Below are 72089 nucleotides of genomic sequence, written 5' to 3'. Positions count from 1 at the left end.
ATTCACTTCCTTCAGTTGGGTCTCTAAGGCATCATTCATTGATGGCTTAACAGTGGTCTTTAGACGATGTAATTTTTCCAAAATTTATTGATACTTGTCATCTTCCTTAACCACCTTAGTCGTTAACGGCTTCTAACTATATGAAAAATGCTCGTTCAGCCACATGTATGAGTTCATAGCCATGTCCTCAATCAATTAACAGGCTTTCTCATAGGTGTTTTCATTAAGAATCTGATCGATACACCATCTAATTCGGCTATTAAACTCCCATCTAATCCATTATAAATTATTTGCAATTGCAACCAATCTTGCATATTATGATGTGAGCATTTCCTAAGCAACAGCATGAAGCTTTCCCATGCCTTAATTGGATGGTTCGGCTAATAGGAACATTTTTATGTAAGAATTTCCAAGCTAAGTCGACCCATGTCGTGATAGAACCCTACTCTTAGGAATTGAGCCATTCATAGGCATTGTCACAAAGTGAGAACAAAAACAACTAGAGACTGATCGCTTCATCGGTCACTCCATTATATTTAAATAAGTCACACAACTATTTTGTATCTCATTTGGATGGTGGTCGTCTTAATCTTGAAATTATTTGCATTAATTGTTGGCCTCTCGATACTACCTCAGACAGCGTTTAAAATAGGTAGCGCATGCGATGTCCGCTCTTGTCGAGGTTGAGCCATTAGTGGCTCTCTTTGGAACTATGTTGCTAGTTCGTTGTGTTCTTCGAACAGTGGGTCTCCTCGCGGCAAGTCAGCCACTACAAGTGGATTATTTTGCATTTTCTAATGGGTTTACCTAAATATTCTCTCTGATTTAGGATTTGGCTCGATTGGAATGGTTCCACTTCAAGTCATACACTGAAATAAAAAATAATTTAAACTAAAATTAATAACTAAAAAATAACAGAAAATAAAATATGCATCTATGATTCTAAATATTCCTATTTATCCTATTAAAATGCAAAAAATTAAAATTTAATTCTAATTTTCAAAACTCTTCGTAACGGTGCCAACAACTTAATCGCTGCCAGATGTGCAAACATTTGGACTGGAAATACTACAACAAATAAATATCTAATTAAACAACAGTGTCTGCAAGTATACGGGTCAAATTGTAATATAGTAAATAATGTTTCAAAGAAACACTCAGGGAAGCATTCTGAGGATCGTACCTAAGGTAGATTGAATTAATCTTAAATTAACTTTCTACACTACCAGAGTTAAATAGTACTAATTTAAAATTATATTACAAAAATCAAATTAAAATCAATTACTTAAATTAACCTAAAATTATTTAAACTAAAAATCAACCAATTAACAATCGAAATAAATCTAATAAAAATAAGCAAGGGATTAACTCACTTCAATGTTCCTAATTAACTTCAAAACTCGAGTTTTATCGAGTTAGCTATTAATTAACTAGTTATTACCTATCGGCCTCTAACTAATTAACTAATTAACCAATACACGCTTAGCTTTCGGCCTCACCTTATTGACCGAGATAAATTATGATTTACTTGGTAAACTTATCTCTCAATCTCATTTATCCTAAATTACTTCCTAGGGGCGTCACTTTCTAAGCTTTAATCGCACATAATTAAATCACTAACCCAGATTTAAACCCTGATTCATTCATTAATTAGTTACAGATCCATTCGTTAATCTCCCCAAGAAAATTAGCTACTCATGAATCTAAATGCAATAATCCCTAAATTCATATTTGACATACAAAACAATAAGTTAAACCAAAGTAAGGAATAAGAAAATAAATCCATTTCGATGTTGATTTGTGCTCAGAAGTGAAATCTCCTTTAACAGTCACTTCGATTGCAATTGGAATCCACAAAGAAATAAAGAAAAATTATTAAATTAAAAGCTTGGACCCAAAATCGAATCCAAGTTAAATAAGAACAAAAAGTACTTAAAGGACTAAATTGAAATAAACTAAAAACTAAACTAAAACCCTAAAACGAACTAAGTGGCTCACTCGGCCAAGCCTCCTAAAATGATGTTAAACATCTTACTTATAAATTTTATGATCTGAGCTAATTAGGGTTACTAAAAAATCTAATTAGGTTACATTGTGTGGACAAAAATACTCAAGCTTAATTTTCCTAATCGTTTCCCGATGTCGCGACACCACAGGACCAGTGTTGCAACACTACCTTTAAATTTTGGATACTAGGCTTCCAAGTTCGATGTTGCGACACCACTCTTCGGTGTCGCAACGCTGCAGTCGTCATTCGTCTTCTAAGCCTGAAAGTAGCGTCCTACACACTAGATAAAGTCGTTAGATCATCCCTAGGCCCGTAATGGCCCAATAGGTCATTATATAACTCAAAATTGCATATAAACACTTATTTTGCATAATTTAAACATATGGTACTAAAAAATGAAATAAAAACATATCAAAAAATTAGAAAACAATGTCGTTAAGTGCTGAAAAGACCTTAATTTGCCACAATGAATTGTGGCAAATCAGATGCCCAAAACAAATCATCTCCCAAATTGGACTTGATAGACGACATATTAGTATTTCAATTAGTTTACTCATTTTTTATTAGACTAAGGACATGTTTAGGTTCATCTACTGATACAAGTTGCCTTTCTATATTACGATCCAACATGTAATACCGCTTAGTATTAATTAAACATTAGATAACTAGTGAGCTAATATTTACTTCCATTTTGGTTTTCGTGCAAAAACCATTGAGGACAATATACAAAAAATATTAATGCAACTCATGGATAATTTTGTTAAACCAATTTTTTCAAAAAAAAATACAAGTATACAAACGAATATACTACACTTAGGGCACCAAATTCAACAAGAGTCGATGTAGGCATTGTCTTCGTCACGTTAGAAGAAGATGTACTGCCTTATGCATTCAATCTTAGTCAAAATTTCTCCAAAAATATGGCAAAGTATCAAGTGCTCATCATTGGATTGGAAAAGGCAATGGATATGAAAACCACATAGCTCAAGGTGTTTGGAGATTTAAATTTGGCCATCAACCAACTCCTTTCACTTTATGAAGTCAAAAAGTCGAAATTACACCCATATGTCAACTATGCAAAGAAACTTCTGGAGTGATTTGATAATGTAAGCTCGGAGCATATGTCAAGGAAAAAGAATAAACAAGTAGATTCCTTTGCCAGCCTTGCATTAGCTCTTGCACTTCTAAATCTAGAAGTAAAAGTTCCTCTATGCAAGTGATGGGTTTTACCACCAATTCTATCCACTAAATATGAAGATAGTGAATTAAATGTTGTCTCAATCCTTGAAGTTGAAAAGGAATATTGGACGCAATCATTGATTGTCTACTTAAAGCATGAGAAGCTACCAAGCGATTTGAGACACAAAATGGAGGTGAAACGTCAAGCTCCTCGATTTATTTATTTCAAAGGTATACTCTATCAAAGCTCATTTGATGGAGTCTTTCTTTGATGCTTAGGAGAAACAAGGTATTACAAGCCTTACACGAAGATAACTGTGGAGTATGTGCAGGATATCAGTCAGGGCCTATGCTATATTTTCAAATCAAAAGGATGGGGTACTATTGGCAGGAAATGGTAAAGGACTACATGACTATAATAAAAGATGTCAATATTGTCAGTTTCATGCTAACTTCACCCATCAGCCTCTTGAGCCATTACATCCAACAATCATATCTTGGCCATTTGGCTTAAGGTCTTGACTCAGTGGGGTCATTGTTGAAAAGTTTGATAGGTTACATGTATATATTGGCTAGAACAAATTACTTTTCAAAAATGGGCAGAGGCATCACCTTATTGAGAAGTGAATAAATAAATCATGGCAAACTTCATCAAAACAAACATAATTCATCGGTATAGTGTTCCATGATGCCTTATTACTAATACTGGGAAGCAATTCAACATGAGCAAGTTGTGTGTTCAATTTGACTTCAAGCAATTTCACTCTTTGATGTACCATACTCTAGAAAATGGTCTGACACAATCTTTCAACAAGAATTTGTGCAATCTTTTCAAGAAAATTGTGAATTAATCGAATAAATACTGGCATGAATGAATGGGAGAAGCTTTATGGGCATATCAAACTACATATCACACATTGACTCAAGAAACTCCATATGCACTTGTTTACGGTGTTGAAGTTGTCCTACCACTTGAGTGATAGATCCTATCATTGAGAATTGAAATCCAAGGTCTTTCCAATGAAGGCAATGTGTGCCTACATTTGGAAGAATTGGAGGCACTAGACGAGAAAAAATTAGAAGCACAACAATGTTTGGAATACTACCAAGCTCAGTTGTCCAAGGTATTTAACAAGAAAGTAAAGCCATGTTATTTTCAAGTTGGGGAGCTAGTTCTTCTTGTGAGAAGACCCATAAACACCTCACATCGTACGAGCAACAAGTTTGTGTCAAAGTAGGATGGGCCATACATCATTCGTGAAGTTTACACTAATGGTGCATATAAAATCGTTGATCAGGATGGCGTCAAAGTTGGACAAATCAATAGGAAATTCCTAAAATGCTACTATGCTTGAAGGTTTTCGCTCTTGAGCATGAGTTTAAATTGCACAAAAAAAGCTCGTGAAGCTAAAAAAATCCTTCTTTAGATGGCTTAGGCAAAAGTCAGAGTGAAAAAAAAAGAATAAAATACTTGGTTAAGATGAAAATCCTTCTTTGGATGACTCAAGAAAAAATTAGGACGCAAAAAAAAAGTGAACTATGCTATGACTTGATCCTTCAAAATTGAGGGTACATAGGCAGCTTGGTTTTATTACCAAGTTCAATTGAACCAAAAAAACTTTACTTGAAAGATTATTTTTCATATCATAATATATTCATGTAAAGTATTTTTTTTTACAAGTTAAGTTTTTTAGGAGATGTAGTTGGTAATTGATATGACACACTCATATAACACTTCCAAGATGACATATGGAAAAAAATTAGTCATTTCAAACTTGAAAATGAAGTACAATTCAATAAAGTTCTCTAAAGAAGATTTCTGAACACATTGAAAGAACAAAAAGTCTTGATCTAAAAGCTTTCAACTTTCTTTGGAGTTTCTAACATGTTTCACAACAATTTAAGGTTGTCAACTTTATATCATTCTAGTCTGATTGCAAGTTGTGTGGATTCCACTTCCAAACTTACATTGCTTTACTGTTTTGGCCATATCTTGAGCTATAGGACTCCATTTCTAGCCCATAATATATTGTTTCAAAAGGAATTGAAAGCTCTAACTCGACTTATTTCATATATTAGAACTAAAAAAATGTCAGGAAGGTGCTTGAAAATGACCTAAAAGTTAGTGTCACAAATATGCTAAAAGAGACGCGAGGATCACAATGTTCCAATCGATGGGAAAGTGTAGCACCCCAAATCTATCCCCCGTAAAGGGTCTAGAATTGGCACGTTACTACCAAAAGAAAATCTCTTCTTTTCGAAAGTGCATTAGGTGGAGACTCGAGTTTCATTTGTTCAACTAGATATGCATAAAGTATTAATATTAAACATTTATAATTAGTGGGCCAAAATATTTTGGATTATGAAATTTTTCCAAAAACAAATAAAGGACACTATGATTGGGCACTTATGAGAGTTTAGTTACAAAATAACAGTTTTGAAAAAGAGTAAATCAATGAACTCGTCCCCCTTCATGTCTGTCATGCAAAGTACTAAACATCATAATTCTTACAACAAAAAGTATCTTCTAGCGAAATCCTTTAAGTCTTCCTCCTTGGGTGATCTAGAGAAGGAAAGATAAACAGGGTAAATTCATAGAACTTAGTGTGTTCCAGGGCGAACTCTCAGATAACTATGTGTTAGGCAAATGAATAGACCCTTACTCCTTAGTGGTAAACACAATTCGCGCATTGGTAAAGGCTAAACTTGCATAGATTCATAACAGACTAAGCTTTTTAGCACATACATTACGCCCATACATTCATGCAGACAACCTTCTTTTTGTTAGCTAAACCTGGATCCGTGTTCAAAGATTAATCATTTCTTTCATTTCCTTTGTCATGCTAGTCAATTTGGTTTGCAATGTGCCTACCTTACAAGAGGCTACATAACCATTATTCATTTATCGTGATCTGTCAATTCAATGCACTCTACATCGAAGGCAATGCAATGAATTCATTATAGAGTCATGTTTCATGTACTACAATCTGCTAGTTCAATGGATATTTTATCGAAGGCAACGCTATGAATTCATTTCTTTATTTTGACCATATGTTTTTTTTCAAATTGAAAGGGGTAAAAGTAAGGTTCTTCATCACTTTCACAAACATGCAAAACTGACTTTTCACCGAACATGTGAGCTTACCTTGAACCAAACATGGACAGAAGCACGACACATACACATGGGGTATAAAGGAACTCACCAGAAAATACAACAAGGCTTAAATCGTAGGTCCATTAGCTTTGTCTCGAGAGCTCTTGGGAGTCTTTTGACTCATCGAATTACATCCTTCAGAAAGGCTAAGCAAGTTTTCAAGGATACTAAATTAACAAACCCAAAACCTAGAAGTTTCCTTCTAACTAATCCTAGAGCATGAAACTTTAAGACCCTTTTAATAACCATGATAATAGCTTAAGGTTCGTCGATTCTTACTAGGTATCAAACGTTACTGGAGTTTGTTGAATACAGCGAACCCAAAACCTTCAAGCTATTCTTAGTTCTAGATTTTTCTTGGGTGTTACAATGAGAATCCAAAGAGAGAAAATAAATTTTGCCAAAGAAAACACAAAGCTTGGTCAGGAAGCCAATACTGGCTTTATACGGGCATGCAAAGGGGAACTTAGTGGGCAAGTTTATTCTCCCCACCACCCTCCTTCGACAACCATGACTAGTAACTTTCTCTTTATTATTAAATGTTTGTACCCTCAATATCAAATATCTCGTATCATTCTAACTAACCCTCTCTAGGCCAACTATCTAGTTCAACCAAAATAATAAGACTAACCATACTAAGAAATAAGCACTAGTTGTATATCAGCTGGGGTGGCATGTACCTTATAAAGGAGCTTCGCCAACCACCAGGCTCGCCTTAACATAGACTTCGCCCGAGGTTGTACTCATAGTCCTCAAACACTCAATGAGTTCTTAACATTTTATTTGCTTAGAGTTTAGTCTATAAGCCTATTTCTATAAACAGTACTCAAATACCCTAGACTATGTTGGGTGGGATGTTACAATAAGGCACTCCAAGCTCAATTTCTCATCCTCTAGATGCATCAAACTTGGGGTGAATCTTATTTGGTTGCCACAATGAATAAATGAGTTGTCTTTAGCCACCTCAGAGCCCCAAAATCTAAACGGATCATCTTCACTACAAATGAGATATTTGCATTACCCTGACACTACTAAGTTTGAAACAAACCTTCCTTATCATGTTAAGGTTGCAAATCATTCTCCACCTCATTGCTTTTAAGTCTAGAATGGATCTTTTTTGGAAGATGTTCTGTCTCTTGTCAAATTAAATTTGCAAAGTTCAAAATGGGCCTTCCTCTTGTCATGTTGAAGTTGTAAAGGCTCTTCTCACCATGTTGGTGGTGCAAAGTTTGAAATAAGTCCTCTTATCATGTTAAGAATGCAAAAATTCTTCTTGCCATGTTGATGGTGCAAAGTTTTAAATGGGCCCTCCTCATACCATGTTGAAGTTACAAGGGTTCTTTTCATTGTAATGATGTTGCAAAATTCAGAATGGATCCTCCCCTCGTCGTGTTGAGGGTTCAAAAATTTTTCCCACTTGTTGAGCCATTCTCATGCCATGTTGAAGTTGTAAGGGTTCTTCCCGCTATATTGATGTTGCAAAATTCAAAATGGGTTCTCCCCTTGCCATGTTAAAGTTTCTCGCCATGTTGAAGGTACAAAACTTCTTCCCATTGTATTGATGATACAAAGTTCAGAATGGGCTCTCCTCTCACAATGTTGAAGTTGCAAAGGTGCTTACCACCATGTTGATGTTGCAAAGTTTGAAATGGGTCATCTTCTCACCATGTTGAAGTTACAAAAGCTTTCCTTGCCATTCATAACGAGTCCACCTTGGTCATCACAAATGTCACCCACCTCACCACATTGGTGTTGAAAAAGAAAATCAAAATTGATTTTTGCCTCGCCGCAACATCATATGCCTTAGCCATCGCCAAAGTCTTGGTGGAATGATATAACACATATTCGATCGACTTATAATATTTGTTGAAGTCTCAAATTTTTTTTTAAAGTCAACTCTTGCTCCCATCTTAACGATAGACTTTTGAATTCGATGGTTGATCAATGCTCGAGCATTATATGCCTTGGCCATCGCCAAAGTTTTGATGGAACGATATAGCACATCTTTAGCCCATGCTCAATATTTGTCATTGTCTCAAAAATATTGAAGTCAACTTGCTCTCCCTTCCTAGCTGTACACCTTCGACTTAAATGATTAGTTATAGATAAAAATACTTTTTGTGGTCTTTGAAATACATCATGATGAGCTTAAAAACACAAACAAGCCATGGTAGAAAAAAAGTATTGTATGAACAAGTGCAAAGTGATCATTCTCGATGCAAAATCATAAAGCAAACCAAAGTTCTGAGAGAATGTCAGCTTCAAAAACTTAAGTACTATTCCCCTCTTTTGCTTGCTTCATTAACACAATCAACTCCAATATGAGATTTGTTGCATCGTTGATACGAGTCACAAAAGCCTTAGATGCGTACACAAAAAAAGGAGAAAATCAAGATTCACTTTCTTGTTTTCAAGAAAATCAAGAAACTGAATCTTGGCCCAATTTTGCTGTTTGTAGCAATTTCAAGAATCAAGAAAATCAAGATTTCAAATCTTGGAAATCTTGGTCCAAGAAATCGAATCTTGCAGCCAAAGCGCATTGGATCTCCGTTACGAGCATCAACGAGCCAATTTCGGTAGGAGATGGACTACAAGCCCAAGTTCTTGAAGGCAAAGCCCAATATGAGGATTCCAAGCCCAACCAAGAAGTCAAACCATACTTAGTTGAAAATCAGGCCAAATTGTTAAAGTGGCCCAGTTTGTAAAAATTTTAATTGTTTAATTAAATTTTTAGACTTTAGGAGTATTATATGTAAAAATTTGGCCCAAGCAGCCCATTAGAATGCCTTGGCCGAATTTCCCTCTTAAATTTGTTAATTAGGTTTTTTTTAAGTTTTCCTAATGAGATTAGGAAATAGTTATAAGGCCTATTTATAGGCATGGCTAGCCACCCTTGTTACACACACATTACATTACATTAAAAATTTCAGATTTTTCTGAGTAGAAATTCTCTTTGAGTTTTCTCCAAGAATTCTCTCTTGAGTTTTCTTTAGAAGTAGTTTTAACAATCTTTTTTATTGTGGGAGCCATATTGAGCCTTCTTCTTGCCATTGTTCTTCATTGGAAGGGAGATTAGAGTCGTTTGAAGGGACTTGTGAAATCTTTATCAATTTCAAGGCTTCTTAGGACTTTATCTTTATTTTCTTGATGTTCAATCTCTTTTAAATTTCTGCTTGTGTCGATTTTTATTAGCTAATTTGTTTGCTGTTCTTGCTGCGTTTCAGCCTTTCTAAAACTCCAAGATCTGATTCGGCACTTCCTTGGATTATGTTTATAATAAATAAAACTTGGTGGGCCATAAAAGTTGAAAGGATATGTTATAATTCACCTTAATAAAGTGTTTAAATGTATGCTATTTTTGACATGCACGGTGTTTGAAATGCATAGTTATAGCCCAACAGCCCATTTGATAAAAGGTTGTAATTTTATAAATACGGCCTGCGTGTCGTGCCTTACTACTATGCTCTTGTATTTCTCTTCTCATCTTACTCCCTCGTATGTAAAACGAGTTTCTACATATTGTAATTTGCAAGAGTTGCTGTGGGCTAGTCGAGAAGGAAGATGGGCCATCCAGTGTAGAATGATAGCTTGACAAACGGCTTACACCTTTAGGTTTCCTTTTGGTTCTCCCATTGACTTGGGTTGCGCCACCTTAGTTTATGGGCTATAACTATTGCATTTATTTATTGCTTTATTCATATATGAGATGCTATGGATGTCTAAAGCATGCCAAATTTTAAACATGTTAAAATTTGATAATATTGAATCACATTAATTGATGAGATAATTAAATGGCTAAATGGACTAAAGTAAACCATAATTGGTGAGATGGACTGATCTTAATAAAATCCCTCTATTAAAATATTAAGTCAACATAGCCTTCCAATTTTGCCCTCGTTAAGGCCTCGATCAATACTGTGTAGGTTCTGCTAAAGCGAAGTACTAGTATTTATCTTGGTTAAACACGAAGAATAAACAAGTGATATTTGCTGGTTAAAATTGGTTAATGACTTAACTAGGTTATTCTAATAGGATTAGAAACCTAGAGGCGAGTAATTCGGATAAATCATAAGATGATTAGAACAAGAGTTGTTCACCAAACTTTAGGAGTTACATATGATGTAATTAGCAAAGTGTTGCTTACCTAGATAACCATAATCTTGAGAGTAAAGCCAAAGCTGACTTAAGAGGAGGTGAAATATGGATCCTTAACCCACTTGAAATACTTTTCGAGAAAGTTTTTTCGAAACTAATCTATGAGGGTATTAGTTTTGTAATAAAATAGTGGGAACATCATTTAATTAAGTCCTTTTAATGACTGATATAAATTTGATAAATTTTCACACGCATAATTTCATTGCTGTAGATATATTATGGCTGCAAACACAAATACACTATCATTGCGATCGGTCCTTGAGAAGGACAAGTTGAATGGTTTAAATTTTCTTGACTGGTTCTGTAACTTGAGAATTGTCCTCAAACAAGAACGGAAATTATATGTTATTGAACAACCAGTTCCTAACGAACCACCCGCTAATGCCTCGAGGGCTGATAGAGATGCTTACAAGAAGCATCTCGATGACATGGTAGACGTTGGATGTCTTATGCTTGCCACTATGAATCCTGAGCTTCAGAAGCAACATGAGGACATGGTTGCTTATGAAATGATTGAGCACCTGAAAGAACTTTATTAGGGGCAAGCACGGTAAGAGAGGTTCGATATCTCTAAGGCCCTATTCCAATGTAAGCTCACTGAAGGAAGTCCAGTAGGACCTCATGCCCTTAAGATGATTGGCTATATTGAAAGCCTGTCTAAGCTTGGGTTTCCATTGAGCCAAGAGTTGGCCACTGATGTTATTCTGCAATCGTTGCCAGATAGCTACAGCCAGTTTGTCCTCAATTTCAATATGAATGAAATTGATAAGACTCTGCCACAGTTGCTCAGTATGTTACGAACTGCTGAAGGCAACATGAAAAAGGTTGGACCCAAGCCTATACTGATGGTCCGTAATAATAAGGGCAAGGGAAAGGCCAAAGTTCAGACAAACCCCAAGGGCAAAGGTAGGCCTAAGCCTGGAAAAGTAAAGGCTGCATTGAAACCTAAAGGAGGGGTGGCTAAGGAAGGAAACTGTTTTCATTGTGGTGTGACTGGACATTGGAAGCGAAACTACCCTATCTATCTTGAGGAAGTAAAGAAGGCCAAAATAAGCGGAACGTCTGCTTCAAGTATTTATGTTATTGATATTAATTTATCAACTACTACTTCATGGGTATTAGATACTGGTTGTGGTTCTCACATTTGTACTTCTGTACAGGGACTGCAAAGAAGTAGGACTTTGGCTAGAGGATATGTGGACCTACGAGTTCGAAATGGAGCAAAAGTTGTTGCATTAGCTGTAGGAACATATAATTTATCTTTGCCTAGTGGACTTGGTTTATGTTTAGAGGATTGTTATTATGTGCCCAGTTTGACTAAAAACATTATTTCAATTTCTTGTTTAGACAAAATTGGTTTTGAGATAATTATTAAGAATAATTGTTGTTCCTTTTATCTCAATAATGTTTTCTATGGTTCGGCACAATTGATTAATGGCCTCTATATTTTAGATCAAACGAATCCTATCTACAACATAAATACTAAAAGATCAAAAATAAATGACTCAAATCAAACTTATCTATGGCATTATCGTTTGGGCCACATTAGTGAGGAACACATATCCAAGCTCCATAAAGATGGTCTCTTGGATTCATTTGTTTTTGAACAATTTGAAGTATGTGAATCTTGCTTATTGGGAAAAATGACTAAATCTCCTTTTACTGGTAAAAGTGAACGAGCTAGTGATTTATTGGGCTTAATACATTCTGATGTATGTGGGCCAATAAATACACAGGCTAGAGGAGGATTTCACTACTTCATTACTTTCACTGATGCTTTTAGTAGATATGGGTATGTCTATCTCATGCGCCATAAGTCTGAATCCCTTGAAAAGTTCAAGGAATTCAAAAATGAAGTACAAAATCAACTAGGAAAAACTATCAAGACACTTCGATCTGATCGAGGTGGGGAGTATATGAGCTTAGAGTTTGATGATTTTTTGAAGCAATGTGGGATTGTCTCACAACTTACTCTTCCTGGTACTCCTCAATGGAATGGAGTTTCTAAAAGAAGAAATCGAACTTTGTTAGACATGGTTCGATCCATGATGAGTTATGCTGATCTGCCAACCTCCTTTTGGGGACATGCACTTGAGACAGCTGCTTTCACACTAAATCGTGTTCCATCTAAATCAGTTCAAAAGACACCATATGAGATGTGGACTGGGAAACGTCTCAGTATGTTTTTTATGAAAATTTGGGGTTGCGAAGCTTATGTTAAACGTCAGACATCTACTAAGCTTGAACCCAAATATGAAAAATGTGTTTTTGTGGGGTATCCAAAAGAAACCAAAGGATATTATTTCTTTAATCCCACTGAGAACAAAATACTTGTTGCTCGAACTGGTGTCTTCCTAGAGAGAGAATTTGTTTCTAGAAAAGGAAGTGGGAAAAAGATTGAACTTGATGAAGTTCGAGAATCGCAAAATACCACTGAACCAGAGATAGAACAACAACAAGTTCCACCAGGGATTGAGGAACAAGTAGTTGCTGTAGAAACACAACCACCGCGTAGATCTTTAAGAGAACGCCAATCACCCAAGAGATATAGATTTCTCATTACAATGCATTGTGATGTTCTACTTATAGATCAAGATGAGCCTATGACTTATCAAGAAGCGGTGACGAGCCCAGACTCTGAGAAATGGCTTGAAGCCATGAGATTTGAGATGGATTCCATGTATGAAAACCAAGTATGGACTCTGGTTGACCCACCCGAAAGGGTTAAGCCCATAGGGTGCAAGTGGGTTTTCAAAAAGAAAACCGACATGGATGGTAATGTACAAATATACAAGGGGCGATTAGTCACTAAAGGGTTTCACCAAGTTCATGGTGTTGACTATGATGAAACCTTTTCTCTTGTAGCTATGTTTAAATTCATCAGGATCTTGCTCGCTATAGCTGCATTTCATGACTATGAAATCTGGCAGATGGACGTCAAAACAGCTTTCCTTAATGGGAAACTTGAAAAGGATGTGTACATGACATAACCTGAAGATTTTGTCAATCCAAAGGATGTTGGAAAGGTATGTAAGCTACAAAGATCCATTTATGGATTAAAGCAAGCTTTTCAAAGTTGGAATCTTCGTTTTAATGATGCAATCAAAAAGTTTGGTTTTATCAAAAATGAAGATGAGCCATATGTTTACAAGAAAGTTAGTGGGAGCACTATAACATTCTTGGTACTATATGTGGATGACATACTTATCATGGGAAATAACATACCTACCCTGCAGTCTATTAAGATTTGGTTAAGAAGTTGTTTTTCCATGAAGGACTTGGGCGAAGCCACTTACATCTTAGGAGTAAAGATCTATAGAGATAGATCTAGACCACTATTACGTCTAAGCCAAAGTACATACATAGATAAAGTACTGAAAAGGTTCAGTATGGAAGAATCTAAGAGAGGATTCCTACCTATGAGACATGGTATTTCACTCTCGAAGGAAATGTGTCTTTCAACTCTACAAGAGAGAGAACGCATGAGTAAAATTTCATATGTTTCCGCTATTAGATCTATCATGTATGCCATGTTATGTACCCGTCCAGATGTCTCATATGCCTTAAGCATGACGAGCAGATACCAAGTAGATCCCGGTGAAGGTCACTGGACCACAGTCAAGAATATCCTTAAGTACTTGAGAAGGACTAAGGATACTTTCCTAATATATGGAGGTGAAAAAGAGTTAAGTGTAAAAGGTTACACTGATGCCAGCTTCCAAACCGATAAGGATGATTCTCGATCACAATCAGGTTTTGTGTTTTGCCTTAATGGTGGTTCTGTGAGCTGGAAGAGTTCAAAGCAAAGTACAGTAGCCGATTCTACAACAGAGCCTGAGTATATTGCAGCCAGTAAGGAAGCAAAAGAAGCAGTTTGGATCAAAAAGTTCATTACTGAACTAGGGGTTGTGCCTAGCATATTAGATGCTATAGAACTCCGATGTGATAACAATGGAGCCATTGCACAAGCTAAAGAACCTAGATCTCACCAGCGATCCAAACATATACTTAGGCGCTACCATCTTATTCGAGAGATTATCGATCGAGGGGATGTAGAGATATGCAGAGTACCTACAGATGATAACATTGCTGATCCCTTGACTAAGCCTCTGACACAGCAGAAGCATGATCGTCACACTAAGTCACTTGGTATTAGATATATAAGTGATGGTCTTAGTGCTAGTGGGAGATTGTTAGAGTATGCCCAAAGATCAATCATGAGATGGTTGTAATAACATACTTGATTTATCATGTTTATTAATATAAGGCGTTACCATTATTATTTCAGTTTTTTTCTGTGTGTATAAATAAACTATTTTATAATAATGTCCTAAGAATAATATGATTATTCTTAAAAGATCCTTAGTCAAGTATTATTGTTGGATAGGACAACGATAATGCATTAAGACTAACATGTAGTTGATTGATGATAAAAGAGTTGTCATTGATATGGAATGTCAGAATCGATGCATGAATATGTGTGTTAGAGAACAACATATTGGAATGACCCATTATGAGTATGTTTCTTAGATTATTATGTAATTGTCACGACATTACTCATAGTGATTAATATGTATATGATCCTTAGACTTGAGATCATCATAATCCCAACATCGTGAGTAGTATATTTTGATACAGTCAAACGTACACCGTAACTTGTTGTTCTATAAAGGCTGATGTTGGATATATCACAGATTTCACAAAAACCCCTCTTTTCTTGCCGTCCAATCCCTAGAATTAGTTTCAATTGATTTTGTAATCTGTTTTAATTTATTTGCTATTTTGTGTTCTTTGATAGATTCGGCTGATTGGAAGTTAATCTTGGGGCTTAATTTCGTGTTCTTGGCTTCCAAGAACATCTATTCATAAGTGTTTTGATTCTTGGCTGTTCTTTATTGATTTGGGGATTTTTAGTTTCTAGATCTAATTGATTCTAATTAAGTTTTTCTATTTCATTTCAGATCCAAATGTTTAGAGTTTTCGTAGGAGTTTCCCGTGACTTGACAACTCGATCTTGGTCCGCGCGCAACCCTCTATCAATCGTCCAAGAGACTAGCCGCAAGAAGAAGAGATGAATTTAGCATGACCGGGATGCTCCTTGGGAAAAGAAAAAAAACACAAACCCATGGATTCTATTTATAATGATGCAAAATAGAGTCTCGATAGGAGTATGAGGCAATGCTAGAAGCTGAATTTGAAGTTAAGTTTATTGGAATCACTTTGGCCATAATCAGGGTCCTGGTGAAAGTATGACTGAAGATTGGGTTGTTTTAATTACTTAAAACAAAGTAGAAATCTCAAATTACAACTGGAAGGGCGATGCATGTGAATAGAAAAAAAGAAGAAGAAGAAATGTTTGATTTGGTGGACTCTTTGATGTGGACATGCTAATTGAAGGAATTTAGTGGCGACAAATTTATTAAAAAACAATTAAATTTTTTTTATTTTTGACATAAAATTTGCTAAATCAAGATTAATAATTGTTTTTTCAATAATAAATCAAGTTCAAAGAATGCAGATGTAATTTCAAGATTAGTTGACTTGTCCCACTTCAAAATTCGTGTACGTGATTAAGTCTTGAGGGGGCGTTTATAGATAGAAAATTTACGATCCAATTATAAAACGACACATATCAAGCTAGAATTATTGTGAGTCAAAACCAAATTTATCATGGATGAAAATGATAATATCATATTTATGTCATAGTTATTATTTTTAATTAATTTAAATTAATTAAGAGATAATTGTTATCTTTTATATTATCATTAATTAAAAATAAAACAATGAGTGATAATATTAAATAATTATTCTATCTCTAATAAATTAAATTAATAAGACATAAATAGTAAATAATAAATAATAAATAGGGCCAGGGCCCATTTTATAATAATGTCTCAATCTTATTTTTTTTAAAAAAAATAAATAAAGGAGTTTGAGTTCTAGTAGAACAATCGAATGGAGTAGTTAAATTCACAATAACTCTATTTTATTCAAGTAATTGACACTATAAAAATGGGTCACTCAAGCTATTATACATATTGACAAGTTTAAGGAGCTCATAAAATCTCGAGCTCATAAAATCTCTACATAGTTCTCTGAATAAGTCTAAGAACTTGAAGAAATTTTGAAGAATGTCACATCAGTTCTGAAGATCATCTTCTGATCTAGTTCAAAGTTACAAATTCGACTTTTTTAAAATCAAAATTTAACTCGAAACTTGTATATGCATCATAAACCAATATTTTTTCTAAAAGAAATTATCTAGTTTGTTAATAACAAAGTGTTCAATTATGATCACTCACGATCATTTTCACTCACCATAATTTTATTTGAATTATTAGTTGGAAAAAATAGAAACATTTTTTTTCTTTTTAACTCATTGTTTTTTCTAACTCCGTTTCGATATTCTGTATTCACCAAAATTCAGTTGACAAAGCGAAGGTTAAGGGTTTTGATAGAAACGTAAATATCTTTTCAGAAGAAGTGCATGGAAGAGTGGACCATAAAAATATGGTGCGTGTGGTTAGATTAGGTTAAATTGACTTGGATACTATCGTCAAAAGCTTAATTAATTTTAGAGCGGCAATCAGCCAGAGGCAGGTCTAAATTTGGAGGCTTTGAATTTTTCCACACTCAAACCCATGCATCGTTACTACCGTTTCAGCGTGAAAATAATAAGATAAACTAATACTACTACAAAATAAATAAATAATCTTTTTTTTTCTTTCAAACAATGAAAATCGTTTAATTTAATTATTTATAAAAAATATATATATATAGAGAGAGAGAGAGAGAAAGTAGATTTTCAGCATGAATACAATAGTCTTACATCATGTATTAAATATATTATATCTGTGTCATATGCATTTCTTTTTTCAAATATAATGTATTTGAATAAAGTTAATTTTACTAATGAAATATCACACTAATTTTCAGCAAATGTGAAACTAAAGCTGTCTTTTTCTATTCCACTCTAAGTTTTTTAATGATAAAAAAAATTACAACCTAACTTGACATTCTACCATTTGAACCCCCGAATTTGTCAAAATTTATAATATAAAAATTCTAATTTCAATCAATGATTATTAAGCTTTTACAAAAAGGAGATACTATTCAAAATTCACTAATGAAAACCTAGAACTGATAAAAATAAAGTATTTTCATAACATAAAAAGAAAAAAAACGGAATGAATAAAATAATTTTCCATGAAAGAAAGCACCAAAATAAAAAAAGAAATATATTTGTTTTTTAATGCATGCAGGTTTGAAGAAATAAAAACGAAATTCTCTTCCATTAATGATGGGAGAAAAAAAATAAGTCAGTTAATTTGTTTTCTCTTCTAGCATCCAAATAAAAATCTATTTCATTAATTCCACTACATCACATTTTCTTTTCTTTAATTATTTCTTCTCACTTCATCAAGAAATAAAAATTTGAATCATACCTTTTTTTACTACTAATAATTTTTTAAGAATGTTTAAGAAAAATATGTTTAAACGCATTTTAGTTGTGTCTTCCTATTATAATAACAATTATGCTAATTACGTTACCACTCAACTGGCATAATTTTTCATACTAATAATTGTTGAATTTACATATATCATATATGGATACTTATTGTTTCATTTATATATTTTAAAAATTATTACAAATTTCATAAATAATTAAATTAAGAAATATATTAATTGTTCAATCCTTATAATTTTAAAATCTATTTTTATTTTTAATGTAAATTAAACTTCAATACAAATTTTTATAATAGGGCAATAGAAGTTAAGATATAGAGTAAAATATTTTAAATAAATTTAAAACTAATAGAAAATATATTGCTTTTTAAAGTTAAAAAATAGATTTTTTTGAGAAAAAGAAATATTGTTATTCTCGTGAGTTTAAACGATCGTACAAAGAAGAAATTAAAAAAAAAAAACTGTACGTGGAAACTTACTGCTGCAGCTAGTCTTACTTAATTATTATTATTTATTTATGATTAATAAAATTTATTTATTTATAATATTAACGTTCAGACAACTCCATTTCTTAACTCAGACATCCTCTCTCTCTCTCCCTTTCTGTCAATCTCTCTCTACGCGATCTAGTAACTGACTCACAATTTCTGTAAAGCTAAAAACTTTAAAGTTAAAAATTTTGAAAATTTCATCTCTTTCAATTTAGATTTCTAGGGTTTATTTTAAATATTTTGTTATGCTTTTTGCTTCTTAGCTTGCGATGATATAAACCAAAATTTCGCAAATTTATCAGTGGGATGGAGCTCAGATTCGTAGCTCCAAGCATGTGAAGTAAGTTCCTTTTTCCTTTTTATTTGTTTTGTTTTATTTGGTGTTTAGCAATATATGTTACCTTTTATTTTTCAGTTAATTTTGGTGTTCATTGGAGTTTTTTTTTTCTAATATGGTTTTGGAGTTCGTATGTAGATCTGTTGGTTGGAACTTACGGTTTCGAGAAGTTTTCAGATCGTAATTTTTGTTTGGTTTCGGAGAAAATTGGGGAGGAAAAAGAAAAAGTTGAGTATTAAATCACGGTCTCAACAAAAAAAAAGGTTTGAGATTCACAATATTGTGTTTTTGGGTTGTAATATGGATTTTGGGAGATGCTTGTTTCAGATAGGGATTGAATTTGAGTTTGTTTATTGTTATAGAAAAAGGATGTGATTTCTTTTCATTGTTTCTCATTTATTTACATTGGTGAAATCAAAATGTTGTCCTCTTTCGGTGTTTTCGAAGAAGTAGAAGTGCAACAGTCTGAACCTGGTTCTTTTGGGACCTAAAGTAGTTATCTGAGGAACACCAAAGGCTGAAGGCAGTAGGGACTGAGGTTTAAGAGAACTTTTTCCAGATTTCTGATAACATCTGTTCTGAATCTTTTAGTGGCATGCATACCATGTAGTCTATTCCTTTAATGAAGAAAATGAGATACCGTGGTTTCTTTGAGGCATGCTTTCTGAAGATTGTTGTTTCTATCCGATGAAATTTGTTGTTGTAGAAGATAGACAAAGATGCATTAACTGATTTTCCTGTCTAAGTACTCAAAGTAGGTAATTCGTGTGTGGTATGGACTATGACTGTGATATTGTGATGGTTGTTGAGCATTTATGCAAAGGTTTTGACAAAAACTAAGCATTTAGTCTTTCCTCCGCACTTCTATTTTCTTTTTTGTCTGCAGATTCAAGTTACGGTGCTGGTTGTGAGGCTCATAGGATTCTAGCTCACAATCCAGAATTCTTCAAAGCTTCACTATTTTGAATTGATTGTATTAAAGAACCGGATCCTTTATTGTCGTTGAGCTCTACAGTTTCGGTATTTGGAAATGGATTTGCTTTAGGAACACTTTGCCAAGTGGTATCTCAGGTCAAAAAAATTTGAAACATGCCTTCTTGGTGGGGAAAGTCATCATCCAAAGAAGTGAAGAAGAAAACAAACAAGGAAAGTTTCATTGATACCTTACACCGGAAATTTAAGATTCCTTCAGAAGGTAAACCAAACAGTAGATCAGGAGTATCTCGTAGACATGGCAATGACACAATTTCAGAAAAGGGATCTCAATCCCGACCAGAATCTAGGTCTCCTTCACCTTCTAAACAGGTGTCTAGGTGTCAAAGTTTTGTCCAAAGGCCTCATGCTCAGCCGCTGCCACTTCCTGATCTGCATCCTGCAATAGTGGGTCGTACAGACTCTGGAATTGGCATATCATCAAAATCAAGGCCAGAAAAAGGCTCCAAGTCATCATTATTTCTGCCTCTCCCAAGACCTGCATGCATACGTCATAGGCTAAATCCTAATGATACAGATGGAGATTGTGTTACTGCTTCAGTTTTCAGTGAGAGCTCAGCTGAAAGTGATGATCCCACCGACGCACATCATCGTAGTCTGCAAGCAACTGATTATGACAATGGGACTAGGATTGCGGCAAACAGCCCTTCCAGGTAAGCCTATCTCTGTCTTGTTCGTGCTAGAATGAGGATTTCTTATTGCCCAAGCATGGTATTGTATTATTTTATGTTTTACTTCTGGTTTTCTTTTTTTTTTATTTGCTAAAAATCTTATCCTTGACAAAATTTTACTTATTTTCTTGCTGAAGCTTGTTGCTGAAGGATCAATCTTCTGCAGTCAGCCAAAGTAACTCAAGAGAGGCAAAAAAACAGACTAACATTTCATTCGGTTATAGTATCTCTCCAAAAACACCTAAGAGAAGACCTTTAAGCAATCATGTGCCAAATCTTCAGATCCCACATAATGGTGCTTTCAGCAGTGCTCCTGACAGCTCCATGTCAAGTCCATCTAGAAGCCCATTGAGAGCTTTTGGCTCAGAGCAAATAATGAACTCTCCTTTCTGGGCTGGAAAGACTTATGCTGATGTTACTTTGCTTGGATCTGGCCACTGCTCCAGTCCTGGGTCAGGTCAGAATTCTGGGCATAATTCAATGGGTGGAGATATGTCAGGACAGCTATTTTGGCAACCAAGTAGGGGCAGCCCTGAGTATTCTCCAATACCTAGTCCTAGGATGACCAGTGCTGGTCCCAGTTCGAGAATTCATAGTGGTGCTGTTACCCCTATTCATCCTAGATCAGCAGGAACAGCTACTGAAACACATACTAGTTGGCATGATGATGGAAAACAACAAAGCCACAGATTGCCCCTTCCTCGTGTAACAACTTCCATTTCTTCTCCTTTCTCCCATTCAAATTCAGCAGCAACATCTCCCTCTGTGCCACGAAGTCCTGGAGGGGCAGAGAACCCTGTAAACCCTGGGTCACGGTGGAAAAAAGGGAAGCTTCTGGGTAGAGGCACATTTGGTCATGTTTATGTTGGTTTTAACAGGTATAATCGTCCAAAGGAATAGTTGTTTAATTTCCCATCTTAAAAATGACATCTATTGCCCAATGGTTTATGTCGTATCATCCTTGAGCTGAGTAATAGAGACTGATGTTTCTGTGTTTATAATATTTTATCAATTACATGTACTTGAAATATCTTACATGATATAATCCAGTGGGCATCTAAGATTTCTGCATGTCTGCTCTTTTGAAATATTTGCCAATGATTGCCATTTATTACTATGCCTACATCTGATTTCATTTTCATTGTCCATCAGTGAGAGTGGTGAAATGTGTGCGATGAAAGAGGTTACGTTATTTTCTGATGATGCCAAGTCAAATGAAAGTACTAAGCAGTTGATGCAGGTAAACCAATTTTCTGCCAGTTTAAATAGGTTTTAAACTGTCCAGATGAAGCGAAAAGAAATAATTGTTTCCTTGTTATTCTTAAACTTGGTTATAGCTTTGAAGGAAATGCGTATTCTTATTTCTCTGACAGGAAATTGCTCTGTTGAGCCGTTTATGGCATCCAAATATTGTGCAATACTACGGCTCTGAAAAGGTGCGTCCTATGTTCGACAATTTGTTTTCTTGGCCTTAACATCTTGTCTATTATGGTTATTGAAAGTTGTTATTGAGATATTGGGAAGTTGCATTGACTAATGGATTTTGTCCAGAAGAGTTAATTCTTTTATATATTAAGAAAAAGTGAACCATGTGATGTTAAGAAACTTTTGGGAATTATTTTTATGGTCACTTTACTAACCACAAAACACTATTACTTGTTAAGCAATTTCTTAGAAAAAAATAAATAGGGGCAAATTACTGTTATGCTTCTCTTACAGAACTATGAATAAATTCCTGAACAGGTTGATGACAGGCTTTACATATACCTCGAGTATGTATCTGGTGGGTCTATTTATAAAATCCTCCAGGAGTATGGGCAGCTTGGTGAACTAGCAATTCGCAGTTATACTCAACAGATCTTGTCTGGGCTTGCCTACCTACATTCTAAGTCTACCGTCCATAGGTGAGTCAGGTTATCTATTCCTTGTTCGATATGTTAGAACTATAACTTCATGGCATCTCTACTAATATATGCATCAAGGAAAATATTGTTCATCTTACCATCTTATATTTCTTGTACAGAGATATTAAAGGAGCAAACATACTGGTAGACCCAAATGGTCGAGTTAAGTTGGCAGATTTTGGGATGGCAAAGCATGTAAGTCTAGGATTAATCACTTTCTGTTAGAAATGAACTTAATCAGATTAATATGTAGCCAGCTCTTTGGCTAAAAAGAAATTGTAGTAGCCCAAGCTTGAAGATCAAATTATGACTTATTTAATGCTACATTCCTATTCTCTGATTAGATTTTTCCTTGAGGTTATTTCCAACTTATAAGGCATGCTTTGCAGATTGCAGGACAGTCATGTCCACTTTCATTTAAAGGAAGCCCTTACTGGCTGGCACCTGAGGTTAGACATTTTTTTTTTTCTCACTGGGTTTATTTCAAGTTCTTACTAATCCATTGCAAAGGGGAAAGTGACATGGTTTATGTGGTTTTAGCGTTCTCCAGTTCTGAAGTTTTCTTTCTATTATTTTCCCAGATTATAAGAAACCCTAGTGGTTGCAACCTTGCTGTGGATATATGGAGTCTTGGATGCACTGTTTTGGAAATGGCTACGACGAAACCTCCTTGGAGTCAATATGAAGGGGTCTGTTATAAGAATAGAAAGATGGGATATTTTAATTTCAAAGCTGTTTAATTTGCCTTTAATAATAGCAGCTTTTTTTGTATTTTTTTTATTTCTATTTATTGTGTGATATTTGTATGTCAGGTTGCGGCTATGTTCAAGATTGGAAATAGCAAGGAACTTCCACCCATTCCAGATTACCTCTCAGATGAAGGGAAAGATTTTGTGCGCCAGTGTTTGCAACGCAACCCACAACATCGTCCTACTGCAGTTCAGCTTTTAGGCCACCCATTTGTAAAATATGCTGCACCTATGGAAAGGCCTGTTCCAGATGCTGAGCCTTCAGATCCTACCCCTGGCGTGACAAGTGGGGTGAAAACTCTGGTACTTTTCTTTTTCATATTGTTTTATCTAATCCATAATTAGGTTTTGAGCGTGCGTTATATGGTTGCATTCATTTCCTTCAACAGTGCATTCAAGAGATGAAATATATTTTTTATAATTGAACTGTAATTTCCAGACCTAAAATGATACGCTACTGTATATTGGACCTTGAATGATATATTCTGAACGCACAATAACTTTTCAAGTTCCCATTACTTCATATTGAAAATCTCCATGGTTAGCTGGACAAGAACTGAAGGTATGATATGATATTGATTCCGGGATTATATAACCGTGCAAGAGGCATCATATTCCTTAAGTTGACATTCTCGGTGCACTTTTTTCTTGTTTATTTTTATTGTGGTGGGTAGTAACACAGAAAAATGTAGATATGCCTAATTGGTCTCCTCAATACTCTCCTTGGAATTTTGGTATTTCAGACCTTAACTCTCATTGGAATATTCTCTCATGTTTTGCTATCAGGGCATTGGACAAGCCAGGAATTATTCCTCCCTGGAGTCAGAGCAACTTGCTGTTCATTCATCTAGAGTACCTAAACTGCATGCTAGGTCTCTCTCTCTTTCTCTCACTCTTACACACAAACTCGAATATAGATGATAAAAATGATGGTTGTTGAGTCTCATTTCAATTCCTTATTATGCAGTGATATCAATATTCCAAGGAATGTATCTTGCCCTGTTTCACCCATAGGAAGCCCTCTTCTACATTCAAGGTCACCGCAACATCTAAACGGAAGAATGTCTCCTTCTCCCATATCTAGCCCTCGGACCACTTCAGGCTCGTCTACACCCTTGACAGGTGGCAGTGGTGCTATACCTTATGGTTATCTTAAACAATCGCCTTACTTTCAGGAGGGTCTTGGTAGCATGCCAAAGCCCTCAAATGGACTTTATGTCAGTGGCTCTTCCTGTCATGATAATAATCCTGACATTTTTCGAGGCCTGCAAGCAGGTTCTCACATCTTTTCTGAACTGGTGCCATCAGAAAATGACATTTTAGGAGCTGGAAGATCAGTCCATGGGGAATCTTATGATGGACAGTCTGTATTAGCTGATCGTGTTTCTCGACAGCTTCTGAAGGATCACGCAGCAATGAGCCCATCCCTGGATCTAAGTCCCAGCTCTCCTTTACCTTACCGGAGTGTTATTATCTAAACTCAGCTTTGAAGATTCATCGATCAGAGTGTCTTTTGGGTCTTACGGGATCAATTTGTATTCATCACTTTAACTTCTTCTAAGGCAGTGTATGGATCAAATATGGAACCAGAACAGAAATTCGAGGAATAAGGTTGAAGAGCAAGGAAGTGAGGTGGCAGGTAGGTCATTTGCCAAGGATCGGGGTTTAGGTGTTCAATAGACCATTTATTGATTCCAGTTAGATGTTCAATAGACCATTTATTCAGGTGAAAATATTCCCGGAAAATAAGAATGTTGCTGCCGTACGGCATGAATCTTGTACAGAGTTGAGTGTGTAAATCAACTAATGCTTGACTGAACTGCAGTGGTGAGAAGTTACTTGGCAAAAAATGTCTTGGCTGCAAATCAAGGGGAAGATCATCGGCTTTCGGTAGACACAGTTGTACAGATGTTTAAGGAACCAAATCAGAATTCCAAGTTTTGTGAGGAACTGAACTAATAATTCTAATGGTCTAGTGCACTTTACGACCCTTGGTGGTTACTAAGCAAAGGGATTTTACAGGTTTTGGTAGCTTCACGATCTTGTTGCATTTAAAGCTTGCATCTGTACATTATACTTTGAGGAGAGAGGGACCTTGAACTACTGAAAGAGATTTAACACAAAATTGCTTTAAGCGTCCAAAATTCAACCGTGAAGTGAATTTGCAGTTGTCTTTGTCATTTTAGTTTTTTTATCAGATGGATCATACAATTTCAGATCCACTGTCTCAATGGCAGAGTGGAGTAATTGACTTTAACACCTCAAAATGCATTTGACAAGTCAAACTTCCATAAGAACCGAAGTAAAAGCCAAATCATTTTAGCTGCTGAGAAATATAAAGATTTTCAAATTAAAAGGCTAACAACAGTTTAGGTGGTTCGGCTTTCCACGGACAGATTACACCAAGAAAAAAAATCAACCATTTGTTCCTCGGACAGTTTGGATGTAGTGAATCTTAGACGATAGTAATTGATATCCCCCCTCATCACCTGCTGAAAACAAATCATGAACATTTGAGCACTTACGTGTATAATCATTATGATTTCTCAATTGGAATGGACAATTGAACACTAGGCTACCTTGAGATAATTTGATTTCTTGTTTTGAAGGAACTACAACTGGACCAACTGGTAGAGTTCACCTCCTAGTCTTTTTTCTCTATCACCGGATGCGGTTCAAGTGAGAAAATGGCTCTTGGTGTACTTTTAGAGCAGGTTTAGTGATGTGATCCGGCTCAGTTGATTGAGTCGATTCACTTGATTGCCCGATCGTCGACGAGAAGTTTGTTCGATTTTGTAGATAGATGGAGTTAGATGATTTTTTTATAGCGGAAGTTGAGAAAATGGGTTCAAAAGATGGTTTGGATAGATGTTTGATAGGCTCAGTGAAATAAAGAAATATTGTTTATAATTTAATAGTTAAAATGGAATGGAAAAATAGAACTCAAGCGAAGAACGATTCAATACTATATGAAGTATTGCTCCGGGACTTATATTGCTCAAGGTGGATTAAATGGATTGTCGAAGATGGACCTTGACCCGTTACCTATAGAGAGGTAGGAACCAAAGGTATAAAAAGGTGGATGAACGCCACACCAGGATGGTGATAAGTTCAAGAAGTCGGGTTGACGCCACTAGCGAGCTAGATAAGTCAGAACGAGACTCGTACGAAATAGGATAGGAGGAAACCTCACAATCAAGTTTTCAATAATCAAATTCTGTCACCTTTTACAATAAATAAGTAAGCTATTTATAAGCCTAAAATGCCTATTGATATTCGGCATCTATGTTGTTCACACTAACTTAAATTCTGTTCACACAGGTATTTAACATGTTCACACAAATAGCATTAAAATCCAGTTCATGCTTGAAGATGGTACATGAATTGGCCGAACCATCATGATGCTTCACTTGATGTATTCATGCATCCTTAGCCTTGAAGAATCTCCATAATTCCATGAATGTGCAGCTCTTTAATGATCCTACATCTCCCTTGGCTGAATGAGGCATTAATGTGCCTAAAATACTTGAATGGTCATCTTGAAAATGCATGAATCATGCATGAAACGTCTCATGTATTTTCCCCCATAAATATGATCCATGAATCTTCAAATACATGAACTTTTAGCAACTCCCTCTTGCATGAACGTCCCAAATGCATGTGCTCCTTTAAATGCCATCCATTGAACCTCAATTGTGCATGCACACTCCCATACATTGCACCAATCCGTTCATGAACCAGCAGCAAATTAAATCAGCAAGTTAAATGCATTTCAAACACATTAAATTAGCAGCATATGAACTCAATAATTTGCACATTAAATTTGGCCATACATATTAACAATTTTAGACATATTTAAAACATCATAATTAATTAAGTATTTAATTTAGATATAATTAAAACACTTAATTAATTATTTGTCCAGATTTTAACAAATTAACTAACTTAAGATAAACAACTAATTTAACTAATGACAAATTAAATGGTTTATTTCAGCAAAATAAATGCAAGCTAAAGAAAGCTAAAAATAAGCTCATTGGGTTAAGATTGAGCTAAATTGAGCTTGAGTGAGTTGACTTGAGCTCGAGTGAGCTGGAAACGAGCTAAACGGAGCTTAACGAAATGAAATTGAACTAATTCAGCTCGCATGGATTTGCAAACAATGCTTAGGGAGCTGATCCAAAAGTGTGCCCGGGGCATGGTCGTATCATCCCCTCCCTCTTTAAAGTGATTTGTCCCCAAATCGGGCCATTTACTCGCGAAAAATCGTTGAAGATTCTGAAAGCCACAATTAACTCGGATCAAAAGAAGCTCATTCGCATGCCCTCCCTCTTTAGGAGGGTACCACTTCACATTGTCACCTTTAAAAGAATAAAACGAATTAGTGACACGATGAAGATTAAACACAAAGGAACTTTTTGAGATTTGATTCACAGTTTGAACAAATAATCCAATACCGGGGTCGAAAATAGAAATCGTTCTTACCTTTTTCTTCGACGGAAACAAACATAAATCACAAGGCATTTGATAGCTATGGTTTTGGAAGTCAACTTTCCATGGTTCGATTACCTTAGGCAATGATATAGAATGGTGTTCACCGAGGTCAAAGACAAAATTTTCTCTTGCCATTTCAATTTGATTTGGCAATTTCATGACCGACTTCATAGAAAGAGCACTAAGCAACTCAAAATCATTATCATTCAAAACATGTTCGGATCTTTTAGTCCACAGTTGAGAACATCCTCCGAAAACAAAATTTTGATTTTGACTTAACAAACCAACAAGATTCACATGGCTCATTTTCAAACTTAAAGACAAAGTATCATACAAACAAAGATTGTTTACACATTCATTCAAACAAATTTTACGATGCTTGCTTTCTTTCATGGATGATTCATAATAGCAAACTCCAGGATTAAAGACATGATTTTGACTACTCGATCCAAATGGCAAAAAGAATCCTTTTATCTCCAACAATTTACACAAATTAAACAACGAGGGTGTTAACATACTCAAATTCAAACAAGCAAACCCTTTAAATTTCATTCGAAAAGATTTACAAAAACATGGAAATTTCACAACAAAAATTAGATAATCCACATGATCAACACAACCAAGCAGATGATATGTCAACTTTTGATCACACAATTCCAGATTTTGTTGGTGCTGATTTATTCGCTCTTCATCAAAAATCTTGCCAATGGCGTATTCATCAATACATTTCCATTCCTTTTCAACATGATCAGTGAGAATGAACATTTTATATGGACTTTCATCTTGCGCATCCAAAACATGCATTCCATTGCAAGTTAAAGATAAACAACCAATACCATCAAAATGATATTTTTCAAAAGCAAGAATCTTCTTATCATTAGACAAAACAAATGGATCATCATCAATCAAAGAATGACAAATAGCCACGTCAAAGTTCAGATTCTTTCTAAAGACCAAATCATCAACAGTGTGTCCATCAACAATCGAGTAAGGCAGAAGTGCTTTAAAATTTTCAACATTCATACCTTGCTTACCTTTTGGCATAGGCGAACTAGGATCGTTGAGAACATTACCTTTTTCAGCCAAAATGAACCTTCTCTCCTTCGAGAGGTATTGGAGTTGAAAATTATCGTCACTTGGCCTTCCGGAGACCTGAAAAGAGGAAACAAAACAAGACAAATTCTCATGTGGTTTAGTAAACAGATTCCTCACTTTTTCTTGCTCTTTTGCCTCCTTTTCTCTCGTTTTTTTTTCTAACTCATTGTCTTTTCTTTCTTTTTCAATTTTCTCTTTTTCCTCACACTTTTGTTCAATCTCAATTTATTTTTCGATTTCTTTCTCTTTTTCACATCCTTTTTCAATCTCAATTTCTTTTTCCATGACACTCGTTTCTTTTACACTCTCGTTTCTTTCTTCAATCTCACTCTCTTTTTCAATTTCTTGTTCCTTTTCTTTCATTTCTTTTTTTCGTCTCTCGATTTCATTCCATATATGCTCATTTTCTCTCATCAACATTTCTTGTCTTTCCTTTCTTCTTATTTCTTTTTCTTTTTGCCTCGCTCTTTCATTATAGGATGGAGATGTTACAAATGAATCAGCACGAAATGACTCTCGTTGGGTATAACTGGAATGACTTTCATACAAAAAATGATCACCTCTTCGAGATTGATTCTTGGCGGACGAATACCTCGGTGCATACGAAGGACTACTTGTGATTTCTCGTTCGTCACCTCGGAAAGCTTTAAACTCAAAACTTGCTTTGCTTCGTCTTGAGTTCCTCGTTGAATAGGAATCATGGTATGAATCTCTTCCCAAAAAATCAATGGATGTGTGCCTTCGTGATGATCTTGTCTCCGTCTCTTCACCTGGTGAGTTTGGCTTCCATCGGGCTCTTTCCTCCACTCGATCCAATCGATCATGCAATTTATCAAATTTTGATTTCACCATTCTATGCATCTCTTGCATCAAATATTGGAATTCTGATTCGGGAAATGTTTCTCGAGACATGATTAAGTAATGACAAGAAGATGTTAAAAAAAATAATAAAGAAAATAAATACCTTACCACAAACCTCACAAATTCGCTCGAAAAGGAAATAATGATTTTCACTCGCACTCGTGTTTACATTCAAATTTTGGCTTTTTCTTTGATGTAATTTCACTCGTGCCTTTTTCCACTCAACCTCTTCTCACAATTTCGTGATTTGTCTCGGTAGACTTAATTTGCTGCTTGAGGGTCGATTTCAAATTGGTTACAAGGGATAATGTCGGGTGTAGGGTAGGCTGAATAAAGAAGAAAATTGGTTTAAAGTGTGGCGTTGGGATGGGTAAATAATGGTAGGAAGGGAAAACTTGATGATCGGAGTAATAAGTGATAATGATAAAAACTCGCAAGACTTTTCACTTTTTTTTCTTCTTTTTTTAACTCGATTTTTTTGTCACTTCTTTTTTTTTGATTTTTTTTTGATTTTTTTGAATTTTTTTTGAATTTCTTCTCTTTTTTAAATCCAATACAATAGTAAACAAAATACAAGGAAGAGAAAAAAAGAAAAAAAAATTAAATTCCAACTCAAATTTTTTTTGATTTTTTTGACTTTTTTTTTCGTTACGAACCTACTCCGAGCTTGATACGAATGTCGGCACTCCTCGTTTTAGTAGCTCTGATACCAAATGATGTGATCCGGCTCAGTTGATTGAGTCGATTCACTTGATTGCCCGATCGTCGACGAGAAGTTTGTTCGATTTTGTAGATAGATGGAGTTAGATGATTTTTTTATAGCGGAAGTTGAGAAAATGGGTTCAAAAGATGGTTTGGATAGATGTTTGATAGGCTCGGTGAAATAAAGAAATATTGTTTATAATTTAATAGTTAAAATGGAATGGAAAAATAGAACTCAAGCGAAGAACGATTCAATACTATATGAAGTATTGCCCCGGGACTTATATTGCTCAAGGTGGATTAAATGGATTGTCGAAGATGGACCTTGACCCGTTACCTATAGAGAGGTAGGAACCAAAGGTATAAAAAGGTGGATGAACGCCACACCAGAATGGTGATAAGTTCAAGAAGTCGGGTTGACGCCACTAGCGAGCTAGATAAGTCAGAACGAGACTCGTACGAAATAGGATAGGAGGAAACCTCACAATCAAGTTTTCAATAATCAAATTCTGTCACCTTTTACAATAAATAAGTAAGCTATTTATAAGCCTAAAATGCCTATTGATATTCGGCATCTATGTTGTTCACACTAACTTAAATTCTGTTCACACAGGTATTTAACATGTTCACACAAATAGCATTAAAATCCAGTTCATGCTTGAAGATGGTACATGAATTGGCCGAACCATCATGATGCTTCACTTGATGCATTCATGCATCCTTAGCCTTGAAGAATCTCCATAATTCCATGAATGTGCAGCTCTTTAATGATCCTACATCTCCCTTGGCTGAATGAGGCATTAATGTGCCTAAAATACTTGAATGGTCATCTTGAAAATGCATGAATCATGCATGAAACGTCCCATGTATTTTCCCCCATAAATATGATCCATGAATCTTCAAATACATGAACTTTTAGCAACTCCCTCTTGCATGAACGTCCCAAATGCATGTGCTCCTTTAAATGCCATCCATTGAACCTCAATTGTGCATGCACACTCCCATACATTGCACCAATCCGTTCATGAACCTGCAGCAAATTAAATCAGCAAGTTAAATGCATTTCAAACACATTAAATTAGCAGCATATGAACTCAATAATTTGCACATTAAATTTGGCCATACATATTAACAATTTTAGACATATTTAAAACATCATAATTAATTAAGTATTTAATTTAGATATAATTAAAACACTTAATTAATTATTTGTCCAGATTTTAACAAATTAACTAACTTAAGATAAACAACTAATTTAACTAATGACAAATTAAATGGTTTATTTCAGCAAAATAAATGCAAGCTAAAGAAAGCTAAAAATAAGCTCATTGGGTTAAGATTGAGCTGAATTGAGCTTGAGTGAGTTGACTTGAGCTCGAGTGAGCTGGAAACGAGCTAAACGGAGCTTAACGAAATGAAATTGAACTAATTCAGCTCGCATGGATTTGCAAACAATGCTTAGGGAGCTGATCCAAAAGTGTGCCCGGGGCATGGTCGTATCATTTAGCCACTTCTGGGACCCCAAAAACATTCCAGAATCTTAGTGTCTCATCCTCTGCAGCTGAAGCCACTGTGCAACCATTCGGGCTTTGATGTGAAGAACTTTAGATGTATGACCCATTATCTCTGCCATCTTCACCATTGATGGGTATTTCCAAAGAATTAACTGATTCTGAGTAAATCCATGAGAGCTCAGAAGCTCCCTCTCATTCTTGTTCCACAGCAAAGCACAAACTTGAGAGCCAGTGTCCACTGAATTTAGGCATGCACCTCTATGTGTGTTCCAAAATTTATGGTTCGATCACCTCCACCTCCGCCAGAGGCCAGCAAATTGCTCTGGAAAGGGCACCAGGCAAGGGCTTTAACAGCAGAAGTATGATCCTCCAGCCTGTGTATCCGTTGTGTTGGTGAATTTGAAGATGCCTTGGACATATCCCATATGTGAACAAGATTATCATTGCCTCCACTGGCCAGTTGTTGTCCAGAAGCTGACCATTTCAGCCCACAAACTTCTTGCCGATGTCCTCTGTAGGTTTTAACAACATGGGATCTAATCCTTACATCATTGTTAACTATCATACCATCCATTCCTCCAGTTGTAAGAATGTGACTGGTCCATGCCATTGAACCCAATCTTGATCGGTGACAACCTCTCAGAGTGCGCAACTGCAAGCATTAGAAAGTAAAGGATTGTGTCAGAATAAATGACAGAACTGGGAAACAAAAAGAAACTGCTAATATTTAGAGATTATACAAACCTGCCGGTTTGAAGCAGAATCCCATAACTGTACTTCAGAATTGTTCAAACCAATGGCAATATGCCGACCATCAGGAGCCCAACTCACACTTGTTACCGGGCCATTGTCATCATCAATGGTAACAAGTTCTGAGGTAGAACTATATGAAGCATCCCACAAATAAACTGTGTTTCCAAGTGCTATTGCAAGAACATTGCTGCTGCCCCAGTCCAATAAATTCAAGTAAAAGTCATCCATAAGGTCAGGAGCATCCAATGTTCTCTCAGAGCTCTGAAGAACCAAATGATGATCACAATGCATTAGCGTCTGTGGAACCAAAACCTAATGTCCAAAGTCCAAACTAGTTAAATTGCATATGTAGCATGTTCTGCTTACCTGGGGAATGTGTCTTCGGGGCTTCAAAGGTTTCACTGGGTGAACAGAAGTTGTGTGGTCGGAAGGGAAGAGTTCAACAGGTGTTGGTAGCTTGTTCTTGAAAGCCAAGATTCGAGTCCTCAGCTAGCTGCATCCTATAGGCGTCCCTGGCTGGTGAGAAAACTGTCTGGTTCTCTTTGATCTTCCTCCCTTCAGTCAGCATGTAATGTGCATAATCATAGTCCATTGCTGAACGATTTGGTATGAATCTATCCAGCTGCCAGTACAAAGAAAACGTTCAATTTGAATGTCATTACAAAGTGTAATTTATCAAGATATAATTTTAAGCAAATCAGTTTCCTAAAATAAAATTTTAAGACAAAGGTTTCATTACCATTTAAGTATATTCCATTGTGAAATTGGAAAACCATATAAATAAAGGACAAGAAAGCATTCATGTGAATGTCATCACAAAATCTAATTTATCATGCTGTAAAATTGAAGTCTTATTTAAACAAATCTGTTTCCTAGAATCAAAATTTAAGACCCAAGGTTTCATTACTATTTACTTATATTCCTTTGTGTGATTGGAAAACCATATAAATCAAGGACAAGAAAGCATTCAAATTGCATGTCATCACAAAGTCTAATTTATCAAGCTGTAAAATTGAAGTCTTAATTTAAACAAACGTGTTTCCTAAAATCATTCAAGACCAAGATTTACTCGTATCCCTTTGTGAAATTGAAAACCCATGTAAATCAAGGGCAAGAAAACCCTGCTTTGCAATAATTAAATAAAAAAAAGTATTAAGTTAGGATAGTTACATTTTCTTTAGAATTTATTCTCTGGAGAATCTGTTCCTGAAGTGGGCATCTGGATCGTCCCCTCAATTTTGAAAAAGGATTCAAAGGTCCTGCATCCATAGTGTCAAACAAATATAATAAAAAAATAACAAAAATTAAACAAACAAACAAAAGAAAAAGACCCTTCAAGAAATGAGTAAGCAAAGCCCTAAAGAATTATTTGTATATACGAACCCTGAACCTGCAAAATTCAAATCAAAATTTTTTATTAAAAAAAGAAAGAATGATAGCAGAACTAAAATCAAATGAAAAAAACTAGAGAAATGCGGGAGTAAAGAAGCTATGGCTGTAGATGTTCAAGAGAGAGATTGATCGAAGATAATTGGATGAATCGACAAGCATATACAACATTGACGATTAGGAGAACATAAGCAGATGTATTCGCCTTTGGAGTTTAGAGTACTTTTAATCTTTATTTAAGGAATATATCTATCTAGACTCTAGAGTTTATGAAAAGCGACAACGGCTACTTTTTCCGCAAAGAATCGTTATAATTCATTCAATCCCGTATTGTGTATCAACACAAAGGGACTTCAGTTGATGGACCCGCTGCCGCTGCCGCTGCCGCTGCCACGTCGGCTTGCTAACTGGGCTTCATTTTATGGTAAAATATTTAAACCTGAAATTCAGTTGCTTGAAAAATACCCATTTATTCCCAAAGGTTTTGATGAAGAATTACACTAAAGTTTTATTTATTAAATGAATTTTAAGGGACAATTTTACCATTATTAATTAATTATTATCCTACTTACTTTTTTTATCTTCAATATTTGTATTAAATTATTTTAAATTAAAAAATAATAAAAATATTGTTAATTATAAATTGTTTTAATTATTATTAAATTAAATTTTGATAAATATAATATATTTTTAATATTAGGTTCTTTTTTAAGAGCTATGACGATTGGTGAGTGGTAATGGGATCAACTGTCTTGGTCAATGGATGAGGGATATATGTCTTAGTCTATGATTTGTAAGTTGGAAGCAGAGGTGATCATGGGCTGGGCGGCTCGGCCTGATGGTTCGCTCGAAATATGGGAGAGTTCGGGTAAAAATATAGGCCCGAAATATGGGTTTGGGCAAAAAAACGAGGCCTATTTTCGGACACCACTTTTTTGGTCCGGACCCGGCCCGACCCAAATATATAATAAATATTTATTTTTAAAAATTTTAAAATATTTTTAAAATATTTTTTTATTTTTAAAATAAATTTTTGGTGTTTATTAAAAAATGGGCCGGGCCGGGCAGAATTCGAGCTTAGGAATTTTTTTCCGGACCGGACTTGGACAAAATTCTAGGCCCATATTTCGGGCTGAGCTTGAGCCTAAAACATGGGCTGAAATTTTTTGGACCCAGCCCGGCCATGATCACCTCTAGTTGGAAGTGCCCATCTTTCATTTCCCGGCAGTGAAATGTTTGAGACTAAGATATATATTTTCAAATGAAGAGTCTAATTCGAGGACAAACTCTCCAATTTAATACTTGACATATCAAATAACAAATCTTATCCTAAAATAAACCTTGAGCTATATAATAGAATTATCCTTTTAATTATAAGTTTAGAATAAAGGAGCGCACTACTTTCACTCCAACTCCACCTCTTAAGATTGTGGCTTCTTTTTCTAACGGACTGTATTGGGCCTACAATTCTAATACATAATTTTGGTTCATATGCGATTGCCACTGGCTATATACTTTTCTTATTTAACCATCTTCATGCTGAAATCCCAGAGTTTCTTGGCCAACTCAGCATTCCTTCCATGTGCACTTGCTTGGCCTATATTACTGTCCTTGAAGTATTCACCACTTCTACCCTTTACTTGTGGATGCAATGCCACATAGCATGTTGTGGCAGCTCCCTGTAACCAGATAAAAGTATAGTATTGCATTTAGAAAGAATGGGCATTTCAGTGGACTCCCCAACAATTGCAGCAATTTTACAAACAACATGATGCACAAAGGCAAAGCTAGAAAAAAATTTAAAATTATGTATTTTTATGAAAGTTAAAATGTAATTTTATAATTGTATTAGTTTATATCTTTATAAATTTTTAAATATAATTTTTTTAAAGGATTAAATTAAAATTTTATTAATTTATGAGGTAAAAATATAATTTAAACATTTACTAAATTATAATTTTATAGTCAAAAATGTTTTTTTCCCGCGCCCCAGTTAGCCACAGCCTCTAATGATGCATAACATGCCATGAGTATGAGAATGAGCATTACTACTATTTATAGAAAGGAAGGCCCTAAGTCCTTTCGCCACCTGTCCATTGTTTTTTACATGAAAAAAGATAATTGCTAAATTTCAACTCTAATCCTTTGAGATTATATAAAAATGATTAAATTTCAATTTGATTTCAATATTTCATTCAAATTTGAGATTTAATTTTTATATTTTAATTTTGACATACTTTATTAGTCTAAATATTTTGACATACTTTATTAGTCTAAATACTTTACTAGTTACAATAAAATGTATGAGCCTCACCTCAGTGATAGGGGAGGAACTTGCAGATATTGGGATTCGAACCCCAAATCAGCAGAATACCACCTGTTATGGATGGTTGCATGAACCAACCGAGTATTGTTTTCGATCTTTCTATTCAAATAGCATGAGGTCCTTGAGCTTAAACCCAAACTGATACGAGTCACAAAAGCCCAAATTCTTGAGGGCAAGGCCCAATAAGAAGATTCCAAGCCCAATCAAGAAATCCACCCATACTTAGTTGAAAATCAGGCCAAATTGTCAAAGTGGCCCAAGTTGTAAAGTTTTATTTTTATTTATTTATTTATTTTACTTAGTTTAAATGTTTATCCAAGAGTCCCAAATAAAAGACCCTTGGCCGAATTTCCATATTAAAATAATTAGGAGTTTTTTTTTTAGTTTTAGTTTTAGTGTTCTAATTAAATTAGGAAAACATTTGAAAGGCCTATTTATATGGCTTGGCCAGCCACCCTACATTACATTATAATTACATTGAAAATTTCAGATTTGATTTGAGTGAAAATTCTCTTTGAGTTCTTCAAGGATTTTCTCTTGAGTTTTCTTTAGAAGTTGTTTTAACAATCTTTTGATTGTGGGAGCCATCTTCAACCTTCTTCTTGCCATTGATATTCTTTGGAGGGGAGATTAGAGCCGTTTGAAGGGAGTTGTGAGATCTTTCGAGATTTCAAGGCTTCTTAGGACTTATCTTTTAATTTCTTACTGTCAATTCTTTCTTTATTTCTACTTGTGCTGAATCATTATCTAATCTATTTTCTGTTCTTATTGTGTTTTCAGCCTTTTTCTATCTTAAGGAATCAGCCCAAAAATCCCCAATTTCTAGGGTTTTTCCATACTCTTTTTGGGTGAAATTAGATTGTCGAAATTTGGGGAAAACTATCTTGGTGTTCAATTGGGCAGAATCATAATCTCCTTGAGGGTTTCAAGAACCCTAACACTTATTTCTATTCTCAATTTGATTCTTTGCTGATTTGGGGATTTTATTTCAGATCTTAAAATTCAAAAATCTAATCTTTTTAATTTTCTGTTTCGTTTCAGATCTAATTGTTTAGGGTTTTCGTAGGAGTTTCTCGTGACTTGGCAACTCGATCTTGGTCCGCGCGCAACCCCGTATCATTTGGTATCAGATTTTGGGCGTTTTGGGTGTTCTTGGTTGATTTCTAAACTGATCTCTATTTTTTAAATTACAAACAGCAGTTTTACCCAGAAAAATTTTCGAAAAAAATTCATTTGAGTGGGTAAACGTTTTCTGATTGATCTGAAATTTTACATACATATTTTTGGCACTGTTATTGAATATACAAAAATATTTCCCGCAAAAATATAAGTCGAAAAAGTCAAAAAATTGAAAAAAGATGAAATCCAATAAAAAATTAAAAAAATATTCAGCGGGTTGAATTTGGTGCCCAAATTTTTCAGATCAAAAATTAAATATATAAGGACACTCCAGATTTAATTTCGTGATTTTTGGAGATCGGGAACACCTCGAACGAAGTTGTCAAGTTACTCCGCAGTTTTTCGGGTTTTCTGTTTTCAGCAATTTTTATTGATTCTTAGCTGTAGGTTTTCATTTGTTTACCTTTATTCTTCCTTTACGTTATCTAACACCTTCTTGTTTCTTGTGTTAGTAGGATTTAAACGTGTGCACAACTTCTTCCTCGGTGCAACACGAATCAATTGGTGTCTCGTCAGTTTTTGGCATCCTAGTGCAAATTAGGATTCTTTGGTAGTTTGGTTCACACTCTCTAATTGGTTGATATAAACTCTGATAAAGAACTCACAAGATTGAATTCGACCTCATTGAGAATTTGAATTTTCTTTTTGAGTGATTAATGGTGAGGTTTGCTAACTTTTATTTTTGAGTGTTGAGTGTTTATTTTTTACAGGTTTTGAAGATGTCTAAAGGTGATAATAATGATGCACTTATGAAAGTCCAACAACAGTTAGATGGACATACTGCTGCAATCACACAAATAAATGCTACACTTCAAGCATTGAATACTACTTTGAATGAGGTACGAGTGAATCAAAAACATCAATATCGAGATCCAATTAAGGAAGATAGGGATAACCAACCCCAAAGGCGCGGCCCTCGACGTGTCACTAGAATGGATGATGATTTTCATGATCGTGGACAATCATCTTTGGCAAAACCAAGGAGCGAGCAGCAACGAGAACATCTCTTTCATACTCGCTGCCATGTACAAGGTAAGCTTTGTAGAGTTATTATTGATGGTGAAAGTTGCTCGAACATAGCCAGCACGACGATGGTGGAAAAGCTTTGCTTAACCACTACCAAGCATCCACAACCTTATCAACTACAAGGGCTTAGCAACGAAGGCCAATTTAGGGTCACTCAACAAGTGCGCATTGCCTTTTCTATCGGTAAGTATCAAGACGAAGTTGTGTGCGACGTAATGCCTATTCAAGCCTGCCATTTGTTGCTAGGAGAACCATGGCAACTGGATCGAAAAGTCACTCACGATGGTCGTACCAATAGGTATTCTTTCAAGCATCAAGGAAAGAAACTTACCTTAGTGCCGCTCACTCCGGAACAAGTCCATGAGGACCAAATCAAACTGAGAAATTCTGTTAAAACAAGTGAGGAAAAAGAAAAAGAGAATGAAAAAGAGCAAAAAGAGATTGAGAGTGAAAAGGAATGTGAAACAGAAAAGAAAATTGAAAAAGAAGTTGAAGAAAGAAGAGAAAATGAGTTAGAAAAAGAAACAAAAGAAAAGACGAGGAAAGGCTAGTGAGGAATGTTTCCACTAACCAAGATATGAATTTTTCTTGTGTTGCTACTTTTCAGGTTCCCGAAAGATCGAAAGATAACTTTCAACTTCAATACCTCTCAAATGAAAGACGCTTTCATACGATCAACTTAAGCAAAGATGAAATCACACTACATGATCCCGAAGGTAAGCGAGGTAAGGAAATTTTAGAAACCGAGTCCAGTGCAGATTTGAAAATTATTGATAAAACTTGTGGTGACTTAGTTCTTAAAAGATCCCATCATTTTGATCCGATTAATTGTTACTCTTCGATTGTGGTTGATGAAGTCATTACGAAAAGAAGCGTGATTTGTTATTCTCTTGATTTACCTTGTGTAAAATCCTTGAATTTGTCCAAATCTGTTTTGGAGAATAAGGTAACGAAATTTGCCAAATTTGTTTTCAATTTATATTCTTGCCTTAAACAGTTTATGTGGTTGTACATGAAGTTTGAGTTCCATTTGACAAAGGTTAACTCAACAACGGAGATTCGACTACACTATGCCCCCGATGAACGAAGGTTTGTTTTAAATGAAAAAGGTAAAATCGACCCTTATTCTTTTGCTTATCGAGGTAAGATGCTTGAAACCTTTGAAACACTTTTGTACTCCTCGGATAGTGATAAAGATCGTGTTGATGAACACTTAGATCGAAACGTGCTTGACTGTCCTATTTTATTTATTGATGATCTATCTGTTTTGATGGTTGATAAAAAGATTCTTGTTTTTGATAATGCATGTGTGAGTGAATCTATAGACCGTCGATTAATGCATGGTATGATTATGCAACTCTGTGAACCATGTAAATCTTTTCAAATACCTACTTGTGACGATTATGTTTACCATTTGATTTATTACTCGCAATTTATTCATGGTTTGTGGGAACAATGTGAGACGACTGAATGCCTTAAAACATGTCCATCTTTGTTTCAAATATTTGACGAGGCAGTGGTGAGTAAATTAGATTGTTTGCATGGTAATCTGAATCTGTCCATTCACATGCGTTATACCTGTTCTGTTATGCTTATGATTGGACTACAAGCTTGTTTCCGTTGCTATTTACTATCTCATGGCTATTCTTTTCAGTGGACTCAATTGCCATTAGTCCCGTTCGATAGAGGAAAGTCGAGTTCATTTGATTTTTCAGATTCGAGGACGAATCTTTTTGAGGAAGGGGGGAATGATACGAGTCACAAAAGCCCAAATTCTTGAGGGCAAGGCCCAATAAGAAGATTCCAAGCCCAATCAAGAAATCCACCCATACTTAGTTGAAAATCAGGCCAAATTGTCAAAGTGGCCCAAGTTGTAAAGTTTTATTTTTATTTATTTATTTATTTTACTTAGTTTAAATGTTTATCCAAGAGTCCCAAATAAAAGACCCTTGGCCGAATTTCCATATTAAAATAATTAGGAGTTTTTTTTAGTTTTAGTTTTAGTGTTCTAATTAAATTAGGAAAACATTTGAAAGGCCTATTTATATGGCTTGGCCAGCCACCCTACATTACATTATAATTACATTGAAAATTTCAGATTTGATTTGAGTGAAAATTCTCTTTGAGTTCTTCAAGGATTTTCTCTTGAGTTTTCTTTAGAAGTTGTTTTAACAATCTTTTTGATTGTGGGAGCCATCTTCAACCTTCTTCTTGCCATTGATATTCTTTGGAGGGGAGATTAGAGCCGTTTGAAGGGAGTTGTGAGATCTTTCGAGATTTCAAGGCTTCTTAGGACTTATCTTTTAATTTCTTACTGTCAATTCTTTCTTTATTTCTACTTGTGCTGAATCATTATCTAATCTATTTTCTGTTCTTATTGTGTTTTCAGCCTTTTTCTATCTTAAGGAATCAGCCCAAAAATCCCCAATTTCTAGGGTTTTTCCATACTCTTTTTGGGTGAAATTAGATTGTCGAAATTTGGGGAAAACTATCTTGGTGTTCAATTGGGCAGAATCATAATCTCCTTGAGGGTTTCAAGAACCCTAACACTTATTTCTATTCTCAATTTGATTCTTTGCTGATTTGGGGATTTTATTTCAGATCTGAAAATTCAAAAATCTAATCTTTTTAATTTTCTGTTTCGTTTCAGATCTAATTGTTTAGGGTTTTCGTAGGAGTTTCTCGTGACTTGGCAACTCGATCTTGGTCCGCGCGCAACCCCGTATCACAAACCCTCCAATTTCCAGCATGAAAGACTATCAAATATTTTTAAAGTACATAGTAAGAATGATAGATCGAAGGCTATATGCTACGATTAGTTGCCAGTGCATGATCATTGGTAATGCTATGCAAAAGGAGATTACCTGCTGAACATTTTTTAGTGCAATCTTACCAAAGATATTAACAAGACCTGCATCAAGACCGAAACAAATGTGAGAATGAGATGCATGCTGCATATAATGCAGCGATGTTAATAATGTAGAGAGTTCCTTTTTTTCTTTTCTTTGTAGGTAGCAAATGTACAATTATAACTAAGGAATTATAGTCATAAAATCAAACACTAAAATGTTACCACTAATAGGACCCATATGACGGAATAGATTGGTGACGATTGCTCCTGGGTGAAGTGAATTTGCAGTTATATCCACTCCATCTACCTGTTCAATCAATTAGAGAACATCATTATGCAAAGTGTGCTTTGTAAGACAGATTATAAAAATCATATTGACTACTGAGCATCAAGAAAAACTTCTAAATAAAATGTTTGATCTGCTTCAAAAGGGACTTCAGCTACACAAAATATAGACAGACAAGTGGAGGCAAGCTGAAGAATGAAACAGAAAATGGCAACAACTGAGATATGGCAATCCTTGTATGGGTGTTGTGTCCCATATTTAAAAAATAAAATAAAATTGTGCCAACTGTGTAAACATAAACATAACAGGGATTATTATAACGATACATATATAAAAGTGCATGTCGTATTTATTACATAGCTCGAGTTTATAAAACATTCATGTTTATGCCGTACTTTCATGTTGTGTACAAAATTGTAAGGCTCCTCTAATAGACAGTCAAGGACCAAGTTCAGCTTCCTCCACCTTAAACTAATTCAAATGTACCAAAAAGGCCTCAGACACCAGAAACTTTACTACTGATCAAAATCTTCGATGCCATAGAAAAGATCACATACCTTTAGGCGTTTAGCTAGTTCATTAGCATGCAGAACATTTGCAAGTTTTGATTGGCCATATGCAGCAAAATTGCTGTACCTGTACATTACCAAATTGAAAAAAAAAAAAAAAAGCAATGACAAAAGATAATTTTATTCTGCTTAATGGAAGTTACCCGATAGCTGTATCTTAGAATAAGCATAAACACATTTCACTTTGCTTTAATATCAAACAAGTAATGCTAAACGACATTGATAGTAGAATATCATTATAAGAACCATTACACATATGTTAACTAAGGAAAAGTGATCATGTCAAAGTTTAAGAGATAATAGTCAATTTCTTCTTCCGGAACAAAACATGTATTTTTCCCAAGAAGACATTGAAATTTGCTTTTCCTCAGAATCTCTAATTAGAGAATAAGGGCATAACTGAATGCATTTTAGAGAGGGTGTATGGTGTTACCCCGATTGATCATTAATCTTGTCAAAATGAATTCCTTCCTTATAAGTGTAACGGTGAGCTTCTGATGAGACATTTATAATTCTTCCCTCTCTTTTGCTTGTCCGTGCAGCTTTCTTCATAGTGTCCAGCAAGAGATTTGTCAAAAGAAAATGACCTGTTTTTGTAAAAAAAAGTTATACAACAAAGCTTTAACAATGGCCTAGTTTTCTGTTTCTTTCCTCCCCTTTCCTGAAGCAATTAACCATAACCAAACTCTATGCAACAGAAAACATGAACAATAGGTTGCAAAACAAGCTATGTTTAGATTTAGAGTTCAGAGAGAGGAAAACGAGATGGAAAAAACTATTTTTATACCTAGATGTTCTAAATTCACCATCACTATGAAAATGGGCTGCTTCCATAAAGTAAACACTGGAAAAGATTATCCATTTCTATTACAGAGTTGTATGTTCAAGCTTCAAAATGTCAAGAAGAGAATGCCATTGGGATCAAGTTTATGCTAACATACCTATGTGATTGGTTGCAAACTGTAGTTCTATATTGTCCTTTGAAAGCATGAAAGGAGTTGCCATAATTCCTGCATTATTACTGACAGCAAAGAAAACAAGTTTTATAATCTTCTTTAAATGGTTGCCTAAGAAGACTATTGCAGGAAGTTGTTTAATCATGTATACATCGGTAAGCAGACTGGGAGTTGGAGATTGATGTCACAAATAGCAGATTTAACAAGCAGATGACTATAAACTTAGTCACTACACTGGCTGGGAATTGATATATAAAAGGCTGCCCACTCTCATTGTCTACTTACATAAGGAGATTCAGAGGGTGACCTGAGGAGCTGAAATCTGCTGCAAATTTCCTCACAGATGCCATTGAACTGAGATCTAATTCCATTGTATCAACTTTAGCTGTTGGAATTTCCTTCACAATTGCTTCTTTAACATCTCTACCAGCAGCCACATTCCTGACCCCCATAATTACATGAACACCACGCAGAGCAAGAACACGTGCGGTTTCAGTGCCAATACCACTGGATGCTCCTATAATTACGTTCACCATGAAAGAGAAACTATGCTTGTTAGAAACATAAGAAAACGATTGAACCAAACATAAGAACAGAAACCATAAAATTTCTACTTCTCATATTCTCTATCAACAAAAAATATGCATCCAAATGTCAAAGACTCAAAACAGAATCATCAGGAGAAAAACAAACTGTAAGAAAATTACATTACATGCGAGAAACAAGAACATAGCAAAATAGTTTCCTCACTGCATGCGAAATTTAAAAAGTCGACAAACCTGTAACAATGGCAGTGAGACCAGTGCCATCGATCCCCTGTGTAACTTCCTCAGCTGTGGAAGATGACGAAAACCCGGATGGCCCTTTTCTGCCAAACAGCCACATGTTTGTAAATAACAGATACCCTTTACCTGTATGCAATAAGGGTCATTCACAAACTCCAAGGACTCTTCGACTGTGATTTGAAAGACAGATTTGAAGTAGGAAATGAGTACAAGGAATGAGGGTCACACAGCCTTGAAGAGAGTGAGTTGTGAAGTCAGTATTTTGCCAAGCCAACCTGACGTACATTATCTAGACCCTACAACAATAGTTGCAAAATCATCATAAACGGCTGCGTTTCGGGGTGAACGTACTTATCCATCGTGAAATTAGCTTAATGAAAATATAAAAGCTTTCCCATTGCATTGTGAAGCCTTAACTGAATATTGAGGAGTATTGGGGTCTACCTGTTCACACGTACGCACTATCAGCATTAAGACTCGCTCGAAATTCGAGAGAGTAGAAAATAAAACTATTAAAGTTTAGATAAAAAAAATTAAACTCATTTAAAAAATAAGTTAAACTCAAACATTCAAAATCTAAGTTTGGTTTAATCTATTTTCAAGTTCATAATATTTTATACATGTATTATGTAACTTATAACTTATAAAAGAATAAATTTATACTAAATATATAATATTAGTCTAATGTAAACATTAAAATAATATTAAGATGACTATATAAAAAATTTAATAAATTAAAATATTAAATTAAAATAACATAATTTTTTAAAAATTAAAAATATAATATGAGTGGACCTAAAATAGACTTAGATTAATCTTTTGCAAGTATTGGCAGGCTTTAACAAAATTTTAAACCCATATTTTAAATCGAGTCGAAATAAATTTAAACAAATATGAAATACATTAATATCATATTTAAATTTAACTTAAATGCCAGACCAACTTATAAACACCTAATATTAGGTAATTTACAACTCAATAATGTAATGATTTTGTTGTCTTTTACTTTGTTAAAGAAAGAAAATGTCTCAGCCCCATAATAACTAATAATTAGAATAATATTAAAATATTAAAAAAAAAAGCATTGAACATCTTTTTAAATCGGTTTATATAGAGTTCTTTTACTTCACTAGTCGTGGATATAATAATATCTGCTACCTTTAATGCAGTTTTATTATTTTAAGCAGTGAAGCAAGTGCTAATTTTGTGTGGTAAGTCATCTATTCAAGTATAAATACTATGTATGGTTTTGTCAATTTTCAAATTCGACAAATCAGTCCTTAAAAAAAATAATTTAGTCTTTATATATATTGAAAGTGAGTAAATAAGAACATTCAATAATGGTCTTAATTGGTTTCATTAATATCTGATAAAAATAATTAATTTATTCTTTATATTTTTCTTACTTGTGCGTTCATGTGTATTTATTTAAATATGTTTTATTTAATTATTTCTTTCAATAATTTTCAAAATTGTATTTGGTAAGCATTTTGTAAATATAAAGAATTAGTAGTTTGGATAAAATTAAGTTAGTTTTCAAAACAATTGTTAACTTATTTAATTAGTAATGTAGAAAGCAGTGAAAAACAAAGTTATTCCAATTTATTTTTGAAAGGAAAATTATCCCAATTTGTTTTTAAAATGATATGGTTTGGCAAATAAATTATTTTATTTACTCTTCCCACCATATTATCTATGGTCATTTTTCAATTATTTAATGATATTTTAGAATTTTTTTTCCATTTCATTAACACATAATTTTGGTAATTTTTTTATTATAAACCTCAAACCCTGAACATAACCACCGAACTCCAAACTATGAACCTAAATCTTAAACTCAAACCAAAACCCCAAACTTTAAATTTGAATCTCAAAGTTGAACTCTAAACCCTAAACCTTAAGAGTTTAGAGTTTAAGATTTGGGGTTTTGATTTGGAGTTCGAATTTGGAATCAAGGTTTGAGTTTAGGATTTAGGGTATAAGGTCAAGGTTCTGGGTTTGAGGTCAAGATTTTGGATACTAGGTTCAAGGTAAAAGAATTAACAAAATTATGTGTCAATGACATAGAAAAAAAATGTTGAAATACCATTAAATAATTAAAAAGGGACCATAGATGATATGGTGGGAAAAATCCATAAGATAACTTATCATTTTTACATGATAAAAGTAATTTGAAAGTTCACGTGTTAATATTATAGATATGCCATGTGTCAAAAAAAAAGTTTCTATGTCAGTTAGGGTCTTAAACCTTATAATGTAATTATATTCTAGTTTTCTTTGTCAGTTAGCGTCTTAAACCTTATAATGTAATTATATTCTAGTTTTCTTTCTCATAGAATGCACAAGTTTATCGGCTGTATTGATTAATTTTTTTAAATTGTAATATATAACATTTTCTACTAATATTGTAATAAAACTAAAAATATATTTTCTATAATCATATTTATTTATAAAATCAAATCTCGAAACATAATAATAATAAATTATTTTCTTTGATAATTATTTTCAAAATAAAATTTATAATTACTTACATAAATTATTTGATTTTTCACTGAAAGGTGGGCTTTCTTAAGAACAAACAAGAAAATAATAGGGCCTATTTTTTTAATTTTAGTAAAGGAATTTCTTAATTTTTAAAAGGTTGGAAATAATGAGGATTTAAATTGTGATTTAGGAATGGACACCTTTAAATAATTTACAAAACATGGATAAGTTTAAAAAGGAATTTACCCATTCGCAAAAATATAAATCTCTATTTTATTGCCTTAAAGTCCATTTCACATAATATTGGTTATTCTAATTGAATGAATTGGTATATTTTTTCTTGTTTATTTATTTTTAAAATCATTTTTTCAATATGTCATAGAAAGTTAGAAGCAAATTTATTATTTAAATAAGTAAATATAATGCTTGTGATTAAAATAAATAATTTATATATAATCATTAATTTAAGAAAATAATCGTGTAATGATGACAATGTGCGTTAATTAAGATTTGATTTTAATTATTATTTAAATTTATAAATATATAAATAAATTAAATATATTAAATTTATAAATAATATTATTTAAAAATTTTAAATATTTAGTAGTTTTATAAAATTAAGTTTTGATCCGTTAATATGACGTTTTTAATTATTATTATTTTCTCAATTTTATTAAACCGTGCGTAACAGTGTATGTAATTTAAGTATTTTAAATATTTAAAATTAGAAACTATTGATATTACTCAAATAATATATTATAATTTTAAAATTATAATCTATTTTCAAAATAATAAAAATCGAGGTAAATAACACAATATATATGATATATATGGTTGGTTAATAAATTTAAATTTTTTAAGCACACACAAAAAAAAGTTAAAAGTCCAAAAAATCATAACGAATCATAAAATTCCAAAACTTCAAAAAAAAAAAATATAAAAATCTTATAAAAATACTAATAAAAATTTAAAAAATAATTTAAAATTTTAAAGTATTATTTAAAAATTAAAAAAATTAATAAAAGTTCCAAACTTTTTTAAAATTAAAAAATCATAATTATCTTAAAAGTTATTAAAAAAAATTCAAATCATTCATTAAAAATTATAAATTTCAAAAAACAATAAATTTCCAAATTTTGAAAAAAAAAACCCTAATATTCTATTAAAAGGTGGATTTTTTTTAACAATGTTTTGGTATGATATCACTTTTAAATTTTAATCACTCTAATAAAAAACTTAAAATTTATAAAAAAAAATCTCAAGATATATTAAAAATCATAGAGTAATTAAAATTTCCAAAGCTTCAAATTAGCATGTAAAAATTTATAGAAATTCATTACAACTTAAATACATGAAAAACAAACAAATAAACACAGTATGAATTATATATTTTTTAGAATATTATTGTAAAAATTATGTAAAATATGAGATAAGTTTAGATATAGTATAAGACAAACACACAAATTATTCTATATGGCATGCATTAAAAAATGCATCAATTTCTATATGAAATGGATTATTTGCTCTCTAAATATGATACCAAATGATAAGAAGGTAATAATATTCACAAAGTCCCAAAACTCTCAAGATGATTCTAAGTTGTTTTGAAAGAGAAGACTCGGTTTTGACTCAGTGGCCTAGACCGAATCCTACTGTCTTGGGTAGCGAATAAGGTGAGTTTTTAATCTTTGGAAGATGGTCTTTTGATGCCTAAGAACACAAAAATTGAAAACAATGTGAATTATACGAATTTAAACAGTAAAGATAATGAAGAAATTGAAAAGACAAGGGAGGAAGATGGAATAGAAACATAGATGGATATCAACAGAAGGATAAGTGTCTAATTGAACCCTTCGAAAAAGATTTCCCAACAAACTCAATCACTGGCTTTAATCGACCTTCCAAGAATGAATACTTGGCAACCCGGAGTTTGACTAACTTCCCCAAAATCTTGAACAAGATTAAGTAAAAAGAATCCTCTTCACAATAACAATAATTGAATCTTGCAAAATAAAATATTCTGAAATCTTATGAACAAAAACAAAAATTGAATCTTGCAAAATAAAATATTTCAAAGAATGTTTTTATTAATTAAATAATAAAAAATAATATATGTTTGGTTATAGAAAACCTAATGCCATATATATAGAGAGAGACCCAAACTACTTGGAAAACAAAGAAACAACACTTCTTTTGTCTCTAAGCAATGACCTAGTCATAATAATACTCTTTCAGCTAAACTAGTCTAAAATACTTAAATATTTTTAGTAAATAAATTTAAGCTTCAAAATCAAACTCAATATGATTTAAACATGAACCAAGGTTCAAAACTCGTAATTCCCGTAATAATCCATTCCAGAAATTCTGCTTGTGCAATCGTCACTAAAATGGCTATAACTTGAGCTCCCAAACTTGAAATCAAGTAATTCAAAATACGTTTTGAAGCTAATAGATATAAATATTTCATCATTTATAAGACATCTTGACCCAAAAATGCCTAGATCCCATAAAAAAAAGCATTACAAGTTGACTAATTTTCTAAAGTTGAAAAGTGGCTGCTTGAGTAAATTAAATTGAATTAATTTCTCCCCATTCGCACATGTTGAATCAATAATTGATGCTTAATAAAGTCTTCAAAGAATGTTCACACCCATGGTTCTCAATTTTGAACCAAGATTTCTATAACGGCCCGATTATCAATGGTACCAGAAAATGTGATTTCAGAACCCCATTTTCGTAAATTGAGTCCATAAATATAAAATAGGAATATTTATGAAGGTAGTGTAAAATATATTGAGGAATGGTCAAGTAATTTAGCCGATAAAATAGTTAATTAAAGTTTAAGGACCTAGATAGGCAATTATCCTAAGGACCAAAATGGTTATTTAACCATTTTCCATCATGAATTAGTGGATGATGATGTAGAACTCCACTTTGCTTAGCTAATGATTAATTAAGTATAATAAAACATTAATTTAATTAATTAACTAAGCTTAACTAGTTATAATCCATGTATAAAAGGAAGATAGTGGGAAGAAAGATGAGAATGCTCATCTTCTTCCACCATCCAAAGAAGAAAAAAAAAAAGAGAAAGCTTCAAGCATTCATCCATTTGACCATACTCAAAATTCTTAGGTAATCAAGTTATTTTTCATGTAATTTTTATAAATTTGTGATAACAGGAGCTTGATTTAGCTAGCCCATGTATCAATTTGTTCAATTTTTGAAATTCTATCAAGTTTTCATTGTTGATGAATTGATGAAATAGACTTGAAATTGATAGATATTAAGTTTAAATTATGAAATAGGCTAAATTGTAAAGTTAATTAAGCTTGTTTGTTAGCTTTTGAAACATTAATGACCAAATTGAATAAATGTAAAATATATCATGAAATGATTCCAAGAATAGAAATTATAAGGTCCTTAATGAAAGAATGTGAAATCAGATTTTAATATGAAGCTAGGAATTGAAAGATATGTCTATCTCGTGTTCAAGGGCTAAATTGAATAAAATAAAAAAAATATGTGTGAAATTTAGGATCATGCATCTCATGACATTGTTGTTGGAAAAAAAATCTGGTTCAGAAATGATTTTCTTGCACAACAGAAAATAAAAATTTTAAAAATTGACCTAGTTTGTGATATTTATAGCAATAAATCTTAGACTAAAATTATACTTGTGTTTTCGAATAGACGGATTCTTGTCGTTCCCGGCTTTCAACCCAATGATCTTCTTCGCTATTCTCGTACCACAAATTACTTTGATGGGCTCGAATGATTCGAATCAAACACAGAAAATAGAAAAAGTTTTCTTTTCTTTTTGGGTGAAAATGAAAATTCTCTTCTCAAATAGAAACTGACAAAATCGTTATTCCAGAAAATATATTTAATTCTTAGAGAATAAAAGTTCTCTATTTATGAGTAGAATAATGATATCTTAAAGTTGTGTCAATAGTCTTACTGATGCCATCTATTTATAGGGAGAGAAGGTAGAACCCTTGTTGAATTAGTGAATTTTATTTCAAATAGGAAAACACTTCCTACTTAGAGTAGGATTAAGGTGGGTGACACACCCCTAGTATTCCTACTAGGGTTTTCGTCCCATCATATTCTATGAGGGGATTTTGGTCCTTTCTTACATCGAGCTCAATTACGAGTACTTCCCGAAAATTGTAACCCAGTACTTTGTAATCTAATCCAACCCGATTTTGTTTTTCTATTTCTTAAAATAAACTTCAATACCTATATTTAGTTAAATAATTTTCTCATCCCAATTTTACTTTTGGTAAAATTATGATGATTTTACCCCTGATAAAATTTTCAAGAAAATATATTTAATATATCACTATTCAACTTGTTCACTATGATCGTATGATTTATTTTCATTTTTGAGCTTTAAAATAGCTCAAAACCATAAACTCAATCTTTCGATCATTTTTGAGAATTCCTTGTTCATTTTTAAATGAATTCATTTCTCATTTTCATTTTCATTTCCATTTTGAGAAAACCATATTCATTTTCAAAAGATTCCATTTTCTCCATTTTCATTTTCATTTTGGAGAAAACCATAATCATTTCCTGAATGTTTCCCATTTCTCCATTTCACCATTTCTATTCAATTTTGTTCATTTGATTCATCATGCAATTTATTTTTGGTTTCAACGAGCTAATAGAGGGACCAATTAAACATATGCAATTGGGGCTCAAATGATTTACAATTAAGTTCTAGCTTTTTGCCTATTAATTATAAGCTCATTTACTCATGAAGTCATTCCACTATAGCATCGTGTCTAAGTTCTCCCCAATGGGATACCATTACGAAAACAACTCAATCAGTGCTCCTCCAATGACATTGTCATAAGTGTGTTACCCTCATAGTATATCCTTAATATCTTTGAGATAATATCCATTCTCCCAATATGATCTTATTTTATCTCATATAACCATTACATCTTCCTTCATGAAAAGTCAATCACTATGAAATAGTTATCAAGTCATCCATCACAAAGACGAATGAACCATGACCATGTTTACTTTTCATCAACCATGTAATGTCAATGAGAGGATATCATTTACCATGTCTTAGGCTATGAATTCCACTATTGTGTATGGCGCTACATACTGTAGAAGACATACACCCAACGCACCAGCTTTCGGTTCTTTATCTATTCGAACTCAGGCTTTTAGTCACACATACATAGTCTGTTATCCACTCAGGATTTAGGTATGTCACACTATGACTTCTCACAAGTGAATAAATCCATAAACAAATTCAGGATCTATTCTTCTTGGGTCTAGTACGATGTACTATTAGTCTAGTTAGTCACATCTATGTCTCTATCTTCTAGGAGACATCTGTTCTGATGCCCAAGACAAAACATCTCCCCAATTAGACTCGATAGATGAAATATTAGTCTTTCAATCGATTTGTCCATTTTTGATTAAACTAAGGACATGTTTAGGTTCATGTACTAATATAAGATGTTTTTCCATATTACGATCCAACAACGTAATACCACTTAGTATTAGTTTAAACATTATACAACCTATAAGAAGCATTTGCTTCCATTTTGAGGCGTGCAAAAAAACATATGAGGACAATTATACAAAGTATTAATGTAATTTACGAATAAATTTATTAACCAATCTATTTGAAAAAATTCCAAGTGTACATTGATCAAAATATTACACTTAGGACACTAGATCTAATAGTCCCACACTTGCCCTAATGAAGTTGATGAGTCATGTTTCGCATTCTTGTGCCCCTCCATATATTTCCCAAATAGCTCTCCAGCTAGTAGAGTCTTGGCAAAACAAATCCCTAGGGTTTTCTCCTCAGATGTGATCTTTGACTACATACATTATTCCATTAAACAATGCCATCTCCCTTATGATACTTTGCATCAATGTGTAACACCCCGAACCCGAGACCGTCACCGGAGTCGAACACGAGGTGTTAACAGACTTTTAAAAATTTTCCAGACACTGCCAATCTGCGTAATAGTCGCTTTAAAAATCATATCTTGAGTTTCACAACTTGAAAATCAGTTTCGTGATTTTTCCCTGAAACTAGACTCATATTCCCATCTACATATTTTTTTCTAGAATTTTTGGTCGGGCCAATTAGTACAGTTTATTAGTCAAAGTCTCCCATGTTACAGGGATCGAATACCCTGACCTTTGCGCATTACGACTTGGATATTTCCTTGTACAGGGCTCCAATACTGATGCCGTTTGTTTCTATAGAAACTAGACTCAGAGAGAAATCTATACATATATGGTATGACTCCTAATTATCTCTGGTTAATTTATGATAAATTTTCAAAGTCGAAACAGGAGATCCAGAAACTGTTCTGGCCCTGTTTCACGAGAACTTTAATATCTCTTAATATACTGTTCATATGATTGTTTCGTTACTTTCATATGAAAATAGATTCATCAAGGTTCGATTACATAATTTATTCAATATTTAATTCCATTCCTAAAAATTTTTGTGATTTTTCAAATCCACACCACTGCTGCTGTCAGCATCTGTTTTCAAGGTAAACTTTACCTATTTCGTGGTTACCATGGACCAACTAGGGTTTTGTCATACATAGGTCCACATATGATCATATTTAGCCATTCCAATGGCTGATCATTTGCCCAACACTTCCATTCCAAACCATAGTCACATCATGAAACCATATATACATACATAAACACAAATGGTCTAATGCCATACTCCACTTCTACAAGCCATTTTCGCATGGCTGTACACACATACATCACAAAAAGTGCTTAAAACAACAAGGGGTAGTCCTATACATGCCATATCCAGAGTTCAACTAAAAGAGTACCAAAAGAGCTTTGATAGTGTGGATGACTTCGACTTCGATGATCCCGAATCCGATAGCTAACGAACAAAATCTATAAAACAGAGAGCCCAAGCAACGGGGTAAGCATTTTAAAGCTTAGTAAGTTTCAAGTAATGAAATCGGCTTTGACTAAAGTATTACATTCACATAGCTAAGTGAATCACTTTATTAATACACATTCTCATAATCATGCTTACTTCACAATTCGTCAACATATATACACACACAAGGTATCAACCCATATAAAAGCCCAAAAGTTCGTTAGTCGATTGAACGAATACTACTTAAAACGAATCGACTTTTCCGAATCACATGCAAACATACCTTATCGTTTGGGTTTGTTGAGCGTATTAATTGAATTTATTACAGCACAAAACGCTCACATTCATACCCAAGTTTCTTCGGAATTTAGCCGGATATTACCACAAGCACAATTGCCTTCGGGTCTTAACCCGGGCATAGCAACTCGCACGAATGCCTTCGGGTCTTAGCCCGGATATATCAACTTTCACAATTGCCTTCGGGTCTTAGCCCGGATATATATCAACTCGCACAAATGCCTGCGGGTCTTAGCCCGGATATATCAACTCGCACAAATGCCTGCGGGTCTTAGCCCGGATATATATCAACTCGCACAAATGCCTGCGGGTCTTAGCCCGGATATATCAACTCGCACAAATGCCTGCGGGTCTTAGCCCGGATATATCAACTCGCACAAATGCCTTCGGGTCTTAGCCCGGATAAAATCACTAGCACAATTGCCTTCGGGACTTAGCCCGGATAAAATTCAAATGCTCATGCACATATATGTCAACAATCATGACACATCCATATTTCACTTTCGTTACTAAGGCTCAAACACAAAGCATTTATTAAACCTTTCCAATTTCGGCTCAATAGCCACACACAAAGAGCATGATTTCAATTGGCTTTATAACATAGTCTCTATGCACATTTGACTATCCATCATAGGATGACTAATCATTTCAATATAATTCAAGTAGGGTCATTACTCGAAGACTTACCTCGGATGTTGTCGAACGACTTCAATGGCTATTCAATTACTTTTTCCTTCCCTTTATCGGATTTAGTTCCCCTTTGCTCTTGAGCTTAAGTTCAACAAATTTTAAAATAGTCATTAATCGACTATTCAAGTATTACTTTCAGAATAATATATAAATTGATTCGACTTTCACACACATAGATTATAGTAAGCTTTATAAAAATCAATAAATAATTCATTAGCAAATTTTCATTAATGTTTACAACAAAATCACATATTCACTACGAGCTGTTTTCCCTGAGCAGCAGTCACTAAATTATTTATAACTGGAGCTAAAAAACTCCAAATCACTTGCCGTTAATTTTCCATGAATATAGACTCGTATATCTTCCATCCATAAAATTTTCAGAATTTTAGGCTTGGCCAATCAATACCAGATTTTTCTTAAAGTTTCCCCTGTTTCACTGTTTGACTAATCTGACCACTCTTCACTACGAATCAAATTTCTCATTTTACAGAATTTCAAATGTGTTGTATTTGATTTCATTTGAAACTAGACTCATTAAGGAGTTTAAGCATATAAATTTTATCTTATAATCATTTTTGTACAATTTATAATGATTTCCTAAATACAGAACAGGGAATCTAGTAGTCATTTTGACTCAGCCCCACAATACTTCAAATATCTCAAGATCGGTAACTCTTTAGTTCTTATAGTTTCTTTTGTAAGAAAATAGACTCTTCAAGCTTTAATGACATAATTTACTCAGCTTCTAATTCAACTCCTACAAATTATGGCGATTTTCCAAAATCACCTTACTGCTGCTGTCCCCAAGCAGATTATTACCAAATCAAATACTAACATTTGCATTTCACCTTATTAGCTAGCTTAGCAAACCTTAATTTAACATATAATTCACACATATCACATTCCAAGCATTCACTCTATTCTATCACTTAAGGTACAAACATTACTCAATAACTTCCTAATTCAAGTACACATTCGGCCTTGGTACATAATAAGGTAGTCGATTCCTTTCCCTTTAGCACCCATTGCTCACATATGATTATTTGTATAGCTCAAACACTCATCTATCTTTATCATGAAACAACAAAATTTACCATTGTCAAATACCATAGCCGAATGTCATTAAACCTAAACCACCATGAAAATTTTACTTATCACCTCATACCTTATTATCAAATTGAACTAATTATGCTTATAAAAATAATATCAAAACCGAAACCTTTTGATAATTAAGCCTCTAATTATTTATTACAATTACCCAAACAAAATTTTCTCACATTTAACACTTATATACCAATCAATTGTTGAAGACAAACAAAATCTCATTTCCTCCCTTGACAACCACAACCGAAAGCTCAAACCAACATCTAAAATTCCAAGTTTTCAAATGGGCTAATATGGAACTAGCTAATTGACTTAAACTAAACTTAAAATTTCAAAAACTAACAAAATTTTTACTAACCTTCTCAAGCTTCAAGTGACCGAATGTTTCCCTCCTATCTTCCTCTTTACAATCGGCCAAGAAGAACCAAGGATACAAGCTTTGTTTTCATTACCTTTCTTTTTTTCTTTTATTCTTTCTTTTATTCATTATAACTCCAATAACCCAATTTCTTATTATAATATCAAATTCAACAAATATATTGCCCATCATCAATCCATCTTGGCCGGCCACTATAAGGGAATTGGGCAATTTGACATGCAAGTCCACCCTTGTGTTGACATGCACTAATAAGCCCTTTAAAATTAGCCTATCATATTTCACCATGTCTCATGTTGATCCCTATTTAATAATTCCTCATGCAATTGGCAAAATTAGGGAATGAAACTTCCACATATGCATGTACACACACATAATAAACATAGAACATAGCAATTAATTATTTTTATAACTCGGTTTTGTGGTCCCGAAACCACTTCCCGACTAGGGTCAATTTTGGGCTGTCACACAATGTGTTTTGTCCTTAGGTGGTTTCTTTAAGGTTTAGCTATATTCTCACTATTATAGTGCCATAGCTTTTCCATAGCTCATATTCGGCCCTCCATAGTGAAGTTAGTAGTGCAACCCTACTTGACACTTATTCACACTATGGGTCCCCCGTCTAGGACAATAACATAACTTGATGTTGATTTCCTCGAATCTCAACACATTTTGGAAGTCAGAGTTAGTGTCCTTGATAGGAGTAAGATCTCCTTCGAAATAAATAAGCATATAATCCATCGTTCTCCTTAAATACTTGAGTATATGCTTAACTATTTGACAGTGTTTTGGCATTGGATTTGCTTGATATCGACTTACCAACCCCACTGCAAAATAGATATATAGGCATGTGCATAACATAGCATACATGAGACTTCCTACTCCTGAAGCATAAGGAACTTTCCCATGTTCTCTCTTTCTTTCGCTATCTTAAGACAATCCTCTTAAGAAAGATGAAATCCTGGTACCGAAGGTTGATTTCCCTTCTTCAAATTGATTATTACATAACACTCCTATTTATGAAGCTCGAGATAGCGCTATCATATTGTTCTTTTGATCCCTTAGGATTCAAATGCCTAGAACAAAATTAGTTTCTCCAAAGTTCTTCATGATACCCTGTTGAGTTAACCATAGTTTAACCGATGGCAATGTCCCTACGTCATACCCAATGAGTAGAATGCCATCGACATATAGAATGAGAAGAACCATATTTCCATCCCCTAAATGTTTATAATCAAAAGGTTCATTTATGTTTTGCTCAAATCCAAAAGTCTCGATCGCTTGACCAAATATTTGATTCCATAAGCAAGATGCTTGCTTAAGTCCATATATGGATCTAAGAAGTTTGCAAACTCAATGAATGTACAGTATTTCCATGAATACACACAATATTATACATTAAACAAAAGCCACAAAAGGCACATTCTCAACATAATTTTACTATAAAAACAATCTAGCATATTTATGCATCACTTTCTAATATGTCTAACATTATATTCACATATGTATACATGTATTACATTTTATAGCCAATTCATTAATCGATAAATTGACAACTTGTGAAACATAAAAGTGGGCTTTATCACCACACATTGGATACACAGATCTCCAATGCACCAATGACTAAGAGAGTCGAAAATATCCCACAAGTGTAGCCTCAAGCTAACATTCTCCAACACACCAACATATCTCGATGAATAGAGCTTAGCTTACATTCCCTTATCTCTCCAAACTGTCTTGGGCCTTAATGCCCAAAATCACAACACAAGGGTGAGTACTCACATAATCCTATGGCATGCCAACTATATCCAACGGTCTAAAAAGATCCCAAGGCCAAAGTGACCACAATAAAACACATATTTACTTACTACTTTCTACACACTTTCACTGCACATTTACATCATTAACACAACATCATCACTATCACTTGGCATGTTTAGCATGCTCAGAACTGAAACATTTCACAAGAACTAACACAACATATATCCCATATCACATCACACATCATATCACTAAATCCACATCACAAAGTCACAATTTTTGCAAAATAAATGAGAGGAATAAGAAAGCTTACACTCGAAACTTAGAGTAGGGGTTTAGGTGATTCCAACCACTCACCATTCACAATTGTTCCTAATTGCCGAAAGCTTAAACTTGCTTCTCCTTGTTTTTTTTCCTTGCTCGAAGAAGGCACCCATGGTTTTGAAGCTTCACCAAAGTAAATCACACAATAAACACAATTATTTACAGCCTTAGATACACCTTAACAAGCAAAAACATAGATCAAAGGTTAGTTCCTCTTGAACTTGAAATTTTCGACTAGCAACCTCGAAATTCAAATATCTTAATCTCTACTCATTCCCATTGCCTAAAATCAATTCCAATCATCTAATTACTCATCTAAGAATAATTCTCAACCTTCAAATCACACAAAATTGCTCAGATTCATGGTTCTAAAAATTCGACATACATAGCCCTTTTTAACAAAAACTCAACAAAACCTTTGAATTCCTTAACGAAACTTTTTAAGGAGAGTTTAAAAACCTTCTAATCACATAAAAACAAGTTGAAAAACACTTTGAAACTGTTATTTTATTCAAAATCCTAGATTTTACCATTAACAACCCAACTTTCGACTTTTACCTAAAACCTTTGATTCAATGGCTTAAAACTTGATTTAAATAACTAGATTACATTAAAAACTGTTAGGAAAACAAAATGTTACCTTGATTGAGGGAAATGCAAATGATTGGTGTAAATTCAAGAAAACCCACAAGTTGAATGATAGCAAAAACTTTGGTATATTTACCTTTATGGTACTCTCAACTTTAACCCCTTTTTCAAAAAAGTCCACGCTTTAAAATTAAAAGGCTTTTCCACACTATTTTCACAAAATGATTTCATATTCAAAATGTCCATAGATGAAGACATTTTCGGTTTACCATGTTTCAAATTTCCAAACTCATTTTGAGCTATTATTCCAAAATTACCCTCGAAAATTCTAGACCCAATTTTGGGATGTGACATGCCTAGTGCAATTAATTGGGATAGAATCTCATTCTCTATGAGGTACCTTACATTGATTAGACCGAAGTGTCTTTATGGGTAAACCTAGTTGTTTTTCCACTTCTGCACGAAACTCAAATGTTTCACTCTTGCGGTGCATTAGGTACACATAAACCATATATGGAATAATCACTAATGAAGGTTACATAATAATTGTATCCACATCTTGCACTGACACTCATGAGGCCATATAAGTTAATATACACAAGTTCTAGGGGCTTTACGGCCAATGTTTCTTTTGCATTAAAAGATCGCTTAGTCATCTTACCTTGCAAGCAAGATTCATATTGTGGAAGATAGATTTCTGTAAATGAACTTAAGATGCCATCTGTCAAAAGTTTAGTGATTCTTTCATGGTTACTATGGTCAAGTCACAAATACCAAAGGCTTGCCTCATTAGAGTGAGAAAATTTAAGTTTCTTATTCGTTGTTTCTGTCTCAAGTAGTGTGTACATCTTTGATATGATAAAATAAAGATTATTTGAAATCCATTTATTATAGGTAAGATTGTGATTTCTAAATATTTTAATTACATTATTAAAAGTCATGGTCAAGTGTCTTTATATAAACATGCAACTGAAATTAAGTTTTTTTAAAACTTGGTACATAGAAAACGTTTTTCAAAATAATCTTCGTAAAATTATCCTAATAAAGATGTACATCTCCCGCTGGTTCAGCTGCCATAGTTGTCCAGTTTCTGATCCGCAATGATAAATTCTTATCTCTATAATCTTCTGTCTCCTCGAACCCCTGTAGAGAAACACAATCAGTTGGAAAAATGAGTTTGGAAAACACAGTGGAAAATAAATTTAGGGAAAAACTAAAGTTTCAAAGTATTTTTCCAAACAAGATATTGGTTGTGATTTCTAAAGTAATAAACACTTAATCAAAATTGTACCTTTTCGATTTGTTTAGGATGAGCGCTTCGATCGAGTAGTCTTCTCCGCTATCCTCAAGCTCACGTCTGTCGAGTGTGGACTTGCTTCGAATCAGAAAAATTTTCACAAAAATTACCAGTAGGGTAATTTTATAATTTCTCTAAACTTTTAGGTCAAGTTGTAAATTAGAGAAATATCTCTAGAAATTTTCTAGAATAATCTCTTCAGAGAATTCTCTCTACAGCTTCTCTTGAATTCAAGTGTGTGTAAATAATGACCCAAGGCTCTCTTCATATAGGGAGAGTTTAGAGAGTTCAACTATAATTAAACTTAATTACTTTAATATTAAATTAATATAATATTTATCAAGATAAATATTAGATTAAATTTAATATTAAATCTTATTAAAATAATAGAATGTTTATCTACAATATAAACATTAAATTAAATTTAATATTAGCATAATTACTTTAATATTAAATTAATAAAATACTATTAAGATAAGTATTAAATTAAATTTAATATTAAACTATTAAAATAATATTATTTTTGGAATAGTTAATCTGAAATCAAATTTTGTAGTAGAGTTCTAGTAGGAGTGTAACTCTTCCACTGCTCAACCACCACCAGCCACCGAGCATCGCCGCCGCAGCCAACAGGACCGCCGTGTCTGGTGATGTAGGTGCGACACCCTTATGGCACCCTGAGCCGGTTCGATCAGGGTGAATGACGACCCGCCTGATCTGGTCTAGCCACAAATTGGACTGTCGGCCCGTTTCACATATCAGGCCTAATTTGACCAATTTTTGGGTCTTGGTCTCAGTTTTGGGCTCCCGAGCCCAATTTACGATCTTAGGTCCGATTTTCAAGTTTAATTACCCATTAGGCTAATTATTTGACTTAAAAATTAACTTCCAAAAATATCATATTAATTTTAATTGATTTGATTAATTTAATTTTGCTTAATCAAAATTAATTTTTCGAAAAATCACTTAGATTTTCCAAATTATTTTTTCAAGAAAATTATTTAATCAAATTCTCTAGTTGAACAATTCTCACGACCACCTAATTTAATCCCACATTAAATAAATCGACTCAATTAAATTATTTCGAAAGTCGTAGAATTTTCTTCTGATTAAAATGCAGTCTGATTGAGCTTTTGTTGAGCTAGTGGAGGGACCAATCCAACATATAAAATTAGGCTCTAGTGATTGCAATTATGTCTAGAAGCATTGTTTCGATAATTTGCAATTACTTAATCATGGAGTCAGTCCACAAGAAGTACCATGATTGAAAACTCATTATTGTACACTTTTTATGAAAGCAATTCATCCAACTACTTTGTCCAATGACCTCATCATGTGTGTGTTACCCTCATATGATATCCTTGATTCCTTAGAGTTAAATTTGTTCACCTAATACAATCTTGTTTTATATTATTGTCACCATTGTGCCTTTTTAATGATTAATATGATCATTGTCAACAAATGACTGTGATAGCCATATTCAATATTTATCAATCCACACAATGCCAATGAAAGGATATCATTAACTCTTTAATTGAGCTATGAATTCCACTATTACTAGTAAAGCCATGCCATACACAAGTCATGTACCCAACATACCAGCTATGGGCTCGATCATCTTTGGAGGATAAGCCTCCACTTATATTAAAGCACATGAGTTGCATATATGGTCAGTGACCAACTCAGGATTTACGTAAATCACACCATGAATGTCACAAGTGAATTAATTCACAAATAGATTCAAAATTAATTCATCTTGTGTCTAGTCCCAATGTATCATTCTACTAATTAATACATCTATGTCTTTACTCGTGGAGTCAATTGCTCCGATAACCAAGACTACTCATCTCCCCCATTGGAATTGTAAACGACATAATAATCCTTCTCAGTATTTGAATCAAATGTTCACTTTGATTCTTTTACAGGATTACGGGCTCATTTAGATTATCTACTGAAGTAAGTCATCTTTCTCGCAATGTAAATGTTCTTTACAATGCTTGTCACAATTTCGCTATGCATGCATAATATAAAATATATAAATAGAAAAGGCATAATAGTGAATGTGAAAATAACTTTATTTATTTATTCATCATTCAAATAAATAGAAAATATTTACATGTTTTCTATAATATGGGCACATTTCCCAACTATCACACTTTCCCTAGTGAAGTAAATGTGTCATGTTTCGCATTACCATATACTCGACGTGTGTGTTAAAAATCCTGGTTACAAAAGTCTCAGTAAATGGATCCGTAAGGTTATTTTCAGAAGCTACTTTTATCTCATCTACAATTCCTTCGGCTACTGCCTTTTATATCAAGTGATACTTTTAATCAATGTGTTTCGTCATTTTGTGACTTTTCATTTCCTTTGTATTTGCTATTGTAGCACTGTTTTCACAATATAATGCTATAATTTTTCCCATACCAGGAATAACTTCAAGTTCGGTGAAAAACTTTTGAAGCCATATTGCTTCTTTCGTTGCCCTAGAAGCAGCCACTTACTCGACCTTCATACTAGATTCAGTAGTGTAAGTTTGTTTCATACTTCTTTATACTATGGCTCCAGAATGAATGCATTTCCCGACGTCGATTTCCTCAAATTTTTACAAGTTTGGAAGTCTGAGTCTGTGTATCCAACAGGAGTAAGGTCCTCCCAAGAATACACAAGTATATAATCTTTGGTTATTTTAGGATACTATAATATATGCTTTATAACTTGCTAATGCCTGATACCTGGATTCACCTGATATCGACTAACCATTCTTACCGTGAAACATATATTTGGACATGTACAAAGCATCGCATATAGAAGGCTTCCAACTGCCGAAGCATATGGAACCTTACTCATATGCTTTCTTTCTTCAGCTGTCTTAGGACAATCATCTAAAGAAAGGGGAAAACATAATGCAGTCGACTGAACAGATGGCTTTGCATTAGTCATTGCAAAATGTTTCAGTACCTTATCGATGTATGATACTTGAGATAGAGCTATCATTTTATTCTTTCGATCCTTAAGGATTCGAATTCCAAAAATTTAATTAGCTTCACCCAAGTCTTTCATGCTAAACTGTTGAGCTAACCATAGTTTAATCGATGACAATTCTCCTACATCGTTTCCAATAAGTAGAATATCATCGACATACAAAATGAGGAATATCACCTTTGTGTCATTTATACGCTTATAAACACAAGTTTCATTAGCATTTTGCTCAAATCCAATAGTCTTGATCGTTTGATCAAATCTTTTATTTCATGAGCGGGAACCTACTTAAGTCTATAAATGGATCTTAACAGTTTGCAAACATTTTACTCCTTTCTTTTGACAACATAGTCGGTGGGTTGAGCCATGTAAATGGTCCCATCAAGATAGTCATTCAAGAATGTTGTCTTGACATCCATTTTCTAGATCTTGTAATTGAGATCAGCGACAATAGATTAGAGTATGTGGATAGATGTAAGCATGGATACCGGAGAAAAGGTCTCATCGTAATCGATGCTTTCTTTCTGTGTGTAGCCTTTCCTTACAAGTCTAGCTTTGTGTGTATCTACTTTGCCTTTTGCATTTCTCTTTTTCTTGTAGATCCACTTACACCTTATGGGTTTAATCCCAATCGGTAAGTCTATAAGTTCCCACACCGTATTGGATTTCATAGAATCCATCTCGGTATTCATGGCCTATTCCCAGAGCTTGGAATCAATGTCCTACATAGCCTTCTCATAAGTAAGTGGATCATCATCCTTATAATTGGCTTCTGTATTATAAATGCTACCATCATAGAAGAAGAAGTCTTGTTTCTTAGTAACTCTCCCACTACGACAAATTCCCCTATGTTGTTGATCGTTTGCAGGTTTTTCTACAACTTTCTCAAGAATTAAACTTGGTGATTGTTCTACCACTCTCGAAAGTTCCTCGAGTATTACTTTACTTTGAGACTTAAATTTATCCATGTAGCTTTCCTCGAGGAAAATTAGTATATGTAGAAGCTTTAATTGTATTATCTTTTGGATTGTAGAATAATCCTCCCTTTGCTCTTTTTGGTGATATCCTACAAACATGCACAATTTCGTCAGTGCAACCAACTTCTTTTCATCCTTATCCACAACATGTGCTGGAGAACCCCAAGTTCTAAAGTGATTTAGAGAGGGTTTCTTTCCATGCCATAGTTCATAAGGTGTCTCACAAGAAGACTTGGTTGGCACATCATTCAGAATATAACAAGTCGTTTGTATCGCATATCCCTATAAGAAAGTAGGAAGTTGTGAATAACTTAACATTGAACGAACCATGTCAAGCAAGGTTCTATTCCTTCTTTTAGCTACGCCTTTTTGCTGTGGAGTGCCCGAAGCAGTCAATTAGGATAAAATCCCATTCTCTATGAGTTATTCTAAGAACTTATCAGAGAACTATTCCCTACCTCGGTCAGACTAAAGATTCTTTATGGATAAATCTAATTATTTTTCCACTTCTGCACGAAACTCTCAAAATTTATCAAAGGTTTTGCTTTTACGGTGCATTAGATACACATAACCATATCGAGAATAGTCATAAGCAAAAGTCACGTAATAATATAACTTCCGAACACAGGTGCTCATTGGACCACATACATCAGTGTGCACAAGTTCTAAAGGTTGGTTGGCCCTTGTACCTTTTTGCATTAAAATACCTTTTAGTCATTTTACTTTACAAGCAAGATTCACATTATGGACGACTAACTTTCTTAAGCAAAATTAAGGGACCATTTTTCATGAGTTTAGTGATTTTTTCTTGGTTAATATGACCAAGTTATAAATGCCATAGGTACCCCTTATTAGAGTGAGAAGTTTTCAGCTTTTTATTCACTATTTCAATTTGAAGCATCGAGTAGTTATTTGGTTTGATAAAGTAGAAATTATTTTTCATCCATCCATTATAGATTAAAGAACGATTTTTTTGAATAACAATCCCTTTATTGAATGTCATGGTATAACCGTTATAAAATAAACATGCTACAAAAGTTAACTTCCTCTTAAAATGAGATACATAACTTCCTCTTAAAAAGAGGCACATAAAACACGTTATTTAAAATATTCTTCCTAAAATTATCAAAGTGTAAAATAAATTCTCCTACTGCTTTGGTTGAAACATAGCTCCCATCTCTAGCATGTAATGAGAGGCTCCTGAAACACACACATGGTTAGTGGATCTAGAATCAATAACCTAGTAGTCAATTGATTCTTCCATTAAGCAAACTTCAACCACAAAGAGTTCCATACCTTTTCACTTTTTTGTTAGGTAATACAAATACTCCTTGCAATTTGATTTGAAATACCTTTTCCTGTTGTAGAAGAAACCTTTGATCTTGTTAGGATCTTTTAACTTCTTAGCCTTCTTCCTATCCACATGAGGTGGAACCAAAGACTTAGTCGATTTCTTCTTTCCCTTAGCTTTCTGCTTCCCCTTAAAGGATGAGGGGCCCACAACTAAGTTTGCTTTAGGTTTTTCTTGAACCAACTTACCATTATTCATCATCAACTCATAAGATTGTAATTCCATCATGAGTCGAGTCAAGGTAAGCACCTTGTTCCCCAATTTGTAAGTGGCCCTAAAACCAACAAACTCCTTTGTTAAGGATTTGAGCAATATTTCAATTTGAGTGTCCATGTCTAGTTCAGCCCCATTGTCCTATGCTTCCGCAAAGAATCCTATAAGCTTAAGCATATGTTCTTTGACCGGATTGCCAATTTTCTATTGAGAATTCATCAAACTTGTAATAGCAGATTGTCAAGCCAACGCGACTTGGCCTCTAAGCAAATCCTCCAAATTTGTCATGTTCTCTTTGGCAGTACGAAAATTCTTGTGTTGGTTTTACCACACACTACTCATGCTCATTAACATATAATAATGAATAATCGAATCAGAATCTCTTCAGTAATTTCTCACTTTGGGTTGAGCTTCAGGAGGGTACATTTCATCAAGAACGAATTTGTCTTTCTCAAAGATGAGAACTATCATCAAGTTTCGTTTCCATTCTCAAAATTTATCCTCATTTAATTTTTTCTCAGTAAGAATACTGATGAAAGGAGTAGGAGGCATATTTGAACTAAAAAAATAAAGATTTCGCTAATTACTATCTTTGTATTAAGCAAATATTTTTCATTTCAGCAACATATTAAGAATGCAGTATGATGCATGCGTCTTGTATTAAAACCTTGAAAAAAAATTTCTGTTGTGACGATCATTCTTACATTCATCAACCATGTCGCCTTGGGATCCCATGATTAACTAGCAAGAACGTGGATTACATCCAATCAATTTGTGAATCTTAATTCTCAAGACACCACACAAACTAACGACCGTTTAACGTTTGGCCATCATCTCTAGCGTAAATATCATTTCTTGGGAAACTATTTAATAAGAGATGATTTTGATTGTGTAACCATTGAATCAACACCCATCATGAATATGAACATACTTTCATTTGTAAGTTATCTTGGGACAATCTCTCCAAAAGTCATGCATGACTAGTTGTCCTTAAAAGGAAATCCCATCTAGTGAACCCACGTGACAAATTTTGCATTGGGGTGCGGCCAGGGTAGGAACCAGCTCGAAACTTTATCATGTTATCACTTAGGGACCATCAGTGGAGATCGTAGGTCTTGTTCAAAGTCATTCTCCCACTCAATATTTTAAAAACATGCAAGGTTGTTATCCCAAATTTTAAGAATGATCATACAATAGTCCTAGTGGCATTCTTACTGACGTGATCTAGCTTGGTTGAATGAGTCGAGTCTACGTATGTTGCCCGATCGTCGTCGAGAAGTGTCGATTCCAAAGTCTTTAATTGGGTTGAATCGGTTAAGTAGGTTTAATATTAATGGAATGGGGTTCAAGTTGGCTAAGTTTTTGTTAAGGTAGGTTCGATTATGGAAGTTATTGGGGATGGGCTCGATTTTAAAAATATAAGATAGTTAAAGATAAATGATAGAAAAGGATAGCGACCTTAAACGTCAAGAGCGATTCAACACTATAAAGAGTGTCACCCCTGTTCTTATAGTGTTTAAGGTGAGAAAATGGTTTGGTAAAAGGATAGGTGAACGCCACACCAAAAGGTTGGTGATAAGTTTAAAAAGGAGTTTGGATTGACGCCACTAGCACGCTAGATAAGTCACTCGAGACTCACATGAAACAAAGAGGAAGAACCTCACAAGAACAAATGTTCATTTAATAAATTGGCAAAAAGTCTTTTACATCCAAAATGGGCTAAATATTTATAGCCTTACTTGAGATAACCGAATGGACAAATGACTAGCTTAAAGGCTAATTAATCCAACTATTAAGGAGCTAGAATAATCTAGAACACATTCATTAAATTGTTAAGTCTATATTCGGCTGAATAGAGCTTCAATGGTCAGCTTCTTGATTAAGTAAAACTAGCTTGAATAATGATGAATGTATGGAAGCTCATTAGCCTTGTCTAGGTTTGACCATAGGCATAAATGGGGCATTGATGTTGTGGTGTTTGGCTGAATGCTTATGAGCCTTGAAGAGGGTCCTTGAATAGCCTTTGAAGTGTGAAAAGTCATCCTTAAAAAGTCTCTTGTGTGTGAATACCTTCGGCCGAATGATCACTAGGTGTGAACAACAAGTGTGAATGGAGTGATGGTGCATTGGGAAGACATTCGGCCAATCTTGGGGAATAAAAGGTGGAAGTAGTCTCTTGGCCAAATAGACACCTTAGAAAGCCAATGGATCCACCACCATTCATTGAAAGTAGCCATACATGCATCCTTGCATACTTTGAACCAAGCTGTGCATGAACATCATTTAATGCTCCTCTCACATTCGGCTGAACCTACATAGCATATGAACATATTAAATCAATTATAGATTCAGTTGAACATAATCAAAATATCATCTAGACAAATTAAATAACATACTAGGATAAATTAAGATACTTAATTATGGACTAGCTAGTATATTAAATTTGGCTAGCTCAAAAACAAGTGAAAATACTTAATGAACTAAATTGAGCTAGGGAATTCGGTCTTGAGTTGTATCAATTTAATTAAAAATGAAACTAAAACTTAATTTATTAAAATGATGAAAGGAATGAGCTAGAAAGAAACTAAATCAAGCTTAAACAAGCTGAATTAAACTTAAGTGAGCTGATTTGAGCTAGATGGATCCTAGAAAGCTAGTGATGAGTTGAGATCAGCTTGCACTAAGATGCAAGGAGCCTTTATTGAGCTGGCCCAAACTTCTCCTTTAACATGGAGCTTATTTTCTTTCCAAAGTTGAGAAAATAAAGTTGAAACAGCTTCTAGAAGGCGCTTAGCTCGAGCTCGAGTCATGGGTCCTTTAGGGAGCTTAATGGCATCGGGATTAGAGCTTGTTGAGCTTTGGGTCGTGGTCATGTCACTTACCTAATCTAAATGACATGCTTCCAGTATATGCATGAAATGCTATGGAAATTTTATAATATTCACATTCATTCGCAAGAATCAATCAATCATAAAAACAAACAATTTTGATTCTCCACAGTTTTTCTTTTAAGGAAAAATTAAAGAAGTGAATGCAAACCATGCACCAGGTAGGGTCCCAGGAAAGGGAGGTGAGTCGAATTTGACCGTTTAAAAACTAAGCCTCACCTAGCCAGAGCCAATCCTAGACATGCACATTCTCATTACCACACTTCTCACAATTATCGAATAACCTAAAGAAGTGAATAGAACAATACAAGACATGAATTTTCTCATTACCACCCTTTTTATTTTTAATCAATCAACTTGGATCATCTCATATATATATCACAATTATAACATTACATAATATAAATATTATAAACAATTATAAAACAGATACATAATGAGATAGGTAATTAAAATAAAATTGTCAGTCAAGGTTTCCATGGTTCTATTTCTAGAAAATAAATGGAAAAATAAAATTACATAATTTTTCACCACAAGGCATTCCTTGGGTCTTTAACCACCATTACATCTTTTCCTCGTCAAGGGCTCCTTTTGAAAAAAAATACATTTAAGTCCTATATTCATTTCTAACTCACAAGAATTCTATGAATTTTAAGAAAAAATATAACCCTACATGGAGATGATAGTCCACGGTCTATTTCCTAAGAAGCACAACCTCGGAAAAAAAACAATTATATAACAAATATATAATATCGCATCCATTCCCATATATAACTCAAAACATACATAAGATTTAAAGAATGTCACTTTCAATGTAATCAAATCATTCAAGAAGAAGAGAAATTTATTTTGATTATCTATTTATACTTATAGATATAACACAACCTGGCTCATGATATCAATTGTTCGAAAAACGGGTTTGGAAAATGCAGTGAAAAATAAATTTAGGGAAAAACCAGAGTTTTAAATTTTTTTCCAAAATAAGATCTAGGTTGTGATATCTAAAGTAATAAACACTTAAACAAATTTATACATTTTTGATTCGTCTAGGATTAGCGCTTCGACCGAGTAGTCTTTTACGCTATCCTCAAGCTCACGTATGCTGAGTGTGGGCTTGCTTCGAATCAAAAAAAATTTCACAAAAATTACCAGTGGGGTAAATTTGCAATTTCTCTAAACTTTTGGGTCAAGTTGTAAATCAGAAAAATATCTCTAGAAATTTTCTAGAATAATCTCTTCGGAGAATTTTCTCTCTACAACTTTCTCTTGAATTCAAGTGTGTATAAATAATGACTTAAAGCTCTCTTTATATAGGAAGAGTTTAGAGAGTTCAACTATGACTAAACTTAATCACTTTAATATTAAATTTAATCTAATATTTATCTTATATTAGATTAAATTTAATATTAAATCTTATTAAAATAATAGAATGTTTATCTACAATATAAATATTAAATTAGATTTAATATTAAATTAATAAAATACTATTAAGATAAGTATTAAATTAAATTTAATATTAAACTATTAAAATAATATTATTTCTGGAATAGTTAATTTTAAATCAAATTCTCTAGTAGAGTTCCAATAGGAGTGTAACTCTTCCACTGCTCAACCACAGATGACCAACCGCCGCCAGCCACCAAGACGTCGTCGTCGTAGCCACCGGCACCACAGTGTTTGGCGATGCTGGTGCGACACCCTTACGACACCCCAAGTCGGTTCAGCTATTGTCGGTTCAGTTTGGGTCAATGACAACTCACTTAGTTCGGTCTAGCCATCGATTGGACCATTAGTTCGGTTTCACATACTGGGCCTGATTCGCCCAATTTTTGGGTCTTGGTCTCGGTTTTGGGCTCCTGAGGCCAATTTACGATCTCAAGTTCAATTTTCAAGTTCAATTACATATTGGGCCAATTGTTTGACTTGAAAATTAACTTTCAAAAATATCATGTTAATTTTAATTAAGTTGGTTAATTTAATTTTACTTGATCAAAATTAATTTTTCCAAAAATCACTTAGATTTTCCAAATTAATTTTTCAAGAAAATTCTTTAATTAAATTATCTAGTTGAACAATTCTCATTACCACCTAATTTAATTCCACATCAAATAAATCGACTCAATTAAATTATTCCCAAAGTCGTAGAATTTTCTTCTGATTCAAATATAGTTCAATCGAGCTTTTGTTGAGCTAGAAGAAGAACCAATCGAACATATACAATTAGGCTCTAGTGATTGTAATTATGTACAGAAGCATTGTTTTGATAATTCGTAATTCATTATCGTTCTGGTTATCATTCCGATAATCATGGAGTCAGTCCACAAGAAGTACCATGATTGAAAACTCCTTATTGTATACTCTTTACAAAAGCAATTCATCCAACTGTTTTGTCCAATGACCTCGTCATGTGTGTGTTACCCACATATGATATCCTTGATTCCTTTGAGTTAAATCTGTTCACTAAATACAATACTATTCTATCTCATTGTCACCATTGTGTGTTCTTAATGATTAATATGACCATTGTCAACAAATGACTATGATAAATTGCTCGTTTGAGAAAAAGCAACCTGTGGCCTCATTCCATATTTATCAATCCACACAGTGCCAATAAGAGGATACCGTTAAGTCTTTAATTGAGCTAAGAATTCCACTATTGCTAGTAAATTCATGCCATACACAAGTCATGTACCCAATATACCAGCTATGGGCTGGACCATCTTTGGAGGATAAGCCTCCACTTATATTAAAGCACATGAGTTGCATATATGGTCATTGACCAAGTCAGGATTTAGGTAAATCACTCCAAGAATGTACAAGTGAATTAATTCACAAATGAATTCAGAATTAATTCATCTTGGGTCCAGTCCAATGTATCATTCTACCAATGAATACATCTATGTCTCTACTCGTAGAGTCAATTGCTTCGATAGCCAAGACTAGTCATCTCCCTAATTGGAATTGTAGACAACATAATATTCCTTCTCAGTATTTGAGACAAATACTCACTTTGATTCTTTTACGGGATTACTGACTCATTTCGATTATCTACTGAAGTAAGTCATCTTTCTCGCAATGTAAACATTCTTTACAATGCCAATTATTTTCAGTTTGAACTTTAGATAATCAATGAGCTAATATTTGCTTGTCACAATTTTGCTATACATGCAAAATATAAAAGACATAAATACAAAAGACATAATAGTGAAATGTGAAATTAACTTTATTTATTTATTCATCGTTCAAATATATAGAAAACATTTATAGGTTTACATCGTTCAAATATATGGGTACATTTCCCAACACAGACATGATTAGTGACTTCTAAATCAATGACCCAGTTGTCTATTGAGTCCTCCTTTAAACAAGCTTCTATCGTACAGAGTTCCATACCTTTGCCTTTGGTGGCCAAGTATTCCTTCCACTCTCTACAATTCACCTTGAAGTGCTCTATCTTACTGCAAAAGAAGCATTTAAAATTAGATAAGTCTTTAGGATTTTTGGTTCTCTTCCTTTCCACTTGTGGTGGTGTGACAGCCCTAAAATGACCCTAGTCGGAAAGCGGTTTTGGGACCGCTAAACTGAGTTACCAAATTATTTGAATGTGATATTTATTGTCTAAAATATGTGATTATGAAGGTGTGAAAGTTTTAGGCTTCGATTTAGTAAATTGCATGTGAATTTAGTCAAAAGGACTTATGGGTGACATTTTTGAAATGTGATAGGCTAATCTACAAGGACCTAATAGTGCATGTAATCAAAAGGGAGGACTTGCATGTCAATTTTCCCCCCTAATATGTAGTGGCCGGCCATGAGCATGGGTGGACAAGATGTTATGGCTAAAAACATGTCATAGACATGTTGTGTTGGTGCATCATGGGAGGAAACAATAAAATAAAGTTAGTAATAAAATAAATGGAGTTGCATGTCAAATATCCATTTTCTAAGGTTAGTGGCCGGCC

At 33.9% G+C, this 72089-nt stretch overlaps 2 protein-coding genes and 1 pseudogene across 8 annotated transcripts; 1 reads left to right on the top strand and 2 right to left on the bottom strand.

The window, feature by feature from the left end:
• Nucleotides 1-18505: 18505 nt before the first annotated feature.
• Nucleotides 18506-25264, top strand: LOC107901452 (mitogen-activated protein kinase kinase kinase YODA). Of its 6 annotated transcripts, none has more exons than XM_041101702.1 (13): nt 18531-18794; nt 18930-19054; nt 19678-20437; nt 20593-21333; nt 21608-21695; nt 21829-21891; nt 22199-22359; nt 22479-22554; nt 22749-22808; nt 22941-23048; nt 23172-23411; nt 23895-23980; nt 24076-25264. In XM_041101702.1, exons 3-13 carry the CDS (start codon nt 19881-19883, stop codon nt 24584-24586), a joined length of 2691 nt encoding a protein of 896 aa, XP_040957636.1. In that variant the 5' UTR covers nt 18531-18794; nt 18930-19054; nt 19678-19880; the 3' UTR covers nt 24587-25264. The 6 variants fall into 6 exon arrangements, with proteins under 6 accessions (XP_040957637.1, XP_040957636.1, XP_016682959.2 ...); XM_041101706.1 differs by lacking the exon at nt 18930-19054 and having other exon boundaries at nt 18549-18632; nt 18718-18794; XM_041101704.1 differs by having other exon boundaries at nt 18563-18632; nt 18718-18794; nt 18930-20437.
• Nucleotides 25265-31675: 6411 nt separating this feature from the next.
• Nucleotides 31676-34350, bottom strand: LOC107901462 (cell division cycle 20.1, cofactor of APC complex-like; annotated as a pseudogene).
• An 896-nt stretch (nt 34351-35246) lies between these two features.
• On the bottom strand, nt 35247-44246 carry LOC107901446 (short-chain dehydrogenase TIC 32, chloroplastic). 2 transcript variants are annotated; one of them, XM_016827463.2, is made up of 8 exons: nt 43889-44246; nt 43395-43626; nt 43095-43174; nt 42587-42740; nt 42142-42220; nt 41521-41605; nt 41312-41358; nt 35247-35595 (listed from the first exon to the last, which is right to left on the bottom strand). In XM_016827463.2, the coding sequence occupies exons 1-8, from the start codon at nt 43992-43994 to the stop codon at nt 35437-35439; spliced, it is 942 nt and encodes a 313-aa protein (XP_016682952.2). In that variant the 5' UTR covers nt 43995-44246; the 3' UTR covers nt 35247-35436. The 2 variants fall into 2 exon arrangements, with proteins under 2 accessions (XP_016682952.2, XP_040957635.1); XM_041101701.1 differs by having other exon boundaries at nt 42142-42214; nt 43889-44238.
• Between the last annotated feature and the right edge of the window lie 27843 nt (nt 44247-72089).

This window comes from Gossypium hirsutum, chromosome D09 (genome assembly GCF_007990345.1).
Source record: "Gossypium hirsutum isolate 1008001.06 chromosome D09, Gossypium_hirsutum_v2.1, whole genome shotgun sequence".
In the NCBI taxonomy this organism is placed as follows: domain Eukaryota; kingdom Viridiplantae; phylum Streptophyta; class Magnoliopsida; order Malvales; family Malvaceae; genus Gossypium; species Gossypium hirsutum.
Note: the sequence above shows the minus strand (reverse complement) of the source record. Positions and strands in the feature narration are given on the sequence as shown.

Coding starts and splice junctions, on each gene's coding strand:
- LOC107901452 (XM_041101703.1), top strand. CDS start 19,881: ATGCCTTCTTGGTGGGGAAAGTCATCATCCAAAGAAGTGAAGAAGAAA. Junction 22,360..22,478: donor TCTAAGTCTACCGTCCATAG/GTGAGTCAGGTT, acceptor TTTCTTGTACAG/AGATATTAAAGGAGCAAACA. Junction 22,555..22,748: donor ATTTTGGGATGGCAAAGCAT/GTAAGTCTAGGA, acceptor CATGCTTTGCAG/ATTGCAGGACAGTCATGTCC.
- LOC107901446 (XM_016827463.2), bottom strand. CDS start 43,994: ATGTGGCTGTTTGGCAGAAAAGGGCCATCCGGGTTTTCGTCATCTTCC. Junction 43,627..43,888: donor TCTCACTGCCATTGTTACAG/GTTTGTCGACTT, acceptor ACGTAATTATAG/GAGCATCCAGTGGTATTGGC. Junction 41,359..41,520: donor TCATATGGGTCCTATTAGTG/GTAACATTTTAG, acceptor GTCTTGATGCAG/GTCTTGTTAATATCTTTGGT.